We start from the raw sequence: 72,089 nt of genomic DNA, 5'->3' as shown, positions 1-72,089 counted from the left end.
CACGGTTACCAACTTAGATTCGGAGTCAGATTAAGTTTATCTGCTTCCATTTCTACATACACCCAGAAAAAAGTGACCACTTCTTTAAGTTAAAGTGAACTCATTGTGAAGAAAGTTGAATTTCGTATAGCGCCAAAGACATTTTTATTTGTTTGAACGATGTGATTTTCGTAGAAATTAGGTAGAATGTATTCCATATATTAGTTAACATTTTTCTATATTTATGTACCACTATACTACAGAATGAAAAAAATTAACTGAATTGAATTCATATATGGAATGATTTTATTGAACTTTTTTCATTCATTCGGACAAATCTTACATATTTGTGGTAACCCTTTTACTTCAAAATTAGAACTGTTTACCTTCGTTTTTAAATACAGTTTTATTTATTTATATAGGCATTTTTTTCTTCAATAAAATACATGTTTTATTAATATATTAAATATATTTATTAAGAATTAACAGCATCGACTGGCCTTGAAATATTAGTTTATTATTCCACTATTTCCAATTCCCACACCCTCAAAAAAAAATCGCTTCTGTAACATATACTCCCAAACATATTTTGCTTCAAGCATATAAACTTTTGGGTATTGCCCAAACATTTATATGTTTGATTTCTTCCAATATATAATATGTTTGAAAGCATATTGGTCTAAACAATATAATATGTTTGGGTAGTCTAAGTTCCAAACATTTTGTATTTTTCCATCCAAATTCAATAATGTTGTCTTCCAAAAAACTATATGTTATTATGTGAACATATAATATGTTTGGAGGCATTTTGAACCCAAAAATATTATATGCTGAGAAGAATTTTCTCCCAAAGAATATTGTGCTCAAAATTTTTTTCTGTCTAATTGTATATTGCCTCAAATTTTTTTCACTTCCATGAGTTTTTTTTATACCCTCCATCATAGGATGGGGGTATATTAACTTTGTCATTCCGTTTGTAACACATCGAAATATTGCTCTAAGACCCCATAAAGTATATATATTCTGGGTCGTGGTGAAATTCTGAGTCGATCTAAGCATGTCCGTCCGTCCGTCTGTTGAAATCACGCTAACTTCCGAACGAAACAAGCTATGAACTTGAAACTTGGCACAAGTAGTTGTTATCGATGTAGGTCGGATGGTATTGAAAATGGGCCATATCGGTCCACTTTTACGTATAGCCCCCATATAAAGGGACCCTCAGATTTGGCTTGTGGAGCCTGTAACAGAAGCATATTTCATCCGATCCGGCTGAAATTTGGTACATGGTATTGGTATATGGTCTCTAACAACCGTGCAGCAATTGGTCCACATCGGTTCATAGTTATATATAGCCCCCATATAAACCGATCCCCAGATTTGGCTTGCGAAGTCTCCAAGAGAAGCAAATTTCATCCAATCCGGTTGTAATTTGGAACATGGTGTTAGTATATGATCTTTAACAACCGAGCCAAAATTGGTCCATATTGGTCCATAATTATATATAGCCCCCATATAAAACGTTCTCCAGATTTGACCTCCGGAGCCTCTTGGAGGAGCAAAATTCATCCGATCCGGTTCAAATTAGGAACGTGGTGTTAGTATATGGTCGCTAACAACCATACCAAAATTGGTCCAATCACACAAAAATTGGTCCATATCGGTTCATAATCATGGTTGCCACTAGAGCCAAAAATAATCTACCAAAATTTTATTTCTATAGAAAATTTTGTCAAAATTTTATTTCTAGAGAAAATTTTGTTAACATTTTATTCGGTTCATAATAAAATTTTCATCATTGTCAAAATTTTATTTCTATAGAAAATTTTGTTCAAATTTTATGCGGTTCATAATCATGGTTGCCACTCGAGCCAAAATAATCTACCAAGATTTTATTTCTATAGAAAATTTTGTCAAAGTTTATTTCTATAGAAAATTTTATTTCTGTAGAAAATTTTGTCAAAATTGTATGTCTACTTTGTCAAACTGAATTATATACGTATTGGATCGATCTTTTTTGATTTAATATATACCACGTATGGACTTACATACAATTTAGAAGATGGTGTTAGGAGGTTTTAAGATACCTTGCCATCGGCAAGCGTTACCGCAACTTAAGTAATTCGATTGTGGATGGCAGTGTTTAGAAGAAATTTCTACGCAATCCATGATGGAGGGTACATAAGCTTCGGCCTGGCCGAACTTACGGCCGTATATACTTGTTAGTTCTTAGCACCTTTTTCTGTAATACAAACATTGTAGAAGAAATTATTAAATTTTATATTTTTTTTCCAATTTTACCTTTTGCCGGACGGGGATTCGAACAGCGGACCACACAGTTTGTAAGCCAGCACACTAACCACTGGGCTACGTAGCTGTTATGGTCATCAAGAGATAATTATCGTTATAAGTTATATTTATATAGCATAGCTTGCGGCGCCCACGAGCCGATGCAAACATAACATTGTTTACCAACATAACATTGTTAAACATTCATTTGTTGGCAGCGTGGTTCGATCCCTGCTTCGACCAACACCATTTTTTTTTAAATATATTTTTTAACATATATTCCAGATTCGTTCGGAAGTTCCCGAAAAGGTGTTCAGCATTACATACTATTATATTAAATTTTTACTACGAAATTGTAAAGTGTGTTTTATAAAAGACTTAAAGTCAGAAAAGAAAAATGCTTGATATAAACGAAATGGACTTAGTTCAAATCAAATATTATTTTTTTATTGCAAAAATAAAAATTGTGTAACAAATAAAGGTTTTTGTATACAAGTTTAAAATTTTCGAAGAAATTCAAAAACTCTTACAAAAGAAGAACGTGAATTCGAGTATATAAAAATATTTTTCCATCGAATCCTAAGGTTAACGATAACCATTCAAAAGCACATTATATTTAAATTCTAATCAGTAATTTTACAACAGCACATACATTTATTTTGGTGTGAACAATTGTTTGCTAGCATGTAACACCATTAATCTAGAAATACAAATAAATATGAATTTTTATTAACGAATAATTTTGTACTTAATTTAATTCTTAAAGCCGGTATAAATTGGTATTATCGCGTTAAATGGTCATGTTTACCCTTTTACTTTTCTTTAATAATTTCTTTTAAAGAAAATAAACTTATTCAATTGTTGCTTTGGATCTTTCCCCACCATGTTATAATACAATTTACCGGAAAAAGTTGTAATGTTATCCTGGTTTTGCGGCTAAAATGAGAAATAATTTTAGCGGCAAAACTCGAACTCAATGCCCGCTTTTATTTTCGATATAGTCCTCTTGGACTACTCATTAATAAAGAGGAACTAAACTTTGTTTTTATAAATCTTACTGTTTAATTTTTCACTGTTTCGCCCTGTTTTCATTTTACTTTCACAACTCTAAAAAGAGTGCACTGAAAAAATATTGTCGTGAGGCCAAAGAGTTCATGTCCTTAAAATAAGAATACAACTTTTTCTTAGCTTAGAAGACGCATTTCTCTAATATAAAGTTTTTTCCATGTTCAAAGGTCGATACTTTCAATGAAGTCGTGTTGTCGTTATAATTAAGTGATTTGACTTAAAAATGGGTATCATAACATGAAAGAACAAATTTTTGGACTAAGGTCAACTTGACTTTAATAATTCAGAAAAATTCATTAAAACTAATGAAACTGTCTTTAAATTTGTTGCATTTTTGCATCTTGACTACAATGCAAAAATCATTACAAAATAGGATATGTTTATCAATACTTTATTTTAAAGACATTTTTTACTTGAAACATAGCATAATTTCTACTGGAAGTCTTGTTTTTAACGGACATTTTATAGCATATGAAAAAAAGCTGAAAAAGCGAAAAATTTAAATGTGCTTCGTAGAGTCAAGTACACAAAACCCCATTTAAAAGAAAATTGCATCCTTACTTGTATTCTCCGCTTCTTTGGTTCGTAATCAATACCAAAATTGTTAAAGTGGAGACACAATCTTTGGAACCGGACATGCTTTTTGTTCAGTGTATAGTGCCCTTTCGTTATTTTTTATGAAGATCCCTTTAATTACCTTTGTTTGAATATTTTGACTTACTCGTCCTACGTTCCGATTTGTTTTGACGAAACAAAAAAATTGTGCCCGTAATGCGAAAATGATAAACAAAACTCATGCTCCTTTTCTCAAATATATTTTATCTTGGTTCCGAATGAATTTTCTCTCCGAATACTCATTTTAATATTTTACTTAAGCATATACAATTTTTGGCGAAGTCTTATATCACAACATATATATATATTTACTCATAATATGTAAATTTATACTTGTTCGTATATTCTTTGTGTATATATATTTGTAATTCGCCAATTGGTTACTTTCATTATTTTACTTCCAGCACACTCTTTGTAAACACATATATGTCTCTCTTTGTAAACACATATATGTTTATGGGCTATTTCTAAATTAATATATGTTTGAATCCAAGCATATTATATTTACAAACATTTTATGTCCCAAACATAATATGTTCTAACATATTAACATATATGTCCCAAACATATTATGATAGTTTATGAACATTATATGTTTGCACTCAAAAATATTGTGTTTAAAAATTTGAGTTCCAAACATATAATGTTGATACCCAAACATATGAAAAACAGTCTTTTTCGTCCGTGCATGTAAAGTTACCAACTGTAAAACGTAATGCTTTTCTTCTTCTTCTTGTTCCTTTCACTTTTAATAAGATGCTGCGCAACGATTTTGTCCTCCTTTTACAATTTAAATACCTACAAATATAAAAATTATGAACCAATTTTCACAAAAGGTTAGCGTCACTGTGTGAATGTTACCTGATAATTGAAGATTCCAAAATGAAGGCGAATGAAGGGGTTGTTATTCTTTTGCTGTTTTCTTTCTTTATACACCATCACGAACATTGATAGACTTATTGTTTGTTATTTATGTTCAATAATTTTGAAAAAACGAAAAATTGTCTCACTAATTTAAAATATCAAATATTTATTTTGTTATTTATTATATTATTATTATTTTTTAACAATCTCTCCGCATACCATAACAACGCGATTCCAACTAAAACATAACCCACGCGCAAACATATCGATTACATCGATGACAGGTATCGATTACAGGTAGATAAAACTATAGGAAAATTTCCTATATTCTCACAAGTGTGTTTCCTTAAGTTTTGAAATGATTGAATACATCTTAGTACGAATGAACTAAAATATTTTTCAAAATTTGAGGAAACTTGGTTTTAGTTCGGTTTTTGTTTATTTTTACGAATGCTTTGTTATCAGTGAATAAAATTTTCTTGTTAAGTAGTAAATTCTTATACCCAGCGAAGAAAACAGTATTAGTAAAATTCCACGCCTTATTCTAGTTAATGAACTATTCCTAACTGCTTTCAGTTTAGGATTTTTTTTACTGAAACAAGTAAATTTTATTATTTCACACAAAAATTTAACTTAATGGAAATAAAATCGCTAAACTAAATTGATAAAAATTTTTATACCCTCCACCATAGGATGGGGGTATATTAACTTTGCCATTCCGTTTGTAACATATCGAAATAATGCTCTAAGACCCCATAAAGTATACATATTCTGGGTCGTGGTGAAATTCTGAGTCGATCTGAGCATGTCCGTCCGTCTGTTGAAATCACGCTAACTACATATTCTGGGTCGTGGTGAAATTCTGAGACGATCTAAGCATGTCCGTCCGTCCGTCCGTCTGTTGAAATCACGCTAACTTCCGAACGAAACAAGCTATCGACTTGAAACTTGGCACAAGTAGTTGTTATTGATGTAGGTCGGATGGTATTGTAAAATAGGACATATCGGTCCACTTTTACGTATAGCCCCCATATAAACGGAGCCCCAAATTTGGCTTGCGATTGCTCTAAGCGAAGCAAATTTCATCCGATCTGGCTGAAAATTGGTACATGGTGTTAGTCTCTAACAACCATGCAAAAATTGGTTCACATCGGTTCATAATTACATATAGCCCCCATATAAACCGATCCCCCGATTTGGCTTGCGGAGCCTCTAAGAGAAGCAAATTTCATCCGATCCGGTTGAAATTTGGTACATGGTGTTAGTATATGGTCTCTAATGACCATGCAAAAATTGGTCCACATCGGTCCATAATTATATATAACCCCCATATAAACCGATTCCCCGATTTGGCTTGAGGAGACTCTAAGAGAAGCAAATTTCATCCGATCCGGCTGAAATTTGGTACATGGTGTTAGTATATGGTCTCTAAAGACCATGGAAAAATTGGTCCACATCGGTCCATAATTATATATAGCCCCCATATAAACCGATCCCCCGATTTGACCTCCGGAGCCTCTTGGAAGACCAAAATTCATCTGATTCAGTTGAAATTTGGTACGTGATGTTAATATATGGTCTCAAACAACCATGAAAAAATTGGTCGAAATCGGTCAATAATTATATATAGGCCCCATATAAACCGATCCCCAGATTTGACCTCCGGAGCCCCTTGGAAGAGCAAAATTCATCCGATTCGGTTAGTAAATGGTATCGTGATGTTAGTATATGGTATCCAACAACCATGCAGGAGAATTGGTTCATATCAGTCCATAATTATATATAGCCCGATCCCTAGATTTGGTTTTGGAGCCTCTTGGAGGAGCAAATTTCATCCGAGTCTGTTGAAATTTGGTACATTGTGCTAGTATATGGCCGTTAACAACCATGTCTAACTAGGTCCATATCGGTCTATAGTTATATATAGCCCTCAGATAAATCGATCCCCAATCACACAAAAATTGGTCCATATCAAGTTCATAATTCTATATAGGCCCCATATAAGCGACCCCCTCTACGTACCGTACAAAAGTCCATGTCGATTCGTAATTATTTGTAGACTTACCTATACATAACTTTTTTGTCTAATATATACCACGTATGGACTAACTCACAATATAGAAAACGATGTTAAGAAGTTTTAAGATAACACAACCCAAGTAATTCGATTGTGGAGGACAGTCTTTCGTAGAAGTTTCTACGCAATCCATGGTGAAGGGTACATAAGATTCGGCCTGGTCGACCTTACGGCCGTATATACTCGTTTCCTTTAGTTTCGAAGAAATTTTTATACCCTTCACCACTACTGTGGTACAGTCCGATTGTTCTAAAATTTGGTATAGGGCCCTGTTTCGGCTCAAAGACGATCCCTATTGATTTTGGAAAAAATCGGTTCAGATTTAGATATAGCTGCCATATATATTTTTCACCGATCTGGTCATAATTGGCGTGTATATCAGTCATCCTCAAATTCCGTACATCCGAATATTTTATGGGTCTCGAAAAACTTGCAAAATATCAGCCAAATCGGTTCAGATTTAGATATAGCTCTCATATATAGCTTTCGCCCGATTTACACTCATTTGCCCAAAGAGGCCAATTTTTAACTCCGATTTAGTTGAAATTTTGCACAGGGAGTAAAATTAGCATTGTAACAATGCGTGCGAAATTTGGGTGAAATCGGTTCATATTTTGATATATCTCCCATATATAGCTTTCGCCCGATTTACACTCATATGACCACAGAGGCCAATTTTTAACTCCGATTTAGTTGAAATTTTGCACAGGGAGTAAAATTAGCATTGTAGCTATGCGTGCTAAATTTGGTTGAAATCGGTTCAGATTTAAATATATATCTCCCATATATAGCTTTCGCCCGATTTACACTCATATGACCACAGAGGCCAATTTTTAACTCCGATTTAGTTGAAATTTTGCACAGAGAGTAGAATTAGCATTGTTGCTATGCGTGCCAAATTTGGTTGAAATCGGTTCATATTTATATATAGCTCCCATATATATGTTTTTCTGATTTCGACAAAAATGGTCAAAATACCAACAATTTCCTTGTAAAATCGCCACTGCTTAGCCCCAAAGTTGTAAAAATGACTCTAATTTTCCTAAACTTCTAATACATATATATCGAGCGATAAATCATAAATAAACTTTGCAAAGTTTCCTTAAAATTGCTTCAGATTTAAATGTTTCCCATATTTATACCCTTCACCACTACTGTGGTACAGGGTATAATAAGTTTGTGCATTTGTATGTAACGCCAAGAAGGAGTAATCATAGATCAACCTTTTAGTATACGGATCGGCTTAGAATTAAATTCTGAGTCTATTTAGCGATGTCAGTCTGTCCGTCTGTCTGTCTGTCTGTTGATGTATTTTTGTGTGCAAAGTACAGCTCGCAGTTTTAGTCCGATTGTCCTAAAATTTGGTATAGGGCCCTGTTTCGGCTCAAAGACGATCCCTATTGATTTTGGAAAAATCGGTTCAGATTTAGATATAGCTGCCATATATATTTTTCACCGATCTGGTCATAATTGGCGTGTATATCAACCGATCTTCCTCAAATTCCGTACATCCGAATATTTTATGGGTCTCGAAAAACATGCAAAATCGGTTCAGATTTAGATATAGCTCTCATATATAGCTTTCGCCCGATTTACACTCATTTGCCCAAAGAGGCCAATTTTTAACTCCGATTTAGTTGAAATTTTGCACAGGGAGTAAAATTAGCATTGTAACTATGCGTGCCAAATTTGGGTGAAATCGGTTCAGATTTGGATATATCTCCCATATATAGCTTTCGCCCGATTTACACTCATATGACCACAGAGGCCAATTTTTTTGCTCCGATTTAGTTGAAATTTTGCACAGGGAGTAAAATTAGCATTGTAGCTATGTGTGCCAAATTTGGTTGAAATCGGTTCAGATTTAGATATATCTCCCATATATAGCTTTCGCCCGATTTACACTCATATGACCACAGAGGCCAATTTTTAACTCCGATTTAGTTGAAATTTTGCACAGAGAGTAGAATTAGCATTGTTGCTATGCGTGCCAAATTTGGTTGAAATCGGTTCATATTTATATATAGCTCCCATATATATGTTTTTCTTATATTACATGTTAGCCTGATACCGAAACAGGCAATTGACGTCCAAATGCATTATATCTAATTATACAATTATTTTTCGAGCTTTATGGACAGATATAGATTAAGGAACATGGTTAATAGAGCCATTGAAAAGAAAACGCCAGATACCAATCTATACACGCCTGGACTGTACATGGTCAAATGGTCAAAATATCAACAATTTCCTTGTAAAATCGCCACTGCTTAGTCGCAAAGTTGTAAAAATGACTCTGATTTTCCTAAACTTCTAATACATATATATCGAGCGATAAATCATAAATAAACTTTTGCAAAGTTTCCTTAAAATTGCTTCAGATTTAAATGTTTCCCATATTTTTTTACTAACATTGTGTTCCACCCTAGTGCATTAGCCAACTTAAATTTTGAGTCTATAGATTTTGTAAAAGTTTATCAAATTCTGTCCAATTCGAGTGATATTTAAATGTATGTATTTGGGACAAACCTTTATATATAGCACCCAACACATTTGACGGATGTGATATGGTATCGGAAATTGAGATCTACAAAGTGGTGCAGGGTATAATATAGTCGGCCCCGCCCGACTTTAGACTTTCCTTACTTGTTTCTTTGTGTATTTGTTACATTCCAAAGTTAACACCACCGGCCAATGATCTGACCAAAGTTGATTGTCAACGGTTAGTGTCTTCACATTTGAAATAATATCCAGAGATACTGCACAGAAATCAATAACCAATTCTGTTACCAAAGGTAAAACATCCTTGTTCATCCCCTACAGTAGGATGACAAGCCCAGAATTCTATATGCAGAATTCTATATACTTCTTGCAATTTGCATTAATAATTTTATCGTTCGATTTTCTTTGAAAATGTACACCTTCGATTGACTACCAGAACTCAAGCGATGGTAGAATCCTTAATAGGGAATATTTTGAAAAAACAATAAAGCTATTTTCGATTATTAATATTTGTCTTTGTTCTATAATCCCCAAAAATATAAATGGCAACCTTCGTTATGGTCACTACTTGCTCGTATTCATCGACCGTGGGGTCAAAATAAATGCCGAGTATTATCTGGAAAATGTGGGAGCCACAGTGGTGCAATGGTTAGCATGCCCGCCTTGCATACACAATGTCGTGGTTCCGATTCGTGCTTCGACCGAACACCACAAAGATTTTCAGCGGTGGATTATCCCACCTCAGTAATGCTGGTGACATTTCTGAGCTTTTCAAAGCTTCTCTAAGTGGTTTCACTGCAATATGGGACGCCGTTCGGACTCGGCTATAAAAAGGAGGTCCCTTGTCATTCAGCTTAACATGGAATCGGGCAGCACTCAGTGATAAGAGAGAAGTTCACCACTTTGGTATCTCAATGGAATGAATAGTATAAGTGAGCCTAATACTTCGGGCTGCCACCTAACCTAACCTAACCTAACCTAATCTATCGGGAAAATGTCCTAAAGATAGTATTGCAGCTGTGAACAAACAACATGTCGTCCGCAGACCGTGGACATTCTCAGAACGCCTAAACCAAAAATGGCTTAAAAAGGATATTTCTTGCTTCAAATCTCTAGATCTCAAACCGTAGGACATTTGTCGATCATCTCAAGTGGGCGCTTCGCCGGGCCAAAATACCGCAGAGCCACTTTCCTGCAGAATGTGTTCATAAATAGGCTTTGAGTAGCAGTTCAAAATTTAAACATTTTACAATTCTTTGTTCGCTAAACCCTGAAGTACAAAAATATAACAGCAGACATCGACTGCAATACTAAATGAAACACATGATGTATATTTTTTTTTATAATTTTGTTGTATTTGTTTATTATTGATAATGGTTTTTCATATTTTTGTGTATTTAGATAATAACTATAGTGCTATTATTTAAATTGTTTTGGGCGATTTTTTTTTTAATATTTTGAAAATAGCGAACATTAAGTATTTTGCAAAAAAATCATTCTTAGTATTATTATATAGATATATATTAATTTTATTTTATATTAATATTTTGTTTTTTTTTCTTGCTTGCTTGGGTATCTTATATTCTCTCATATACAATTTGTATCTATAGACAAAATAATATTTTTATTTGTTGTATATTTATAGCTTAGAGAAATGCGAATTAAACTATTAACAAATATGTAAACAATAAGAAAACACAGTAATAACTTAAAGCGAAAAGAGTAATACAATTACATTAGAAATAAAACAACTTGATTTTTTTTAATAAAAATTAATAATTCTCAATTATAGCATAGATTTTAAATTTTATTCACAAAAAAAGTATTTAATACTAAATATATAGAATATATTAAAAAAAGAGGAAGCATTTGATATGTTGTTTAAAAATTAATAAAAATAATAATAATAATAATAATAAGAATTTTCTGTTCTTTATTCATATATATTTTTTATTTAATTATTGGCACACTATCTAAGTCTTGGAAGTTGTTCTTGTTTTTTTCTTTTTCTTATTATAAATACATATTTTTGTTTTGAATATAAATACATAATAATATGTTTTTAATTTTATTATTTTTCGTAAGCCTTTTAATGCAAAGTTTTTTAATATTACTTGGAGTATATGGGGAAAGGAAGGATTTTTTTTTCATTTTGTAACTAAATCTCTTATAAATGTGAGAGTGCTTTTGAGTATTATTATGGGGTATTGGTTGTGTGTACTTTGATATTTTTTCGTATGTTCAAATAAATTTACAAACCTTAACAATTATTTAACAACATTTGATGTTTTAACATTCTATCATTCACATAAACATAAATTTACAAACTAAATATAATGAGTTTTTAGTTTTTAATACATATCTATATGTCATATGTGTACATATTAATTTTTTGTTTGATACATTTATGTTTTGTTCTATAATTTTTATATAAATATATATATTTAAATATTTATATGTGATATATAAATTGTGTATGGTCTTATATATTATTTTCTAATATTTACATGTCATAGCATTTTAAGCATCAATTTCTTTTAGTGTAATTGACACGATTTGCAATGGCTTGTGACACTTTATTTAAATGTCTACACTGGGTGTTTGAAAATATTAAACATCGATCTAATGCTTATATAAATTTTATAAAATTGTTAGAGCGAGATATGTAATTTTATTAATAATCTCGCTTTAACTGGTGTCTCATCATCATTATCATCATTATGAGTAGCGATTATGATAATAGGTGACAATAAATTAATTTTTAAGGTCCGAATAAAATCCCCAAATATAGTACTGTATATTCAAGGATATTTGGAAATAACAAAACCGAAAAAATTCAGAAATATTGTACACTAAAAAGAGCAAGTATATACAGCAGTAAGTTCGGCCGGGCTGAATCTTAAATACCCACCACCATGAATGAAATATTATAGTTTCCTGTGAAAATTTCAAGGGTGTTTGATGACAGATATTCTCCTACACACAAAGAAAATTTAATTAAAATTGAGCCAACGAAAAATTTTCATTGATATAACGAAACATTTTCATTAAAATTCGTTATAATAACGAAAAATTTCGTTGTATTAAAGAATTTGTTTCATTGGCTGACTTTTAACGACACATTTCGTTAATATAAAGAAACTTATTCTATTAGTTCAAGCAGAGCAGTTCAGGTAGTACACTTATCAAAGATACATTTAAAGAGTTTACCTATGAAGACTATATCAGATATCTGGACTTATAAGAACCATTTTTGTTTGAGTTTTAGAGGAATCATTAACATATCTTGTAAGAAAATGATGAAATAACGCCTGGATTTTCACCCCCATTATTTAAATGATTACGAGACGTAAAATCTGGAAATTTTACATTCAGTTTCAAGCAATTTTCATGATCAGTGAGCCTTCTATACCCTCAAGAAGTGAAATCGGTCGGATAAAAACTACGGTTTCTAGAAACCCAAGGGTTAAATCGGGAGATCGGTATTATGGGGGCTATACCAAAACATGGACCGATACTCTCTATTTTCAGCATACCTTTTTATGGTCCTAAAATACCTCTAGATTTCCAATTTCAAGCAAATTGGATAAAAACCACGGTTTCTATATGGGGACTATATCAAAACCTGTACCGATATATACCATCTTCGAAAAAAGTCTGTAATAACACCAACAACTTAGTTGTTTCAGCTTTCACCTGCTGATAAAATTTATCCTACTGTAGTTTAGATTAAAGAACTGAAAAACTGTTGATACAGCAAATTTAACTACTGAATTAAAACATTAAATGTGAATATTTAATCTTTTTGCAACGTTTTCAGTTATTTATTTGATTTAACATATAATAAAAAGTTTACTTGGATCCAAAGATTTGGGACTTTCCTTAAGGATTTATAGAGCTATCTAGCTTTAAACCTACATTCAAGGAAAAGTTTACTTGCATTCAAAAAATCTTTGAAATCACGACAATATTTTTTTCAGTGTAATAATGAAAAAAATCACTACGAAGCTATTTTTAAATTTAGTCCATCAACGAATTAATTGGGAAGTTCATTCTGTCCTATAGACCAAAACAAAAAAATGGTACGAATTTTATTAGCATTCTATTGTCAAAGGCTTTAGTATGATTACAAAAGATGGGCACCACTACGCTAATAGAAAAAAAATGTGTCACAAATATTGAGCCAATGAAACAAATTCGTTATTACAATGAAATGTTTCGTTATTATGACACATTTTCTATTAATCAACGTAATGTTCGTACTATTAACGAATATTTTCATTGTATTAATGAAGATGTTTCGTTATATCAATGAAAAATTTTCGTTGGCTCATTTTTAATGAAATAAATGTATACAGAGCATACTGCCATTTTGATTTTTTGTGAGAAAATTAAATTTTCATAAATTTTAGACATAACCAAAAATTTTCATTGAGACAATAAAAATAATATCAAGGTTAGTATAGGTCTAGTGGCAGCCCGATTTTTCAGGTTCACTTGGACTATTCAGTTCATTGTGATACCACAGTGGTGAACTTCTCTCTTATCACTGAGCGCTGCCCGATTATATGTTTAGCTCAATGATTATAGCCGAGTCTATTACCGATGTCAATTAAAAAAATTATTGGTCTAATTATAAATGTAATTGATTCAAATAATTTATGCGATTGCTGTTTGTTATGGTTACAAAACTCAGTCAGATTTTCTGCAAATTCAATTCAATTCAAGATTTTAATTCGGAAACTATTACTTTTTTCTGTGTGTCCGTCACTTCTTAAACCTTTCCTCTAATTCCCTTTTCTAACATTGAAAAACATACGAGCCATCTTACCCAAAGTACCTACAATATCCCAATTATCTTTTCGACCAATGTTACTGGGGGCTGGAGAAGAGTAGCCAAAATTCTGATGATTACGACAAGATACCGATGCTGGTAACGATGATGATGATGATGATGATGATACATCCATTAACCTTGAGGGTGTTTCGAAATTCTGATAGTTAAGATCGACCTATGATGGTGTCGAGTACCAACCACTCGTCGGTGTACCCTTATGATATAGATGGAAACTGGAATGTGGTGTAAAATATTGCGGTTGATCGAGATTACTATAGGTTAGACCACCAGAGCCATCAGCCCCACTTGTATGATGCATTGCAGCCGAAGCTGAATAGGGTTGAGGCTTAAGGGGCAAAGCTGAAGAAACCTCAGTTGTAGAGGGATATTGAGATTTTAAAGGATCCACATACTCATAGCCTCCATTTAGACTGGTTAGTGTTGATGTAGTTTTACCGGTGTTTAGGGAATTATTCGAATCTCTGGGTGAAACTGAACTGGGCGGTGTCATGGCATTATGGTAATCTATGGAACTATGATGATAGGTGCCATATGTGGACACCAAATTAGTGAAGGCATCCGAAGATGTTTTCTGTGGATGGGAATGTATCTGAAGATATTGATTATCATACGATGATTCACTGCCTGGTGGTGTTGGTAGAGGGCCTGTTTGTTGATCACCATAAAATACTCCTGTTGGTGTTTGCCTTGCCGTCGCCCTTATTACACTTTCCCTATTCGCATAGAGTTGTCTTAGCAGAGCGGTAGCTGGCATTGGTGGAGCAGGCTGCTGATAGGGAGGTGCACCAATCCATTGTATGGTACTACTTTTCTCATTTTGTTGCTGCTGTTGTTTCAGCAAGGAATCGGTACTAAAATCTGTGGTATTACTAACCGCATTAGTGCCTGTACTACCGGGTGAAGGCAGATGTTTTGACATGGCTTGTTCCAAATCCTTGACAGAATTTTCCGAACTTTGTATTTGGGAAGGAGGGGCTGATTGTTGTTGTTGATGTTGCTGCTGCTGCTGTTGTTGTTGTTCATCTATGATTGAGGGCAATCTAGTTCGTGGAGTATCACGATCTAAAGCAGGAACTTTGGCATTAGGTTCATTAACCGCAATAGGGTCCACCACATTATCAGAGCCTTCCACTTGTAGAGGAACAACTTTTGTTTTACGTTTTCGCTTGGTAGTTGTTGGTGTGGGGTGTTGAAGCTGCTGCTGGTACCGTTGTGGGTAATGTATTAATTGAACCATCATCTAAAGATCCTACCGTAGGACTATCCTTAATTAAGGATAAATTATTATTTGTCCCATTACCACTACGTGCCCTAGATTTCTGTTGCTGTTGTTGGGTATCTGGTTCGGTTTTGGGTGAAGCCAATTTAGTTTCACCGCCCACTAGACCATTGTGACCATTCTGTTCTAAACCACTTGTAGCTGCATCACCTCCAGGTGAACCTGAACTCTTGTCCAGACTTGAGAGATCCTCATGTTTAATGCTATCTATGCTGGGCTCCAGTTGACAACAATCCAAGATAAGATTTTCATACTCCCGATTGCTAATCACATAATTCACACATATGATATTTTGTTCATCGGCATTTTTGGAATTGCACACCACTGTGGCACAACTTTGCATCCAGGTGTAGCCACCGTTTTTATTCATCAGACGATAATAGCCAGTAAGAACTTGTCCTTTTTCTATTACTGCAATGGAAAGAGGGGAGGATGTTGTAATTAATTAAAATGTAAAAATATAATATGTACAAAATGAAAAAATTAATGAATTGGCTTTGACTTAAATATACTTTATACTGCGTTGGTTGTTCTAACTGGGTTTCTCGGTTAACCACCGGAAGAATATTTTACTGACCGGTGCATAATCCTTTCGTCTTAAACAAAGTTTTTATTATTGATTAAAGAAAAAATACCCAGCAAAAAATGGAAGTTATCCCTAATGTTCTCCTAGAGATGGACTTAATTTTAACTTCGCATGAAGTTATTTTGAGGTGATACATACAATTCCTTTACGTTAACGCAGGGTTCGCAATAAATTAAAATTTTCTGAAATTTATCGGATATAAAAAGCAGTAAGGACAAATAAAACAAAAAAAAAATTATTTTAAAAGCGTACCGATCTATGCCCTGGTGGACGTGGAATTTGCGATAATATCTTTGCTAGTGTTATTCGAATAGTCTTTATGTAGAAATAGAAAATAAGGTTTTTTTAGTTTTTCTTATTTTTTAAAATATAATTCGAAATACCGAAATAGCATCAACTTATGCGAAATCAATGCAGCGGATGCTTAAAAAGACGGCTTCCACCTTATGACAAGCCCATGTACAATTCATTGCTTCTGCACGAAAAAAAATATTTTTTGTCTTCAATTACGAAATTAAATTATCCAATTAATTTTTAAATGAAATTTTTTCAATCACAGAAATGATAGTATCAATCATAACAAAGTCAATTAAATAATTAATTGATCCAGTTTAAAAATATAATTGATACAATTAATTTCTGTGATTGATTTTTGTTTCAATTGAAACATTTTTTGAACCAATTAAATTATTTAATTGAAAGTTTTTCAGAATTCAAATAAAAATTTAAATTGAAAAATTTAGGTGATTTTTGTTTTGTGTGAGACAATTTTTCACCACTTCCGGATCAAAAAAGAACATATTCATTGCTTTTTTGGGTACGCTTGTTTTGCTGGGTACTGCTTAAAATTGTAATCTTTGCATTGCTATTTCATTTATTTAATTATTTTTGTTTTGTCAATACTTACAATCCGTGTGATGTTTTCTCATTCGATTAGCATCTTCTGCATGGCACAGGGAGTACATACTCTTGCCCACCATTTCTTCCGGTGAATAATCCAACAAATCCGATATCCTAGGTAAAGAAAAAATCACAATAAATCACAATTAGCTACCATATTTTTTTTTGTGGGTCTAATACACACTTACCTTGGCTCACAGTGGGCAATGCGAAAATCAAAATTAAGTCTTGTCACAAACATATCGCATTCTAAACGGATTTCATGCACAGATGGTGGTGGCAAAGCTATAGCGAGGGCAACCATTCCCAGAAGTGGGGGTTGGGATTTTCTCGTATGCGAAAATGTGTATTGCGGTCTTAGTTTGCATAACAGTAGGACAACCTTTAAGTAAATGAAAAAGGACCAAATAGAAATTAGGATTGTAATAAAGTTAAATCAGTGAAATTAGTAATAAATGAATAAGGAAATAAGTATATAAGTATAATTTAAAAATTATAAATATTTTTTAATGTTGTTATTCCCTGGCAAATTTCTTATATTCTATGCAAGTGGCATATTTGACTTGATGACGAATTTTGCAGAAAAATCAACAATGTGAACACTCAAAAGATTTACTTTTAGCATTGAAAACTTCCCGATTACGTTATTATAATAATTAATTTTAAAGCAGATAATTTCACTGCAGTAGAGATTTAGTAAAGATTTCATTAATAGTTGTAATTATTAAAAAAAAAGAAAATGCGAAATTATATCATATCATTCACAAATATTTAGGTATGCCAAAACCAAAAATTTTCCAATTAAAATTTTAATTGAATTAAAAAAAATATTCAATTAAAAATTTAATTGATCCACATTTTTTTTTTAATTGAAATAAAAATCAACCATTACAAGTATATACGGCCGTAAGTTCGGCCAGGCCGAATCTTATGTACCCTCCACCACGGATTGCGTAGAAACTTCTACTAAAGACTGTCAGCCACAATCGAATTACTTGGGTTGCCGTAACAATTGCCGATGGCAAGGTATCTTAAAAAATCCTTAACACCGTCTTCTAAATTGTAAGTTAGTCCATACGGAGGATATATTCAACAAAAAAAAGGCCGATTAAATACGTATATAATTCAGTTCGACAAAATTTTCTATAGAAATAAAATTTTGCAAAATTTTCTATAGAAATAAAATTTTGACAAAATTTTCTATAGATATAAAATTTTGACAAAATTTTCTATAGAAATAAAATTTTGACAAAATTTTCTACAGAAATAAAATTTTAACAAAATTTTTTAGAGAAATAAAATTTTGACAAAATTTTCTATAGAAATAAAATGTTGGTAGATTATTTTTGGCGATATGGACCAATTTTTGCGTGGCTGTTAGCGGCCATATTCTGGCGCAATGTACCAAATTTCAATCGAATCGGATGAATTTTGCTCCTCCAAGAGGTTCCGGAAGTCAAATCTGGGCATCGATTTATATGGGAGCTATATAAAATTACACACAAAAAAATTTTTTTCTGATTCAATCACGAAATTAATTGATCCAATTAATTTTTTAATTGAAGTGTCTTCAATCACAGATAGTATCAATAGTATCAATTAAAAAATTAATTGGCATTCAATTAAAAAATTAATTGATTCAATTAAAAATTTAATTGATACTATTAATTTGTGTGATTGATTTTTATTTCAATTAAAAAATTTGTTGATTCAATTAAATTTTTAATTGAATATTTTTTAAATCTCAATTAAGATTTTAATTGGAAAAATTTTCGTGAATTTTTTTTCTGTGTATGGACCGATATGGACCAATTTTTGCATGGTTGTTAGATACCATATACTAACACCACGTATCAAATTTCAACCGGATCGCATTAAATTTGCTCTCCCAAGAGGCTCCGGAGTTCAAATCTGGGGATCGGTTTATATGGGGTCTACATATATTTTTATGGACCGATATGAACCAATTTTTGCATGGTTGTTAGAGACCATATACTAATACCACGTACCAAATTTCAACCGGATCGTATAAATGTTGCTCCTCAAAGAGGCTCCGGAGGTCAAATCTGGGAATCGGTTTATATGGGGGCTATATATAATTATGGACCTATATGGACCAATTTTTGCTTGGTTGTTAGAGACCATATACTGACACCCCGTACCAAATTTCAACTGGCTCGGATGAATTTTGCTCCTCTAAGAGGCTCCGGAGGTCAAATCTGGGGATCGGTTTATATGGGGGCTATATATAATTATGGACCTATATGGACCAATTTTTGCTTGGTTGTTAGAGACCATATACTGACACCCCGTACCAAATTTCAACTGGCTCGGATGAATTTTGCTCCTCTAAGAGGCTCCGGAGGTCAAATCTGGGGATCGGTTTATATGGGGCTATACGTAAAAGTGGTCCGATATGGCCCATTTGCAATACCATCCGACCTACATTCAAGTCCATAGCTTGTTTCGTTCGGAAGTTAGCGTGATTTCAACAGACGGACGGACGGACGGACATGCTCAAATCGACTCAGAATTTCACCACGACCCAGAATATATATACTTTATGGGATCTTAGAGCAATATTTCGATTTGTTACAAACGGAATGACAAAGTTAATATACCCCCCATCCTATGGTGGAGGGTATAAAAATTACTTGTATCAATTAATTTTTTAAAGGACGTTGGTGATTGATACTATCATTTTTGTGATTGAAGTTATTTCAATTAAAAATTAATTGGATCAATTAATTTCGTGATTGAAGACAAAAATTTATTTTGCACACTTTTGACCAAATGCAACGACATGTTGATTCGAAGCCTAATAAACTCGAGTTTTACAGTGAATAACGAGAAATACTGCATTTGAGAATGAAAATTGTGACATCACCAAGACTATGCAAAAGTTTGTTTGAAATTGACCCATATAGATCGTTTTTTTTAGATTTACCCTGTTTCCAAACAAAACATCGAAAAGAAAGGGTTATTGCTACGCCTAAAAAAAGAACAAAACTTTTAATCACAGGCCCATCCAATGTTTTAATGCGCAATAGTTATAACGTTGTTTTGTTTTTTTTTTTTTTTTTAATTTGACACGAAAATCAAAATACATACTTTTCGAATTTTTAAAGATGGAAAAATGGCGACCGTTCAGCTCATTTAAATATACAATTTAAGTGTCTTCATCTAAGACCATTCAATGAGGGATAATCAGTCAAATGGAGTCTAATACCATTTACATTTGAATGATATAGATTATCTGTCCAGACTGCATGGGAATAATTTTGGCCCCATCAAAAGGAAGTTATACAAGGTTGATATACCCAGAAATGTTTTACGGATTCCTGGAATATCAAGTTGAATGTTAAACGTCGATAAACATACGCCCCTCTACGAATTCCATAAGGTACAGAATAGCTAACGTATGCCACCCCATATTTTTCTTTAATTCTAAAAGTTCCGCTGTCATTCAATAAGAGAATTAAAAATTGATCTTTGTTGTAGGATAACTAAGATATGCCCCGACCATAGAAACGTAAATGTTGTTATTTTCTTTTTATGCGGTCACATAAGAAGCTGGACAGAGAACTGGTAATGCGGTATTACGAGTACCCATAAATAATGCGTAAAACAACAACACCCGAAGTTTCAGTGAAAGTATACGGCGGTGTTATGACTGCCGAATTCTGCAACCGCTTACATTTGCAAAAGGTTGGAGAAAACGTACATTGTACACGTATGAAATCAGGCTGTACACACCCAGAGAAGGAATATGATCACCTCAAACATGTTTCAAGAGCACCATGTTACTTTTTCGCGGCGACCATGTAGCATTTTTGTCGCAAAAATATTCTTTTCTCGTCAAACATAATATGCTTTCCGAGATAAGATACATAATTTCCGAGAAAAGAACATGGTTTCGACAAACATGCTACCTGTTTTCCGTGAAAAAGTAACATTTTGCTCTTGGAACATGGTTGCGGTGATCATATTCCTTCTCTGCGTGCATGTCCAATACCAACTAAAATATCTTGCAAATTGTTTGTGAAGAGCAATATACTGAAGTGGTATACTTGGAAAATATATATATATATTTTTTTCAATTTTGTTTTATTTTTGACCTATTTGAATCTTGATTTTAACATTTGAAGATTAAATTGCCAATATGTTTAATAATTGTGATCAGTAGTTTGTGCAATAAAGATACCCGCTAATTATATGAGAAAGCTGTTTTTTTGACTTTAGTTTTATGCATGTATGACATGATGATGATGCATATACAAAAGATACGTTTTTCGTATAAACTTTGTAGAAAGAACTGAGTATGAACCAAATAAAAACATTGAAAAAATCAGTAACTATATATGGAATCTATATGTAAGTCTGTAGCAATTTGAATGGAGTACTATAGAAGATTTTGTTTTGCAAATTTTAATAAGATATTAAAATAAATATTATTTCAAAATAAGTCCGTGTATTTATTTATACTTGTGAAATTGTCATCACTATCAATTATAATTCATATTTAAATGTATCTGTATTTCAAATAAGTATTCATTATCACTATTTTTGTTATGAATTATAAAAAACGACGTTGAATATGAAATGATAACAAATGATGTCAACTGTAAAACAGATGTAGAACAAGATCTTTGAAAACTTCAAGCATTTTGTATAGTATTTATTTTATTCCTTTGTTTTTACCACGGTGCTGGATCTTGTAGTTACTCGCACTGTAGCTAAGCGGTAGTAGTGAATGGCGGTGTTAAATACGTGTATGTATGTATTTCTCGTTAGAATATTTGCCTATCACAACAGAATACCGCAAGATTGCGATACACCGCATTTCTTTCTTAGTCACGGTTGAGCTTTTGGTAGTATGTTCTACAATTCTATCACACTACTCGTATAAGTCCACAGGTTAATATTTTCCCTAAGAATTAGGAAAATTCCATACTGATCAATAAAATCAGTTAAGTTCACATAAAGTCTTTATAAAAAGTTTGTAAAGTCTAAAAAAGATATATAAAGGGTGATACGGTCAAGATTTGGTCAATATAAACTTGACGTATTTCTTTCAATTTTGCATTTAAAAAACCTGAACACCCCTCATTTTGAAGGTGTGTGTGTAGAATGTAGCTCCTATTTTGATTTTGGAATTCACTCTTCAGTTGTCAAAATGCCGTCCAAGCAAGAAGAGCATCGTATCAAAATTTTGCTCGCGCATCGCGAAAATCCGAGCTACTCGCACGCAAAGCTGGCAAAATCGCTAAAAGTTGCCAAATCAACCGTTACAAATGTAATTAAAGTGTTTGGGGAACGTTTGTCGACAGCCAGGAAGTCTGGATCGGGGGGAAATCGAAAACCGGAAGCCGCTGAGACGACAAAGAGAGTTGCCAGTAGTTTCAAGCGAAACCCTAACCTCTCTCTCCGAGATGCCGCAAATAAGCTGGGTGTATCGTCTACAACCGTGCATCGAGCCAAAAAACGAGCCGGACTATCGACTTACAAGAAGGTAGTGACTCTAAATCGCGATGATAAACAAAATACGACAGCCAAAGCGCGATCCCGGAGGCTGTACACGACGATGCTGACGAAGTTTGACTGCGTGGTAATGGACGACGAAACCTACGTCAAAGCCGACTACAAGCAGCTTCCGGGACAGGAGTTTTATACGGCAAAAGGAAGGGGAATGGTAGCAGATATTTTCAAGCACATAAAACTGTCAAAGTTCGCAAAGAAATATCTGGTTTGGCAAGCCATCTGTACCTGTGGCTTGAAAAGCAGCATTTTCATAGCTTCCGGGACTGTCAACCAAGAAATTTACGTGAAAGAGTGTTTGAATAAACGTCTGTTGCCTTTCCTGAAGAAACACGGTTGTTCCGTACTGTTTTGGCCGGATTTGGCATCTTGCCATTACAGTAAAAAGGCCATGGAGTGGTACGCCGCCAACAACGTGCAGGTGGTTCCCAAGGACAAGAACCCTCCCAACACGCCAGAGCTCCGCCCACTTGAGAAATACTGGGCTATTGTCAAGCGGAACCTTAAGAAGACCAAAAAAACTGCTATGGACGAGCAGCAGTTCAAGGCAAACTGGCTTTCTGCGGCGAAGAAGGTGGACAAGGTGGCTATACAAAATCTGATGGCAAGTGTCAAGCGTGAGGCCCGGCAATTCGGATTTGGAAAAGCGAAAGCCTAACTGAATATTTTTCCTGAATTTTATACTAATTGAACTTGAAAAAGAAATTTAATTTGATTTTTTAAATAAACGATTTCACCGATTTACACGCGTTTTCCCTTGACCAAATTTTGACCGTATCACACTTTATTATAATAATAATTTTTGAATAGCTTTCTAGTTAGGTGGCAGCAGTTTTTAAATACTAAATATGTATGTAGTTCCAACCGCAGAAAAAAAATACATCGCATCTATGCTTCAGTCTCGGTCTAATTTTACTATTAGTCCATACACAAAAAAAAAAATGTCCGTAGTTAAATTAACGCTAAATTAAACTTATTTTTATTGCAACAAATTATTTGTTTACAGTTTAATTTTATTATTTTTTGCTAAATTTTACACATCCCAATGAAAATTTCGTGTTTTAAGTATGTCTCAAACATTTTAAGAACTAAACGTGAGTATAAAGTTCAATGACCGTACACATAAGTTCAATATGAACTAAAGCAAATAAAAATTTTCGTACGATTCCCAAAAATAGTAAGAATGAAGTACTATATGATTAAAATGGTCATGATTTGGTGCCAATGATTTTCTTCTTTAATTTTAGTTAATTTCTTCTTCTATGAGAGGGTGTAATTTCGAGAACTGCAGTTAAAACGTACAATGGGGCATTAAATTTTCCTGGTTTTAACAACGCTTTGTGGAAATCTCAAAATGTGGAGTAAAATTTAGTTCAATTTTCGTACGAGTTAGTTTATTCTTCCTATAAAACAATTTACTTTTTTTCGGTGTACTTTAATATTATCCCTAAGAATTCGTAAAATTCGATACTGATCAATAAAATCAGTTAAGTTCTCTTAAAGTCGTTATAAAATGTTAGTAAAATTTAGAAAAGAAAAATTGTTTTATAATAATAATTTTTGAATAACTTTTTTTGTGGTTAATCAAATTAATTTCAATTTTAAACAAAATCAAACATAAGCAAGGATAACAAATTGTGAGAGATTTTTTTCTAACGATTTCGATTCTTTGTACTGATTTTGATTGATACGTACCGAATAATTGGTGCCCAAGTTTTTACCATTTTTACCACCATTGGTTGTTTGGTCATTACTATTCGCCTGTAGATAATGAAGGGGGAAAAGGGAGAGGGTATAAGATGGATAACTTAGTTTTTTTAGCACGATTCTTTTTTATTTGTACTATTCATGAGGGAGAGTTAATGAATAGATTAGTTAGATACTACAACAATATTAGACCAAAAACTTAAACAAACAAAAAAATTAAACCAAAAAACAAAGCAAACTACTTGACTTAATTGCAACTGACAATTTGCAATTTCTACACTGTCCATAACTACTGCTACTTGACTACATTGTTAAACAGAAAGATCTCGTTTAACCATCTGTAACGAGATATACACTTACTCTATAGCCACTGGATTTGAAGTGACAGCCTCGTTTGGTTAAAGTAGATTTCATGCGAACACAAAATGAGCGTTCGAAACCTTTATAGCCGCTATTTGAATTCATAGTCATTTGACCGGATACTGTAAAGAAGAATAATATAATATTTATTAATTAGAGAATTTAACTTCACAAAAATAATTACACAAGTGAATACATACCATCTGGATTATTGGTGCCATGTGAGCCCACACCATCATCGGAACCACCTGAATGTGGTGAGGACATACCAGCTGGTCCAGAACTTGAACCAGCACCGGATATACCACCACTGGTTAAACTTAAACCCAATTGTTCGGCTATTTCGGCATGGTCACCTTGATGTATATAATCGAATATGCTGCTGCCGGTCATTTCCACCTGTGACAATCCCAAATAAATGGATACCGTTTCCGATATATACAGGAAACGGCCATCAGCAGCTACAGCCAAAGCGAAACCATCCAAAGACTAAAACAAAATATAAACAAAAAAAATAATAATGAAACTATTCTTATAATACTTGTAAGAAATACATTTGCATATCTTGCTGAAGAAGAAAACAAAAAATACTAAAAGGTACAAGAATATATGACTCAGGTCAGCTGCATCATTTGACTTACCTGTAGTATGTGGGTGCCCTGATGTTGTTCAAATAAATCAACGGCGGGACTGCGTCGTATGGCTGCACCTACAATAGAATTGAAATATGGTAAAAAGGAAAATTAAATAATTTTATTTTAAATAAGAAAATCGTAGAGGATCGTTAAGTAAGTATTTTAAGATCACTTAAAAAAATAATAATTTTTATAGTCAGAAACTGTTGACCTAGTAGTATAAATTATTTGACATTTAAGGACAAATTTCATTAACGTTAAAAATTGAAATAATTTCATAACTACAATGAAATGATTTGTTGTTGAAATGAATTTGCTAATTAATTACGAAACATTTCATACTATACATACATATTTCCATGGTTTAAACGAAGAAAAATCATTCGCTTAATTTTAATGATTTTCGCTTAATTTTAATGATTTTTTAAGGATGTATAAATCGAAATATTCTCCATATAGATTATATTTATAATATGTTCGAATTTAAATCTGCAGACCTCGGCTCATGCGAATATGTTCTATTTGCAACAGATCAGACGAGAAATTTAATATGCCCTCTAGAAATCTAGAATTTGTTATACACTGGAAAAAAAGCTTCGATATTTTAACGAATTGTACCATTAAAATTGAGCCAACCAAACATAATCCTAAATATAAAGAACTTTTTCATTACTGTAACTAATTTTTTCGTATTACTAACGAACATACTTATTGTAGTAACGAAAACTTGATGAAACAATATTATTGGCACAATTTTAATAGAATTTTCGTTTTATGTACACTTTTGAAATTAACTTCGGGATCTGCATCAATTGAACAGATCTTAGATTTCTTAATGGAGTTTGTTTCATAAAATCCAACTGAAATTTTTATATAAAATTTATCGCCTCAAATGTCCCATAATTTTCATAATTTTTTTATATTGAATTTGGAATGAAATTAAACTAAAGTAAAGTAATTTAAATAAATATCAATTAAATTGAAAAAGGTAATTGGCATGAAATCGAAAGAAATATCCTTTATATTTTTTTTTGGATAAAATGGTTCCTGAAAAAATATTTACATCGTATTAAAGATTACTCCATCTAAATTTTAGGACAAGCAATTTATTCAACATTAAAGACACATTTCTTTAAAATAATGTAATTTTAATTAAAAGAAAGTTTTTAATCTTTGTTTCAATTTTTATACCCTGCGCCACACTGTGGAACAGGGTATTATAAGTTAGTGCATATGTTTGCAACACCCAGAAGGAGATGAGATAGACACATGGTGTCTTTGGCAAAAATGCTCAGGGTGGGCTCCTGAGTCGATATAGCCATGTCCGTCTGTCCGTGAACACATTTTTGTAATCAAAATCTAGGTCGCAGTTTTAGTCCAATCAAATTTAGCACAAGTATGTGTTTTGGCTCAGAATAGAACCCTATTGATTTTGGAAGAAATCGGTTCAGATTTAGATATAGCTCCCATATATATATTTCGCCCGATATGGTCTTAAAGCGCCCCAGAAGCCAGAGTTTTACCATAATTTGCTTAAAATTTTGCACAAGAAGAACAATTAATACTATAGTCAAGTGTGCCAAATTTTATTGAAATCGGTTCAGATTTAGATATAGCTCCCATATATATCTTTCGCCCGATATGGACTAATACGGTCCCAGAAGCCAAAGTTTTACCCCAATTTGGTTGAAATTTTGCACTAGGAGTACAATTGGCAGTGTAGTCAAGTGTGCCAAATTTTATTGTAATCGGTTCAGATTTAGATATAGCTCCCATATAGAGCTTTCGCCCGATTTACACTCATATGACCACAGAGGCCAATTTTTTTCTCCGATTTAGTTGAAATTTTGTACAGGGAGTACAATTAGCATTGTAGCTATGCTTGCCAAATTTGGTTGAAATCGGTTCAGATTTAGATATAGCTCCCATATATATGTTTTTCTGATTTCGACAAAAATGGTCAAAACACCAACATTTTCTTTGTAAAATCGCCACTGCTTAGTCGAAAAGTTGTAAAAATGACTTTAATTTTCCTAAACTTCTAATACATATATATCGAGCGATAAACCATAAATAAACTTTTGCGAAGTTTCCTTAAAATTGCTTCAGATTTAAATGTTTCCCATATATATACCCTGTGGAACATTACTAACATTGTGTTCCACCCTAGTACATTAGCCGACTTAAATTTTGAGTCTATAGATTTTGTAGAAGTCTATCAAATTCTGTCCAGATCGAGTGATATTTAAATGTATGTATTTGGGACAAACCTTTATATATAGCCCCCAACACATTTGACGGATGTGATATGGTATCGAAAATTTAGATCTACAAAGTGGTGCAGGTTATAATATAGTCGGCCCCGCCCGACTTTAGACTTTCCTTACTTGTTTTTTTTTTTAAATTTTGTACACAAATTTTGGAAACTTGCATCCCTTCGTTAAAATTGTATGTCTTTGAACTAAAGCAAATTTTCCTTAAAGTAAACAAAAGCATTTTTGATTTAAGGAAATCATCCTTAAATTTACTAAAATATTGAATCTTTAGACTTACGATAAAAGTGCTTCAAAGACTTATTTTAAGGATTTTGTATCTTATGTTTATAGTTTTTTTTTTGCATAAAGAAAACATTTTTTACTTTGAAGTATCTGTTATAATTTGGATTTCTAAACTGGCATTTGCTTGAATAGCTTTGTTAATATATCGTAAAAAGAGACTGAAAATTCCACGATCTGTATTCTAATTTAAATTTTATTGATCCTAAATTTAAAGCTAGATTGGTTCCTAAAAATTGCCTTTGTTTTAAAGAAGTCGCATCTTTAGCCCGGAATCAATACTAAAATCCTTAAGGGAAGGTCAAAATCTTTGGACACAAGTAATCTTTTTTTGAGTGTAGTTGAACTATACCTCTACTATTATAGAGTCATGAAAAATGCCACCTCCTCCGAAACATACAAACTCAAAAAGATAAAACAATAATTTTTGCAAAAAAAAAAACAAAAACTAAACTAATAAGCAATCCATTCCTCTTCCAACATTATAAAAAATACCATACTGAAAATTGAACTACCAAAAAATATAATATTGGAATTACAAAACACAATTTCATTATTTTCAATAATGACTCAATTAAAATCAAGGTAATAAAAATTGTTTTCTCTTTAAATGGCCGCTACTCTGATTTTATGGCCACCATTTTAAACGTAAAGGTATGTGTACTTATATATAAAAAAATCGTATTGATTTGAATCGACCAAACAATTGGAAATTAATTCGATACAATAATAAAATTTAACCTTCCGTTACCTTTAAAAATTTTCAAAGGAAAAAACGATGACAAATATTGAAATTGCTACAAAAGCAAATAATCGAAAAAAATACAATAAAAATACTAAACAAAAACAGCAGAAAATCGATAAAATTTTACTGCAAAACAAAATGGTTGCGCATGAGCATATAAAAGTGACAACAATGACTACAAACAATTCGAAAAAAGAGTCAACATTTATTTCTGGGCCTTTACCACAGCAACTGAAAACCCCATACAAAATTGTATATTTACACACTTTTTTATGCAAATTAATTGAATATTGTGTACTTGGCTGTTGTTGGGGTATTTGTTTGTGTTAATAAAAAACAAAAACGACAGCAACAAAAAATGCAAAATATCATTAACCGAAGGGGACCTACTATAAGCAACTGACTATGTCAGAATGAGAGGGCTGACGGACAGACAAGCGGATGGATGGATGGATTACTTGGCAAGTTGTTTTTTTATTATTTGACTTTCAAGGAAAACAAAAAAAAAATAACATTAGTGCCTCTATTCTTGTATAGTATATTATGTCGATTTATATAAAAAACAAAGCAATTTTAATAGCGAACAATTTATTGAATTTCCCTGCATGAGATCATCTTCAATATCTACAAAATGCATTTGTATTAGGGTTTAAAAAACATAACTTTTGGAAAACATTTTTAAGGGAAACACACAATATGTTTAGAGTTATTCCCTATTAATAATAATAAGAACAACCACTGTGGAAAAATGGCAAGTCGGAAGGTGTGACACGCAATCGAAAAATCACACTTTTCCTCCCCGTTGTGTAGACTTAATTATTTGATATAGTAATCGATGGTCACCTTTCCGATTGAAGTTCCCAAAAAGTGCAAGAGCTCACCTATGCGCAAACGAGATAGGAAAGAGTCAAGTCGCTTGAATGAAAGTGACCAGAGACCGAATTTGCTTTTCTCCAAAGAGAAGCCATCACAAATTGTAGTTTTTAAACAAACAAAATTATAGTTTTTCTTGCCAAAGAGGTCAGTCGAAAACGGTCACCTTCGATTGGCTACCAGAGGCGCCACCAATGGTACTGGTGTTGGCCGCCGTAACAGCGGACGGTCGCCCTCCGCCTGTATTCATCAACCGTGGTGTCAAAATAAATGCCTAATATTATCGGAAAAATGAGTCGATTTCGCCCGCAGACCAACAAGATTCAACACACGTCAACCAAGGTGGCTACAAAAGAAGGTTTCTCGATTCATTTCAACCGTACAATGGTCACCAAAATCTTCGGATCTCAATCCGTTGGAGCTTTGAAGAATACAATTGGCACTAAAAAATACCAAATTGTCGATCATCTCAATACGGCATTTCCCCAAGTAAGGGTCAAAATACCGCTGAGCCTCTTTCGTGTATCATTTCTACCGCACAATGGCCAATAAAATTTCCGGATCTTAATCCGTTGGACTTTAAGAGAGTAAGGTTGGTACAGTATATGCTTTAATACCACATAAAATAACACCTTGTTTCTCTCCCCTTTTATATTTTTTGCGTCAAAGAGTGTGATAAAATAACACAGAACAATTCACTCTTCCAGCACTTCGGCCCTTCATAAACTATGATTATTTTTATTGAATTGACGATCATCTCAATACGCCATTTCTCCAAGTAAGGGTCAAAATACCGCTGAGCCTCTTTCGTGTATCATTTCTACCGCACAATGGCCAATAAAATTTCCGGATCTTAATCCGTTGGACTTTAAGAGAGTAAGGTTGGTACCAAAAAATACCAAAGTGTCGATCATCTCAGAGCAGAGATAGCATGTGAAGGCTTTGTTGGCAGGTTGAAGACCTTAACTCTTGGCAAAGGTGGCCAATTCGAACTAATTCTGATTTTAAAATTTGATCTTATTTCCGAAGTTTTTTTTTTGCTGTTGAAAAATAAAATTTTAAAAATATAGCCCTTTACGTTCTGGTAGAGGTTTGACATGAAATTGTCGTGGCATGCGTGAATCACGTGAGTCGTGAACAAAATCTGAAGCAACTCTCGTGAATTGGACTGAAACAAATATGTCGTGCGTGAGCGAGCGTGAGAAATAAAATCAGTTCATGAACGTGTGTAAACATTTCTGCAAAATCACGCTCACGAAAAAAAATTAAGATTTAATTCTTAGTCGTATGTTAACTAAAATTAATTTAGCTGTCGAACTATAATCTATTCATGAATTTTGTAACCTTTGCTCATTCCCGGTTGAATCTTGTGAATTTGTCGTGAGCGTGAGTCTTTAAACGTAGTTCGTGCTTGAGTAATAGTTTTCAGTTCGTGAATGTGCATGAGTGGGAGTGGATACCACACGTATCGTGCGTGAATAAATATTTTACGTAAGTGTGAGTGAAATTTCACTCACGCGCACACCTCTACTTTCTAGCATGCTTGTAGGAAGCATATTTATGATTATAGCTATTTGAGTGAGTTTGGATACAAAATCGAAATGCCCGTCAATAGAATTTCTGCAATGAAAATCTTAATTGAATTATGAAAAATATAAAAATATTATTAAAAAATATTTTTTTTAAACTCAAACAAATATAATTAGTGTCAATTAATTTAACAATTGGATTTAATTTAATTAATTAATTTTGAATTGATAGAAATGGTAATAGCAATAACAAATATTATCATTTCTGTGATTGATGAAATTTCAATTAAAATTTAATTGCATAAATAAATTTTTGTGATAGAAAACAAAAAATATTTTTTCTCTGTAGGGTACTCTATTGTCTAACTGTTTCCCACTTGTTTGTATAAAACCTTCAAGTGTCTTCGTGATTATCGAAGCCTTGATTTGAAAATGAAATCAAAAGTAATTCAAATTAACATTCTATTTTAATTTGAGACTTAGAGGTAGACTTCCACGAAAAACAGTTTTGGTAGTTTTGTCAATAATCAAAAAACAATTGCGTAATCACAAAAAACAAGGCACATAAGTCACGGTTTTTACTTCATACGAAACGAAATGCAGTCAATTATCGACATGCTTCTCAATCAATGAAAACAAAAGCGTTAACTTTAAGTAAACTTAAAAAAGAAACAAAAAATTTTATTATGATTTTTTTTTATCATAAATAATTCATAAACATAGCTCAATCCCCTTTGTTTTATGGAAGAAAGTAGTCCTTTGCTGGCCAAGGGATGTTAGTATAGTATATGCTTTAATACCACTTAAACTAACACCTTGTTTCTCTTCCCTTTTATATTTTTTTGCGTCAAAGAGTGTGATAAAATAACACAGAACAATTCACCCCTCCAGCACTACGGTCCTTCATAAACGATGATTATTTTTATTGAATTGTCGTAAAACAGAAAAATACTACAAAAAGCTAAGACCAAAGTAAATTGGAAGGCTAGAGAAGGTAGCCAACTATTCAGCCATACAACCATCCAACCATAAGGACAATGATTGCAAGAAAGTGCAAATGAAGCATATGTGTTACTCTAGGGATTGCTTCGATGGTGTTGATGCCTTGTGACCATGGGGGTCAGCAGTTCTATTTATTTCATATTCTTCTCATATTAATGGACGAACTTGGAACTTTTGGCTCGAGTCCAAAACTCTGGGAACACAGTTGTGCTAACAACCTGTAAAGAGAATACTAGATGTGTTAGTGGTGGTGGTGGTCGGAGAGTGGAATGTTTTGATACCGTTAAGCTGCTGGGCGTTTGCAATAATAACAATAATCGTAATAATCATAAGAAACTCATATGACCGGAGGCATGAGAAGAAAAATTCATAAATTTTTTATGGTTTTTTTCGAGCATTTTTTTCATGCTCAATTTTTATGGAGGGGGAAATTTCATCTTTATTTGTGGGCTGTTTTAGGTCAAAATCATAAAAAAACGCCATCCTTTAATTGAATTAAACCAAAAGGAAGATTTAAGATTTGAAACTGACTATGGTATATGTACACAACAATGGTATGAAATCTGGGGGAAATTTATTACAATCATAGGAGATTAAAATGCAGGTGCATACACTGAAAAAAATATTGTCGTGAGGTCAAATATTTCATGTCTTTAAAATACGAATGCAAATTTTGCTTAGCATAGAAGGCGCATTTCTCTAATATAAAGTTTTTTTCCTTGTCCAAAAGTATATAAACCTTTCAATGAAGTCGTATTGTCCCTACAACTAAGTGATTTGACTTACAAATGGGTATCATAACATGAAATAAAAAACTGTTGGGCTAAGGTCAACTTGACTTTAATAATTCAGAAAAATTCTTTAAAATTAATGAAATTGTCTTTAAATTTGTTGTCTTTTTACATCTTGACAACAAAGCAAAAAATCGTTCAAATACACGTTTTTCAACACTTTATTTTAAATATATATTTTTTTTTAATTGAAACATAGCGTAATTTCTACTGGAAGTAGAGTCTGAATTTGGAAAATAAAGTTGTCGTTAACTCGTTTTTAAAGGACTTTGATAGCATATGTTATAAAGAAAAAAAAAAAATGAAAAAAACGAAAAATTAAAATGTGTTTCCTAGAAGCAAGTACACAAAACCCACATTTAAAAGAGAATTGTGTCTTAAAAGCATCCTTACTTGTATTCTCCGCTTCTTTGGCTCGGAATCAATACCAAAATTTTTAGAGTAAAGACAAAATCTTTGGAACCGGGCTTGGTTTTTTTTTCAGTATAGCTACGAGTTTGGTTCATTAAGAACATAGCCTGATGCAAGTGTAGTATATGAGCTTTTTTGTGTAGTAAAATTCTTGTAAACGTTTACTGCAAACATTTTGTGCAGATCGGAGTCATATTTTATGCATTTAATTACGGGTATTTCTTACAGAAAGCCTTCTCATAGGGAGCCACCGCGGTGCAATGGTTAGCATGCCCGCCTTGCATGCAAAAGGTCGTGGGTTGTATTCCTGCTTCAATCGAACACAAAAAAGTTTTTCAGCGATGGATTATCCCACCTCAGTAATGCTGGTGACATTTCTGAGTGTTCTGAACTTCTCTAAGTTGTTTCACTGCAATGTGGAACGCCGTTCGGACTCGGCTATAAAAAAAGAGGTTTCTTGTCATTGAGCTTAAAGTGGAATCGGGCAGTACTCAGTGATAAGGAAGAAGTTCACCACTGTGGTATCACAATGGGCTGAATAGTCTAAGTGAGCCTGATACATCGGGCTGCTAACTAAACTAACCTTATACACACAAAAAAATAAAATATGAATTTGTACATAAATGTGTACATTTTTGAAAATGTATGGTCTCTTTCATGAAATAGATGTATTTTTTTATTCGTAAATACTTGTTATTAAATTAAGCAATTTTTAATAATACGCATGGGTTCTTCCATAAAATTAATGAAACTTTATATAATATATCCAAAAATACTGGTTTTCTCTTAGCATGAGAGAGCCACAACATAGAGTTACTCTCACATGTACACAATACAAGCATACAATACAGTGTGGTCAGGTGATTTTTGATTCTTCCCCCCAAATCTTAAGAAAAAAACCACTAAATTGGTCTAGACTTTTTTCAAAAACCCCCAAAAAATTTAAGAATGTTAATAAGCCAAAAAGGTGTCCAAAATTTCGTTAAAAAATCCTGCAGTGATACACTTTACAAATTAAATTTAACACAAATATATATACTGAAAGATTTTTTTTCTGAAGAACAAAATTTCTTTTGAAGTAAATAAAAATCAGTAGATAACGTCATTATACCACTATTCACAAATTAGGGTTTATTTGTCTAAAATTTCGTTCATGAGGAAAGTAATTTTTCTATGGGTATAATAATAAAATGTATATCAATATAAAGGGCAGACAAAACAATATAATTCAATGTATAAATCTTTCAAATCAAATTAATTAAAATAACGGCTTATAAAATATAAATAATATAAATAATAGAAATAAAAAATAAACAAAAAATAAAGTTCAGTAAATATATACATTATTCGCCAAAATTGTAGGCGTGGAATTATGAGACCAATAATTTAATGTTACAATACCATTTCTTAATTTGTTTTTAATTGTATCAAATATTAAAAATGCCCCTTCAACAGATGCGTTTAAAACAGAATGTCATTGCTTAACATACTTGCTTGTATTTAAGAACATGGGTTGACTTCCCTCATTTTTTTTTTCAAAATTCATGCCAGAATTGTTCTAAATTTTGTTGAGAATTGCTCCACTTTATAGGGTCTAAAATAATTTTTTACCCCCAAAAATCCCCCCAAATAAATGTTACCCCTAAAAATCGTCCTAAACGTGTAAAAAACCCCTAAATTTGGGGGGAAAACCCCCAACCTGGCAACACTGATACAATACAAGACAAAAACCAAAAATAGCGTTTTTGAAGGCAACACGTGGCTTTGCTGTGTTCGGTTTTTTCAGTTCAGTTTGAGTCGCCGTCGCGATTCGAAGATTATTTATTGCTGAAAAAGGTTGACGAAATAAAACAATTTTATTAATTAACTGGAAGCATTGGTGCTCATATTTATAAGTAATAAAAAATATTATAAAATGTTTTTTACTTGCAGGACTTAAATGCGGTTTTTAATAAATGGGTTCATACATTTTGACCAATTACAAATTAGGGAAAAACCGAAAAGAATAAAGAAAAGAAGAGCTATATTTAATGCATGACATTTTTAATATATATTATGTAAAAATACATATTTTTCAATGTCGAAAATTATGTATACTTCATTTAAATATAATATTACAAATTTCATTAATATTATGTATACATTCGTAGTCAATGAAAACCTGTATTTTTTAATTTATAAATTTTTTTCATACAATTTATGAATTCCGTGGTTGGAAATTTTTGGGAACACTATTCATAAAATAAATGAATTATTTTTTTGTGTGTAGGAAGCCCACATTAGAAACATCCGTAAGTAAGTTTTTGCCTACCGACTTCCATTATTGTGGTTAGGTATTGTGATACCACAAGTGATGAATTTCTCTCCTATCAATGAGATCTTCCCGATTCTCTGTTTAGCTCAATGACAAGGGAGTTCATTTGGCTCCGTAAGGTGCTTCCATACACCGAAAAAATCCGTAGTTAAACTAATTTTCCCCTTTTTACGTATGTCTCAAACATTTTTGAATTCAACGTGGATATAAAGTTGTAATTACGTGAGTTTAGTTAAAAAGTACAACAGGACATTAAGTACACTTAAGTTACATTTTCGCACGACGTAGTTCATTCTTGCTATAAAACAGTTTACTTTTTTTCTGCGTACATTTTTGTCATTTGAATCAATAAAAGATAATATTTTCGCTTAATTGAGTAACGCTTCGTGTCAGCTGCCCTGTACAATATGGTATGTAGGGCCAATATTTTTGCATATCCATAAGCACATATTGCTATATAAATTTAATACGATTTTTTTTAATAATAAATTAACCCGTATGAATATTTCTTCAAATTTATTATGCGTACCTTTGCATACATTGTTGTTATTAATTATGTTGGTCACGTAAAAAATACAATTTTTGGAAAAATGTTAATAATCCCAAAACAAAAAAAAGTTTCACTTCCTTTTAATTTGTATGTACTTGGTACTTTACTCATTGAATCTATCAATAAATTAAATTACTTCTTTAAAACTACTCGCTTAAGAAATTTTCTCTCTCTCCCTATCTCTCTCACGCACACAGCCACTTGAGTTGGGAAGAAATGTCTCTTTGTTGATTATTACTTGCATTCACAAGCATTCCCATATTTCATGGTGCATTTCATTAGGTTACCGCCATATTTTCTTATTGAATCGAATTTTTTTTTAGTTGTTTTTTATTTATTTTTCCATTTTCTTCATGTTTGCCTTTGCTATTTAAATATGGCCGCTATGTTGTTGATTTTCTATTATGGAAATAAGATGATTCAGTGGGTAAACCCATGTATGCTCGCTCCATGCATATTGAAAGAGTACAGTACATGGGTTTGAGGGAAATTTAAAGAAGAGAGAGCAATGCACAAAAAATTCAATATATTTATACATACAATTAAAGAAATGCGAAAAGTGGAAACCTTTAAAGCAAACAATGTTTTGTAAAAACAGCAAAACCTTTCGGTTGCACTACAAAACACATTTAACCGAGAAAAAAAAACTATTTACAAACTTTTAAATTTATCTCTTAAACAATTTTTTTTAATACACAAAAATTTTAATTTGTTCTAATCCACTATATGGTACTTACTTTTCAATTTGCTGCTGGTACTTTGCTCCCTGGTCCATGGTGGATCACCATGACTGGAAAAGTCTCTTAATTTCAAATAGCTTATGGTCAGTCTTATAATCGAAGCCTTATCCAATTGACTGGTTATAGCTGCGGGTAATGGTAACATTTTGGCCAATTCATAAAACTCGAAATTCTCTTTGCCTCGTCGTGAACGAGCTGCATCGCGGGATTTCTCTTTGCGTAATTCTAAAATTCTGTAAATGAATAAAAATAAGATTATTAGTAAGGGTAAAAAAGAATTAAACAATTAATTATAAATTAAATAAATAACAAATAGAGCCTCAATTTTTGGGCCATTTTTTCACTAGCTATTCCTTGAAATTACAAAAACCTATTTTTTCGTGTAAATATTCTAAGATTGTGCAAAACCAGCAGGATGTCTTGGCATAATCTTGTAAAGAAACTCCGTTAGGTTCACTATATTATCTTTTGGTTCTTCACAATAGATAGCCCAGCAGGAGATTCACTTTATGAGTCCTTTGACTTCAGTAGAATCGAGACAGCTGTACATGTGGAATATTATATCATATAATATCAATCATTTACTTGTTGTGAAGGAGAGCATCCTTGTGTTCTCTCAAAAAGATAATAGTATGTCATAATGATATTAAGATTACAGTTAAATATGAAGAGGCGTTTTGTATTGTTTTCTTGAAAGTACTCATAAAAATGATCAAGGACATTATTGTGTGTTTTTTTTTTTTTTTTTTTTTTTTTTTTTTTTAATTTTCTATGGTTTTTGGTATGACTTTGTATTCATTCAATTTCGAGGTCATAAATCGTTTTCACTTTCAATTGATATTGTTTTGTTTTTAGAAGTCCTTTAAGTGCGATCTATAACAAGGTGGTGTTTGCAGGACCTTTAAAGGTAGTTTATATACGGGTAATTTAAAGTAGAATGTTTACCATATAATAAAATACAAATATAGAAGAAGGAAATATTTATTATTATTAGTTTTAAATATGTAACAATGTTATTTAAATCGATTTAAAAATTAATTTCGGAAAGCAAATATAACATATATTTGCATAAATAACTCGAAAAACATTCGTCTCTTTTAGTTCTAAAAATTTCCCTCAAAAATGTTCAAGACCTCTGAACAAATAATAGACGTTATTCCATATATATATAACAGATGTTGCCTTGGTGATTTTCAAAATCCATTTGCATTTTTTACTGTAATATATATTCTTTTGTCATATTTATATTATTTTTAAAATAAAAATCCAAAACGTCAACCACAATTTTAAAATAATTAGAAAACTAAATTAAAATACAACAGAGTTTTTTTTTTTATTTTATGGCTATTACTACAGAAGTTTGAACTTGGTTTAATTTATATATACTAGGAAACTCCTTGGTGAGTCTTTCTGAACAACGAATGAAATGCATATTAAATTCCCAAGCAGGATTTGCTTTAAATTCCATACCAAAATCTTCTCATTATTATCCCATGCCCAATAGATTCCTTTGAACTATTTCCTGCTTAACACCTCTTAATTTTCTTTCGCTGATACATAATGCCGATGATGTTAATATGGATTTTCATTTCATCACATTTAGTTTAGTTAAGTGAAATGAAGATCTCCTCATAATACCTTGATCGATTGAAGAGGACCCATCTATTTTGTGTCTTCGAAGTCTGCACCACACACAATGAAATGTAAGAAAGACTAATTGCTGGCAATTAATTTTGACGAAGACATGTCAGCAAAAGGTCATTCAGTTAAAGCAAGTGTTCATTTTAAATTTGTGAGATACCTTAAACGACTATGACATATTCTCACATTAATTTTAACGAAAGATTTCTATTATTCTCCACAGAAATCTTGAATTTGAAGCTATTGTTTATTGGGGAAAATGAGTTATTACCATATATGTGTAACAAATTAATAAAAGACTTATATTGAAAAGAGAGACTTTTTTATGGAAAAAGACGGTTTATTGTAAAGATTTTCGAAATTAAGATGTGGGAAACTTTGCATGTGGATATGATGAGATACAAGGTAAAAGGTAAATTGATGTCTATGATAGTCTTTAAAGCAACCACTTTGAATCTTCATGAATCCTTGTACATGACGTCAGTACAGGGAATTTCTATCGCAAAAATTTTGTTTTCTTGCCAAACATAAAATCGTTGTCGAAATCAGATTCAGATTGCTTTCTAACCATTATTTGGAAAACAACAGGATTGCAACAAACATGTTACATGTTCACCGTTCAAAAATAATATTTTGCTCTGGGAGGTGATCATACTCCTTCTCACGGTGTACGTATGTAATGCAACAAAGTAAAGCGCTTTTTTTCATTTTATTGTTCTAGAGCAAAATACGCTGCGAAATGCACCAGGCGCGAAGTCCAATTGTTTGAGATCCGGAGATTTTGGTGGTCATTTTGCGTTAGAAATGAAGCGAGGAACCACCTGGTTGAGGAATATGATCACCCCAAACTTATTTTAAGAGCAAAATGTTAGTTTTAGATGGAGGACATGAAACATGTTTGTCCCAAAAATATACATGGTTGACGGAATCAGATACATAATTTCTGAGAAAATAAAATGGTTGCGACACACATGTTACCCCGTCCAAAAATAACATTTTGTTCTTGAAACATGTTTGAGGTAATCATATGCGTTCTATGGGTGTGCGGCATAGATTTTGATCAAAAATGGCCTTGGTAGGAGAAACAAAAGATTTATTCACATTTAAATGCTGAACGGCTCTTATAGGCGCTTGTGTTTTTTCCGCCAAATATAAAGCAAAAACGCTATCACGCTTGAATTCCATCACTAATAACCCAGCAAAAAAATTTGGAAGTTCTTCCAAAGGCGCAACTTTAAAAGCACTTCCAGAAGATGCACTCCCAGGAAGTTCTTTTAATTCCATTTTTTATATCTTGGTTTTTCATACTTTTAATGGGTAATTTTAACTTTTTTTGTTTCAAATAGGTTAAAAACATGGTAAGAATTCATAAAATGGTAGAAATCATTTAAATTTTGTCGAAAAAAATGCTAAATCCTATCTGAAAAAATTGTCAATTTTTGAAAATATTTGAGGTCAAACGTTTCCCACAAGCGTTAGAATCCATTAAAAATTTTAAAAAATTATAAAAATAATTTTTTGACAAAATATCACAGACTTTTTTAATTTACATCCAAAACATTGAATTCGGATCACACCTAAAGAAGTGATGCAAATTCAGTGCAACGGCTGTTGAAATGAAGGACTTCCATCCTATGACAAGCCCATGTTAAATTCATCGCTTCTGCGTCAATTTTGCTCCACTTCCGGATCCATAAAGAACATTTTCATTACTTTTTTGGCGACGCTTTTTTTGCTGGGAACTTTATATCTGAATGTAATAGATCAAAATGCTTTTATAAGCTTGAAAACAGCAAAAGTATGGTCACTGGAACACGCCTGTCAGCTGTTTGGCGAACGAAACGAAAGCAACATAAAGTTGGTTGCAATACAAATCAGCGACACTGTACATAGAATTGTATATCTTGGTGCAATATTAAAATTGTGTCATAAAAAATATCCATCACATTTTCTCAATAAAAATTTTGATTAAATTTGATAAAATAAAAACAATCATTTTAAAGTTTGATTTGTTCCCTTAACCCTTAATGGACACTGTATCTTTTAAGATACAACCAGGAAAAAAAAATCTTACGTCTTAAAATTTTTGTCAAATTCTACGAAATAAAGTTTGCTGCATTTAAAACATCATAACGCAGTTTTCCTGGAAATCAATAGTACTTCGGTGTAATCTGAAACCAAAATTGAAAAACAGTTTTTTTTCTACAAATTGGAAGGTAATTAATATTTACCAGAGATAAGAGTAATGTTGATAAAAAAATCTGTGTAAGGTAAAAATATAACTATTATCTGTTCAATACTAAAATCAAATTGTTTATTTTTAAAAAAAACTTAGTTTAATGCTTATTCATATTCATTGGAAATAATGAACATTTGCTTTTCATACTTTTCATACAATTACTTTCCAAAGTAATTTGTTGAAAGCCCCTTTTTTTGCTGGATAATAACAATAAGTGTTTTTCTCTGAATGTACATCGTTTAATGCTAAATTAAACCACGTTACATTAATCAAAATATTTAATGAAATTAAAATGCCAAATAATGATGTTACTTTCCTCTTCTTATCAATTGATGACAATTAAGCCAATTAAAACATTAAATTTTTATATTAAATAAAATGCTGCTGTTATCATAAAAACTCAATCGAATTTTTATTTTAAAAATTAGGACAGTAGATGATAGAAAAAAAGTATTTATAGCTTACAACTGATTTCTCTTGTATTGTAATGTGAGAAAACACAAAAGTTTTAAAATGTTTGACATCAAAAACTACAAGGCTTTAAATGTAAGACAAGTTAACAAGATTTTACCGCCATTGATAAAAAACACACAACAGCATACGATAGTAAAAACTGAATAGGGTTAAGCAAAAAAAAAACCCACGAAAATAGACCATCATAATAAACGGTCAAAAGGAGCATGACTGAAGAAGAAAACGAAAAAAAACACCGACACGCTGAACATTAGCATGTGGTTAAATTCATTTCATCATAGCGCAAAAAGTCAGCCACAAAGAGATAAACTGCTACTTGATTACTTTTGTTGACGGTTTTTGTAGATCTTCTTAGCTTTGTTTGTTATATTTCTTTATTTTGATCTTAAGTAAAAAAAAAATAAATACAACGAAATCGTTTGGGATTTACCGGCGTTTTTTTTGTTTAAGGTTTTCATTTCATTTAAAACGAAATTTGTCTTGAACTTCTTAGGATGATGATAGTGACAATGTATCCACATATATGGCTGCTGTATGTCTTATAATTTTTATATAAATAGTATGGACACAGGGAATTTTTTTTGTTTTGATTTCCGAATACAATAAAAAAAATTGTATACTCAGAAAAAATATAGGAATAACGGAAATTATAATATCTATTATTAAAGCCAACTAAATCATAATCGATTCAATAAAAAATTTAATTAGTTCCATTAAGTAGCATGATAGATTTTGACCTTAATATAGTTTAAATTGTATGTCATAAAATTTAGGTTGCAAAATCTTTCATTTCACATTTTTGGCATGTAAAAGACCCATTTTTTGCTCATTTCCTAAGAAAAAAAGAATTTTAAAGCAATCGGGCATACATTTAATGTTTAAATTTTTGTCAGTGCATACATTTCGTTTTAAGCCAAGTTTCAGTTTGTCAGTCTGCCCTATTCCCATGGTTGTTGTAACATCACCATAGATGCATATCATTTGCAGTATCTTGATAACTTTATAAGAAAGCCGATGCTAGGTTGTTTACACAGAATCCCTTCTTCTTAAGTATTTTCATGGACCCGTTTTTGGCCAGCTTTTGATTGTTCACTTTGTTTTAGAGCAATCGTTGTTTTTTTGTCCCGTGCTTAGGTTTTTGTTTGTTTGTTTTTTTTTTTTTATTATTAGTTTTATAGTTTTAAACGTTGGGCTTATTGAGATATATATTTCGTTTTTCCTAAGAATATATTGTTTTTTTTTTTCATTAAAGTAAATCTAATTAATCTTCTACTCGTAATTTTTTCTTCCCTTTTGTGTTTCAGTTGTTCATCAACTGTTTTAAACATTTTTGGGGGTTTCGTTTAAGTCATAAAAATATTTGTGTATAATTATCTTTTATATCCCAAAATATTTTTTTTTTGGAAATGTTTATGTGATGATGATATACCCCAAACAAAAAAATGCCAAGTTTGGAGCCAGTTTGGCACGGGCCAAAAGTTGAAGTCATCTTATTATGTTCATTAAAAAGAAGAAGATATAAAGCAAAGTCGTTAAATGATTTTCATAAGCATTTAAAATTAAAAATGGAATTCCTTTTGAGTGTTGGTGTCATACATGCGAAATCTAGCAGGCTTCGATTTTCAAGAGAAATTTCAAACATATTGATTTCTTCTAATGCAATGAAACAGACCAAAATTGCATTGCTTACTTGTATATCATATGTAGAAACATGAAAAGAATTGCCATTGATGTTGTTATTATTTATAAGAAAAAAACAAAACAGATTTGTGGAAAGGATATACTTCAATGCCTCACATACTTCATAATTGAATTTTAATTTATGAAGTATGTGAGGCATTGAAGTATATCCTTGCCACAAATCTGTTTTTGTTTTCTGTTTTGCGAAACCAGAATAGGGGGGATAAATTTTATAATAAGTCTTACGGCCATTTTCATGTAGCTCCGTTAGCCTTTAATTGCCAGTTAAATTAAAGTAAATTGTAAATATCTTCTCTCCGGTTAACTTTAACTGAAAAAAAAAAATTATCTGCAAAGTTCTTAAATGGTATATGGAATATATAGACATTAAAGCATATATCTCCGTAGAAGGTATACATTTTCATTAGCTAACGAAACACTAACGGAACTTCATGAAAATGCGGTTTACAATATTTTTTTATCCGTTACCTATATGTCGTAGAAGTAATTTTACTAAGGTGAATGCTATACAACGCAAAGAAAAAACAAGTAAGGAAAGTCTAAAGTCGGGCGGGCCGACTATATTATACCCTGCACCACTTTGTAGATCTAAATTTTCGATACCATATCACATCCGTCAAATGTGTTGGGGGCTATATATAAAGGTTTGTCCCAAATACGTACATTTAAATATCACTCGATCTGGACAGAATTTGATAGACTTTTACAAAATCTATAGACTCAAAATATATGCACTAGGGTAGAACACAATGTTAAAGGGTGATACGGTCAAAATTTGGTCAAGGGAAAACGCGTGTAAATCGATGAAATCGTTTATTTAAAAAATCAAATTAAATTTCTTTTTCAAGTTCAATTAGTATAAAATTCAGGAAAAATATTCAGTTAGGCTTTCGCTTTTCCAAATCCGAATTGCCGGGCCTCACGCTTGACACCTGCCATCAGATTTTGTACAGCCACCTTGTCCACCTTCTTCGCCGCAGAAAGCCAGTTTGCCTTGAACTGCTGCTCGTCCTTAGCAGTTTTTTTTGGTCTTCTTTAGGTTCCGCTTGACAATAGCCCAGTATTTCTCAATTGGGCGGAGCTCTGGCGTGTTGGGAGGGTTCTTGTCCTTGGGAACCACCTGCACGTTGTTGGCGACGTACCACTCCATGGCCTTTTTACCGTAATGGCAAGATGCCAAATCCGGCCAAAACATTACGGAACAACCGTGTTTCTTCAGGAAAGGCAGCAGACGTTTATTCAAACACTCTTTCACGTAAATTTCTTGGTTGACAGTCCCGGAAGCTATGAAAATGCTGCTTTTCAAGCCACAGGTACAGATGGCTTGCCAAACCAGATATTTCTTTGCGAACTTTGACAGTTTTATGTGCTTGAAAATATCTGCTACCTTTCCTCTTCCTTTTGCCGTATAAAACCCTGTCCCGGAAGCTGCGTGTAGTCGGCTTTGACGTAGGTTTCGTCGTCCATTACCACGCAGTAAAACTTCGTCAGCATCGTCGTGTACAGCCTCCGGGATCGCGCTTTGGCCGTCATATGTTGTTTATCATCGCGATTTGGAGTCGCTACCTTCTTGTAAGTCGATAGTCCGGCTCGTTTTTTGGCTCGATGCACGGTTGTAGACGATACACCCAGCTTATTTGCGGCATCTCGGAGAGAGAGGTTAGGGTTCCGCTTGAAACTACCGGCAACTCTCTTTGTCGTCTCAGCGGCTTCCGGTTTTCGATTTCCCCCCTATCCAGACTTCCTGGCTGTCGACAAACGTTCCCCAAACACTTTAATTACATTTGTAACGGTTGATTTGGCAACTTTTAGCGATTTTGCCAGATTTGCGTGAGAGTAGCTCGGATTTTCGTGATGCGCGAGCAAAATTTTGATACGCTGCTCTTCTTGCTTGGACGGCATTTTGACAACTGAAAAGTGAATTCCAAAATCAAAATAGGAGCAACATTCTACACACACACGCCTTCAAAATGAGGGGTGTTCAGGTTTTTTAAATGCAAAATTGAAAGAAATATGTCAAGTTTATATTGACCAAATTTTGACCGTATCACCCTTTATATCTAAATCTGAACCGATTTCAGCCAAATTTGGCATGTATAGCTACAATGCTAATTCTACTCCCTGTGCAAAATTTCAATTAAATCGGAGTAAAAGATTGGCCACTGTGGTCATATGAGTGTAAATCGGGCGAACGATATATATGGGAGCTATATCTAAATGTGAACCGATTTCAATAAAATTTGGCGCACTTGACTACACTACTAATTGTACTCCCAGTGCAAAATTTCAACTAAATTGGGGTAAAAGTCTGGCTTCTGGGACCGTATTAGTCCATATCGGGCGAAAGATATATATGGGAGCTATATCTAAATCTGAACCGATTTCAATAAAATTTGGCACACTTGACTATAGTATTAATTGTTCTTCTTGTGCAAAATTTTAAGCAAATTAGGTTAAAACTCTGGCTTCTGGGGCCATATAAGTCCATATCGGGCGAAATATATATATGGGAGCTATATCTAAATCTGAACCGATTTCTTCCAAAATCAATAGGGATCTATTTTGAGCCAAAACACATACTTGTGCCAAATTTGAAGTCGATTGGACTAAAACTGCGACCTAGACTTTGATTACAAAAATGTGTTCACCGACAGACGGACATCGCTATATCGACTCAAGAGCCCACCCTGAGCATTTTTGCCAAAGACACCATGTGTCTATCTCGTCTCCTTCTGGGTGTTGCAAACATATGAACTAACTTATAATACCCTGTTCCACGGTGTGGCGCAGGGTATAATAATAAAATTCAACTACAAGCAAAAAATTTTTTTCCAATAAAAATAAGTTAAATTTAGCGTTAGTTTAACTACGGAAATTTTTTTCTATGTGTGGATACCGTTTTTGGAAAACACTCCTCTCATGACGTTAAATATCCAATATGAACTAAAAGTGTTTCTGGTTTGAATGTGGCGAGGAATCCTTTTTTGATTTCTGTCAAATATTTGCTCAGTTTGACCGTACCGTAAGACATTTTAATAATATGAGGGGAAATATGAATATCAAATGCAAAAAGTGAATAATATGCAGAAAAATAATTTTCTTTAAAATTGAGCCAACGAAATTTTTTCATTTCCATAACAAACATTTTTCATTGGATCAATAAGCATTCATTAATAGTTATTTGATAAAGAAATCATTACAATAACGAAAAGTTGCATTGTTTTGTTGGTCCAATTTTAATCAAAAAAAAAAAACGTTAATGTTATGAAGCTTTTTCTATCAGTGTATTATGGAATATATGGTGACTAAAACCATACATTTTACATTGACTATCTGCAGCAGCGATGACAATGTAAATTAATTTTAGAAAATTGTAACTTAATTAAATTTTTTAATTAAATTTTATTATAAAAATTATTATAAAAGAAAAAAACAACTAAATATTTGCCAACAAATTCAAGAAAATTGCTTAAATATAATTTACTAAAAATATTTTTGTTTGTTGGAGAACATTTCGTATTTTAAAGGAAAATTGGAATTCGTGAGTGGAGAAATATCCTTAGCGCCACACAAAGTTAAAGATTGACGCATTTTTAGTAAAATTTACAAATTTTAGGAGATTCTGAACTATGATGTGGGAAATATGACTTTAACAAATCTTTATGCTTCATTTGTGTATAATTTTTTTTGTCTCTTTTTTAATTTAATTTAACTATCGTACACAAATTAAATTATTAAAGGGAAGAAAATATGAGAAATATTGGCGAAATTTTATTGAAGGCATAATAATTTCAATGAGTTCCGATAAAGTTAAATTGGTTTTGAATTGAATGGATTTTACCGTACACCCTGTCTGAAAATTGCTATTTATAATTTAATTATTTAATCAGTTGAAAGTTAAAATGGGGCACTATGGGATTAAATTTCCATACGGTTTGATCCAAACTGGATACTAATTCATAGTGTCTATCCAAAGGACCTGGAACTTATCATTCCGCAAAGATTAGCTAATCACTATAGTATTTTTCTGGCTGTAATATTAACAATTGCTTTTTAACTTTTCTTATTATTTCTATGAAGTTCTTTGATCGCAGCATGAGAATTTAATTTAAAGCAGAACCAAAACGAAAACTCAATTTTGTCTCTAAGACAAATTTCTTAATATTTAAGCGGCTTTGTGGTGATTTTCCGCTTGATTTCCTGTTTACATTCAAGCGAAATATTCGCACCTAAATATCAACGGTATGTATTAAATGGTTCATTGATTTTGGTTTTGAGAATGTAATCCTCTCCAGTAATCTGATTATTTGTGTATAAACAAAAATGCAAACCAAGAAGATTAGAGCAATTGAAAGTGAAAACAACAATGCAACCAAAAGGGAGGTTTTAGGAAAAACACGAAAATTTCCGCAAAGACAAAAAGCAACACAAAACAGGTAATGAAAGTCAAAACTGTAACTCAATACAAGTAAATGAAATTATTTAATTATAAAACAATTAGAATTGAACACATGTCATAGTAGAAGCGAAAAATTTTTTAATGCAATACCATGAAGAAAAGTTGGCAAATTTTTGAAATTTCATGGTTGTCTAGTCGAAATTTTATAACCTAAAAAAAATTATCTTGTTTTTATTTTTAACTACTCTAATTTGACAAATGTCGTTTTTTTTTGCATTTGTCATTTCAGACGGATGTTGGCAATTTGTCCATTCCATTCACCATTTGAATAAGGTGAAGAAAACAAAAACTCAAAAATTTTACACTATTAGCAAAAGTATTGACAGCCAATTTGTTAACGATTGATTTGCTTCGAAACTCAGTTCACCCATTGGAAGGTTCGATGTTGGCAATGTTGAATGGTGGTTGATGTGCAGAATGTTTTGCTACAAAGAAGATTAATTATTCCTGTCTAAAGATGAAGATGACGATGATGACAATGGGACAAATACTAAACCTAAATATGTTTTACAAATAACATAGACTGCGTTGAAGGATTGTCTCACACATCTTGGGAAACAAATTGAAGTTTTATTTAGAATTTTTTGCCATGTATTTACATGGATGTTGTGACAAGTGTAGCATAAATAATTGTTGTAGTAAATTACAAAGGAGTTAGAGGGCACAGGCAATGTTTATCAGAAAATTATTAACATTTTGTGGACTAAACAAGTGAGGAAAGTCTAAAGTCGGGCGGGGCCGACTATATTATACCCTGCACCACTTTGTAGATCTAAATTTTTGATACCATATCACATCCGTTAAATGTGTTGCGACCAATATATAAAGGTTTGTCCCAAATACATACATTTAAATATCACTCGATCTAGACAGAATTTGACTTCTACAAAATCTATAGACTCAAAATTTAAGTCGGCTAATGGTGGAACACAATGTTAGTAAAAAAAAATATGGGAAACATTGAAATCTGAAGCAATTTTAAGGAAACTTCGCAAAAGTTTATCGATATATATATATATATGTATTAGAAGTTTAGGAAAATTAGAGTAATTTTTACAACTTTTCGACTAAGCAGTGGCGATTTAACAAGCAAAATGTTGGTATTTTGACCATTTTTGTCGAAATCAGAAAAACATATATATGGGAGCTATATCTAAATCTGAACCGATGTCAACCAAATTTGTCGCGCATAGCTACAATGCTAATTCTACTCCCTGTGCAAAATTTCAACTAAATCGGAGCAAAAAATTGGCCTCTGTGGTCATTTGAGTGTAAATCGGGCGAAAGCTATATATGGGAGCTATATGTAAATCTGAACCGATTTGGATGATATTTTGCAAATTTTTCGAGACACATAAAATATTCGGATGTACGGAATTTAAGGAAGATCGGTTGATATACACGCCAAAATCAATAGGGATCGTCTTTGAGCCGAAACAGGACCCTATACCAAATTTTAGGACAATCGGACTAAAACTGCGAGCTGTACTTTGCACACAAAAATACATCAACAGACAGACAGACGGACAGACAGACAGACGGACATCGCTAAATCGACTCAGAATTTAATTCTTAGACGATCGGTATACTAAACGATGGGTCTCAGACTTTTCTTTCTTGGCGGTACATACAAATGCACAAACTTATTATACCCTGTACCACAGTAGTGGTGAAGGGTATAAAAAATAAACTTGGTGATTTAGGTTTAGCCTGCTCAAAAATAAATTTGGTCGATATCTGTTATAAAGTACTCCGTAAAGCGATGTCCTTTGTATTTGATTGTTTTTTGCCCAGTGATTGATTTCTTTTAATTTTGCAAACCATAAAAATCAAATAGGGCCTATTCAGGAGAATGCGGCAGATTCGGCCGGCGTTTCCATTGAGAATTTGGAAAAAGTAGAACAAACATGTCTTTCTAAATCAAAAAATCTATCTATATTGGCATAACACGAGAAAAAGATGTCACAAAACCATAAAAATTTTAACATTTAATGGTACAATCAAAAAGGGTCCACAAAGGTATCCTAGCATGAAGAAAGTGGTAAAATTCCCATAATGACAATGCAGAAGGGGCAGCAGGTTGTAGCTCAATTTAATCAAATTTGAGCGTGCCAAGACACGAGGTGTAAGATTGGTATTTCACTAAATTTGGGCAGATCCAACTTCATTATACACTAAACACAATAACGCCTGTTGTCCGTTAAGTACCCAGCAAAAAAAGCGTCGTAAAAAAAGCAATGAAAATTTTCTTTTTGGATCCTGAAGTGGTGCAAAATTGACGCAGAAGCGATTAATTTACCATGGGCTTGTCATAGGACGGAAGTCCTCCATTTCAACAGCCGTTGCACTGAATTTGCATCACTTCTTTAGGTGTGATCCGAATTCAATGTTTTGGATGTCAAAAAAAAAAATTCTGCGATATTTTGTCAAATAAATAATTTTTATATATTTTTTTTATAATTTTTAATGGATTCTAACGCTTGTCGGAAACGTTTGACCTCAAATATTTTCAAAAATTCACAATTTTTTCAGACTGGATTTAGCATTTTTTTCGACAAAATTTAAATGATTTGTACCATTTTATTAATTCTTACTCTGTTTTTAACCAATTTGAAACAAAAAAAGTTAAAATTACCCATTAAAAGTATGAAAAACCCAAGTTATAAAAAATTGAATTAAAAGAACTTCCTGGGTAGTTAAAATAAAGAACATCATTGGGACTACATCTTCTGGAAGCGCTTTTAAAGTTGTGCCTTTGGAAGAACTTCCAAATTTTTTTTGCTGGGTACTTAATCTCAGCGCAAGAGTATTGGAAGGGCAATTTACTGCAGTATAGAACATTCTCATAAACTAATGTTATCGAGCATGTTAAAATAACTTGTCGCAGTTTTCACCGCGACACCAGACACTTTTACAATGATGGAAAAAGGATGATAGACCGAACTGGTACGCATTTGGTTCAATAATATAAACAATGAGTTAAAATTGAATTAGAAGTAACCTTTTGGACTTCGAAGTTTCGTAGAATTATGGAATAAAACGCTTCATCTGTTCTGAGAATTGCTTACCTAATATATTTCGCAAAGAAATTTAATAATTAAAATAAATATTCCAGTTTTTAATTTATAAAACCTTAAATCAAATCAAGGCGATCCCCGAAAATATTTCGATAATAAAGCAACAGCGTATTTGCCTCGGAATTAATTACTATATTTTTTAAAATGAAGAACAAAATCTTTTGATGCAAAAATATGTTGGTGATGGGTTTTCTGTCTATGGAAGGAATAAAATATTTTTTTTTTAAATGAAGAACAAAATCTTTTGATACAAAAAATTTTGGTGACATTTTTTTCCGAATTATGGGAAGATTATTTTTTTCAAAATCTTTTTTGAGTGAGAAAAATATTATTAAAGTATTTTTCTAACATGAGGTTAGAAAAATACTTTAATAATAATTTTCTATCGATACCACAAAAGTCATAAACATTTTTTTTCTTTGTAATATGACTTGACCTCCAACATACGAATTGTATTCTTTTAATGAAAGAAATTACTGTTTTTTTGTCGATTAAGCTGAGTACTATGTTCAGTTTTCAATCTGAAAACCAGCTTGTTTTCGCGGTTACTTTTTTTAATTAACTAATTTAGAAATATATCATTATTTGCAATCAATTCCTTGGCTCTTTTCCATCCATTATTTGGCAAGACTCGATCAAAATATAATGGTCTTCATAAATATATTTGTACTTTTAATTTAGTGTTTTGGTGAAAAAGCCGAACATAGTACTCATCTTTAAGTAAAAAGGACTCATCAATATCAAGTTATTTATATTCCCTTTTCTTAATAATATTTTAATTTTATTGGTGATTTAGATTACTAACCCTGGTTCCAATGGTTGCGGTTGATGTTGACCCTGATGATGATGATGGTGTTGATTTGGCATTTTATTATAAGGCACAGCGCATAAATCTTGTGTTGGCACAAGCCATGAATGTGTAAAGGGCCCAGCACCCACCGCCGGCATACCCAATGAACCCATGGGGGCCATATGGCTACCGGGATGACCGGGAGTTTGTTGACGTTGATAGCCAGCATAATCCATGGCAACAGCTTGATAGGGTAACATGATCCAAAACGTAAAGATATAGGATTTTTAGGGATTATCTTGAGGTAGTAAACGTTGGGTATGGGACAGGAAGTTTATGTGGTTTTCGTTTTCTTTTGTTAAAATAGGAGAGTGATTAAACACTGCTCTATTTGTGTTGTGTTTCAAGTAAAATTTAACATTTTTCTTAAATTTTTTGTTATTGTGGCATATATCTAAGTAGAAAATATTTGGAATAAAAATTTATTTTGGAATTTTCTATTTAAGGTCGTTCACTTTCACTTTGAGTTATTCACTTTTTTTTTTGAGCCAAGAATTTATTTGTAGTTGTTGAATTGCCGGCTCTTCCTCTCCTTGTTTAGGATAAGGTATATGGCTATATTTTTGAAGGTTATTTTTATTAAACTTATCAAAATTCAAATTGCACTGTGTCGTCAATCGAACGTGTGTTACGTTTCTAGAATTAACCTCGGCCCATAAAATTTATCAGAGATTACAAATAAAGTTCACACGCGTCCGTCTGTCCGTTCACTCGAAACGGAAGTAGCCACCGAAAAATCCAATTCACTGTTTTAGCCTTTTCTTGTATTAACTGGCTGCCTGATTGTTTGGGTTGTTGCGGCTGATCACGTTAAACGCGTTACGTTTTTTCGATGCTGCTTTTGTTGTGTTACATTGGGAACATTTGTTGCTGCACAAAAATATTTAACGGATTTGGCACGTAATAGACGTTATTGAACTAAAGTCCAGCATCCGATTGATGTTACAACACTATACTGGTCCACAAAAAAACCAATATCGCACGGTTCACAGTGATGATGACGATGGATGGCTGGCTGGCTGCCTGGTTGGTGATGATGATGAAACTCACTCACTGATTATTTTACGAAGGAAGGAAGACATGTACACGCACTCACGATTTCAAAACGCGCACTCACGTTGAGGGGGCGGGTAATTATGTTATGCTACTTTGGCGACTGGTTAATAGTAAGTAACTATGTGTGTATGTGGGCTAAGGAGGTAGATACCGATAGGTGGTTAGGAATATGCCCCCTCTCTGAGCAATAAACTCCGACCAACTATGTTAAGAATGAAGAAACATGGAGAGTGTATCAGCCTTGTTGGTTTAGGTTAATACGAAAACTGTATAAAAATTCAGCACGAATCTTCTTCCTTTACGTTTGGCTATGACTGTGTGCGTGAGACTAGTACTTTTGTATCGGGGGGGGTTATTCGTTCCAACAAGTAATGCCAATCGACTTCGTAATACGAGCGTCGTACGTCCGTTGTTGGCAACGAGTACGTGCAGAATAATTCGAAAAGCCCACGTTCACGTCACAAACAAAACAAAAACCAAAGTGGAATTGAAGATGTCTCACACATACAGACGCAAGAAAAAAACAAAAAAAAAAACAGAACCATAATAACAAACGCACACAAAATTGTTGGCGACAGAGGCAATAGCCCATTTAGACATACTTTCGCACACACAAACGCACAGATAGAAACATCAGCAACGACCATGATTCTATGACAAAATTCCCAACCAAAAGATTTGCCATAAAAACAACAACACCAACAAGTAAATACCCTTCTTTTAACAGCTAGCGTGACTCTCTAGCTGTGCCACAATATTCATCATACGCACTCATATACCATAGTTGGTGTATGGCTACAACTCCTCTCCTTGTGTAATACAAAGACTTCTTCCCCTTTCTAAAGACTACTACACCACACACTTATTGCTAGCACAAGAGAGTAGAGGCAGCAATAGTAGCAGAGAAATGAAATTTGTGTATTTCTTCTGGGGGTGACATTGTTGACTCGGCATGCACAACACGAACAGTTACAAAAGCAACAACAACAACAGCAGTACAAGCCACTCTTAGTAAAGAAAAAACAAACGATAAGTAGAAAAAATATCCCATTGCTACACACATACATGTATAAACGAATAAACTCTCGCATCTCATGTACAAAGCCAGAAGCAGGAGTAAACGACCAACGAACGTGCAGTGATAACAAAACTCGGTAACCTCTCTCACACACACACATGAACTGTATATAACAACAAACTCTAGGCTGGTTGTATTCTAGTCATTGATAGTGTTGTTGTTATTGTTGCCAGGATTTCGTTACACACACTGAGCCAAAATGTACTCACCATTGCTTTGTTAGTGGTGGTTGGTTGTTGTGCACCTGACTTACCATTTGGTCATGTACTTGTCGCACCAGTAGCATTTTAAGCAGTATCACGCTCGCACATTACTCTTTAGACGTGAACATTCAAAAAGTCACACTCATGCTGAGCCAATACCAACACACACACAAGTAAAAACTCATCCATATAGGCTATTGTCTCCTGTTTTTTATGTTTTTGTTTTAAGGAAAAGAAATATACGCATGAGACTCAAACACGTAGTAATACTCTCATTTTACTCGGAAAGAGTTCTTTCTCATACAGAGTATGTACGACTGTATTTGAGTTGTGTGTATGTTCGGACAAATGTGTTGCAATTGAAGACACTTAGTCAGTGGCGATTTGTAATGGCCTTTTCGTTGCTTCTAGAACAGTGCTTCCCAACCCAATTTGCTTTACGCCCCCCCAAATATTTTTGGATATTGCTGTGCCCCCCCCCCCCCAGTTTCTTCTAAAAACAAGTTTCCTTTAAAAAAATGTTTACCCAAAGAAACAGAAAAATATGTATAAAAACAAAAGGGTTTTAATTTCAATTTCAAACAAAAAAATAACAAAAACAAAAGTTCTTTTAATTTCAATTCAAGTAAAAAATATAAAATTATTTAAGATGGATAATATTATTACAATTAATTAGTAATAAAAATGTAATTCAAGGACTAAAAAGGAACATAAATAGTCATGAACTAGATATGTTGAGATCAGGTTTACTAAAATAACATATATAATGCGAATTTTTGATTCGCTATTAATACTTTCAATTAACAATAACAATTTTAATGTATATAAAAGTGTGACCACTTAGTGGGAAATTTGGCAATTTTTCTGTTCATTAACTAGTTTTTTAACATTTGGTGACAGTACTGATAAAGCACATCTCAAATCATTTTCAACATTAAGGCAAGACCGATATTTTGACTTTATATTTAAAAGTGTTGAAAAACTTTTTTCGCATAGATAGGTTGACGAAAATTGTATCAAAACTTTTAACATGTGTGAAGACAAAAGTGGATACAAGTTCCGATATTTTAGCCAGAAATTTTCAGTTGTTAATATATCAAAATCATCTTTTGCGATTGAATCGTTTTTCAAATCAATAGCTTCTTCCTGGATATCCTCAGGTAGTACCATAACGTCCAGAAGAAAGGGATTACGAAACAGTTTGTTCTGCCAACAATCAGTGGTCATATCTGGAAAATATCTATTGAATTCACCCAAAAGTGCATCCAAATGCAATAGAATTCCGTCCAAATTTCTATTTTCAATATCCTCAGAATCTAATATATCGTTTAACCGAGGAAAAGATGTATATTTAGGGAAAGGCGATAAAATTCGTTTTTTCCACAATTTTATTTTTTCCATAAATGAATTTATGGAGTCAAGTGCTGTTAAAATATTTGTAGTTTCTCCTTGGAGTTTTAAGTTTAGGTTATTTAAAATTTCAAAAAAATCGGCTAGGTAAGCCAAGAAAATAATGGTATTTTTGTTTGTGAAACAATCATAAAGTTTTTCATTTTTGGTACTTAACAAGAAAATTTCTACTTCATTTTTTAATTCATATAGTCTTCCCAGCATATTTCCCTTTGAAAGCCAGCGTACCTGGGTATGAAACAATAAATTTTTGTGGTCAGCGTTTAAATCCAGACATAAAGTTTCAAAAAGACGCGTTCGTAGGGCACTGCATTTAATAAAATTGACAACTTCTATGGCACAATTTAGGGAACTTCTTAATTCGTCAGGCAATGTTCTGGCGGCTAAGGCTTGTCTGTGGATAACGCAATGAGTGAATATGATGTTATTGTTTTTTTGCTTGGCGTAATGAATAAATCCAGATTTGCATCCCGTCATTGAAGGAGCACCATCAGTACATATGCCGGCAATCTTTCCCCAAGGTATATCATTGGCATCCAAGAAATCCGAAAGCGCTTTGAAAATATCTTCTCCCTTTGATGTAGTTGTTAGAGGTTTAGAGAAAAGTAGCTCCTCACATATAGAATCCTCTTTGATATATCTGCAGTAAAACAACAACTGACAGGAGCAAGATACATCTGTTGTTTCATCACACTGCAGTGCAATTAATGGCGAGTCCTTGATGTGTTGAATTAATTGGGACTTGACATCACTAGCCATTTCATCAATACGTCTTTTTACTGTATTGTTCGAAAGTGGAATTTTTGAAAGTTGTCTCACTGCATTGTTGTCCAGCATTTTACTTGCAGCTGCTATTATGCTCGGTTTTATAACCAATTCACCAATCGTGTGGGGTTTTTTGTTCCTGGCTATTATCCATGAAATTTCAAAAGATGCTTCTAATGCTTTTTCAGCCTCCAGATTAAACACAGACGTAGAATTTATCTTCATATTTCTTAATGTCGACAACCTTGCTTCAAAGAAAGCAGGAGGTTTGTCTTCGTATTCTGGATGCAAAGATGACAAATGCCTTTTTAATCGTATTGGTCTCATTGCATCGTTAGACAAAATTTTGTGACAAATAACACATTGAGGCAAATTTTCATTGTTTTTTGCAACACAAGAAAAACCAAATTTAATATATTCTGTATTGTAAAGCCGTATTTTGTTCTTTGATGTCATATTGGAATGTAATTAAGTCATTAATTCGACAATATTTAATACGCGCAACAAAACCAAAAAACATATGATCGTGTGCATAGAGATGGCAAATTTAAACAGTGATAAGTAAAAGGTAGATAGGTACTAAACCGTTGCAAATAAAGGTAGTAAACAAGTAATAATGGAAAACCTACAACAAGCAATGCATGTAACTTCTACTTTTTCACGTTGGTTATAAATTAACATTTCGAAACATTTTATACTTTATTTTGTAGTATATTATTAATGTTTCGTCGAACCCATAAGTTTGTGTTGTTTTAACAAATTGAATGATACAAAACCTGCTCAACTAGAAATGACGTTGCGCCCCCACAGCAACCTCGTGGCGCCCCCCTAGGGGGGCGCGCCCCCCCATTTGGGAAGCGCTGTTCTAGAATGCAAATGAATGAGGCCTTAAAATCCATATGGTGGGAAAATATCTAAGTTATTTTGCTGCACATAAATTTTGAGTATAATGGAAAATCAATGAAGTGGCCTACCTTAATAAAAGTGGATCACATGTTTCATTTGTAATCGTATGAAATGGACCGACAGTTTTGGACTTAGACAATGCATTGACAATTATTTCGAAAGAAAAACGCATAGTAAAGAATGTGTATTTTGTAAATTGGGGACAAAAGGGAGTTTATAGTCGAAATTGGATAAAATTAGATGTTGGCCAAAACCGACTACTCGACATTAAAGACAAAGGGAACCACGGTGGGCCAATGGTTACCATGTCCGGCTTGCAAACTAAAGCGTTCAGTTATGACCGAATACAACAACAAATATTTAAGCGGACACTATCGAGAGGTGTCCAGGTATGAGCGGTTAATTGCAATGCGTTAATATAGCAAACGTCCCCATACAACTGTCCATTTTTGGGAGGTGTCCGGGTTTCCGAGTGTCCAAGGTTTCACTGTACTTTTTGTGATAAACGCTGATTCTTTTACAGGATGTGAAAACAATTTCATAAGGACTAACTCAACATTTTTGTCGATTTCCGGCCATTAAAGCACATGCAACCCATACATATTTGGTGATGAAAGTTTGAACTTTTTGAAAGAAATAAAAAAACTGCAAGAAAAGAACAATGTTTGCGATACCCGTTTTCCAAACGTTGTTTTTCTTTGCGTGTGGAAGCAAATATTTGATTTTATAAATTTTTCAAATTTTCGTCTAGATAAAAATCGTCGCATAAAAATCGAACGCATTTGTAAGCTAACTATCCACTCGACCATGTGACACTTATTCTCATCGTGCGAAAATTGAACGAATATTGTACTCCACTTTGTGTTATTAAAGCAAGGAAGAAGTAGAGACCTGGTATAATTTTTAACCATACTTGGTTAAAAAATGTCATTGGGCTGTGGAAAATTTCGAAAAAATAATAACATTTTTAAAGAGTTCAGTTCTGTGATAATAGTGTAAGGGGTTTCGCTGCAATAATTTTACTTATTATTAATTATTATTAAAATATGTGTCGTGATGTCCAGTTTTATTTTAATTAATAAGAAGTCGTAAATATTGGAATATTGGAAATATTGGCTACTGAGCACATCAAACCATTTACCACATTAGTTTAATACTCGAACCAAACGCGTATACGACAAATAACAAATAAAAAGAAATTAAGAGCACGAAATAAATTTCCATAAAGGGGAAATGTAATGTTTTTTGTTGTTGCCTAAAATTTAACATTGTTTCATTAAGAAAATTAAATTTTTCATTTAAAAAATAACAATTAAAAACAACTAAAAGATTACAAACATGTATTAAACTAATCTGGTAAATGCAACATTTGGTATGACGCAAGTCAATCTCCCATCTTCCTCAAATCTATAATCTTTGGTTTGAACAACTATAATAGAAAACAAGTAAGGAAAGTCTAAAGTCGGGCGGGACGTACTATATTATACCCTGCACCACTGTGTAGATCTAAATGCAATTAGGCAGAAAAGATTGTTTTTTGAGTTAGTCTTTATGCAATTGTTTTTGCATCCTGGAAAAGAATAAACGTTTATCACAAAAAGTATATGCTTTTCTTGCAAATAAACTTCCTTTTTTTGTTTGTCTAAAATTTTGTTTGGGAGGAAAGAATTATTTTTTTCGTGTAGCCGAATCTCTCTTCAAACCAGCGGGTTTTGTACAAAAATGTAAAACGCTTCGGCTTTGGTCAATCGTCCTCATCATGTCGAAGGCCGATTTTTTCGAAAATCGATTTCCGGTCGAGTTGTAGTACAAATTATTGATGGCATCCCAAATGAAAATAAAAGCTGTGAACATTTCAAATATCAAAGTCGTGCAATTTCCACGTGATTTAATGTGCACTGAAAAAAATATTGACCTAATATGAAACCTTATACAACCTTAATGTAAAGACTCGCAATTTACCCAATATCAGGGACAATAAAATTCGTAAACATTCCTTTAAAAATTGCTTTCTTTGAATTTTAGGACAGAAATCATTGAAACCCAAACTCAATTTAAAAATAGAATTGCGTCTCAAATGAATACTTATTGCAATCCTTCGCTTCTCTGGCTAGAATTCAAAATCATTATTGTAAAGACAATATATTTAGAGCCGCGCAAGCTTTTCTATATCCTTCATCAAGAAAGTGGGGTTCAAAATTACAAAAAGAATTTCTTAAAATTTACAGATTTTTGTTTTTTTTTTTTTATTTCAGCTTAAAACCATGCATTGACTAATCTACAAGTGTAGCTTAACCAACAGAGGAAAAAAATGTTTGTCAACTTTATTTGGACAAAGCCCTATAGATGGCAAGATGGTTGGATGGACGCACGTTTCGGAATTACCACATCCCTCATCATCAACCTCTACTTGCAGCAAAACTATCAACCAATTATCAGAATAAAGTCAGGCAGTTTATTAAACCCAACAATGAACCACACTTGAACCTTCCGAAAAAAGGTTTTACATGATAGCCGGCTTATGCCGAAATAAATTCGTACAACCATATCTCTTTTCCGTTGCCACCATCAAATCATCGATTTTTATACCCTCCATCATAGGATGGGGGTATATTAACTTTGTCATTCCGTTTGTAACACATCGAAATATTGCTCTAAGACCCCATAAAGTACATATATTCTGGGTCGTGGTGAAATTCTGAGTCGATCTAAGCATGTCCGTCCGTCCGTCTGTTGAAATCACGCTAACTTCCGAACGAAACAAGCTATCGACTTGAAACTTGGCACAAGTAGTTGTTATCGATGTAGGTCGGACGGTATTGAAAATGGGCCATATCGGTCCACTTTTACTACGTATAGCCCCCATATAAAGGGACCCTCAGATTTGGCTTGTGGAGCCTCTAACAGAAGCATATTTCATCCGATCCGGCTGAAATTTGGTATATGGTGTTGGTATATGGTCTCTAACAACCATGCAAAAATTGGTCCACATCGGTCCATAATTATATATAGCCCCCATATAAACCGATCCCCAGATTTGGTTTGTGGAGCCTCTAAGAGAAGCATATTTCATCCGATCCGGCTGAAATTTGGTACATGGTGTTGGTATATGGTTTCTAACAACCTTGCAAAAATTGGTCCACATCGGTCCATAATTATATATAGACCCCATATAAACCGATCTCCAGATTTGGCTTGCGAAGCCTCAAAGAGAAGCAAATTGCATCCGATCCGGCTGAAATTTGGTACATGGTATTGGTATATGTCCTCTAACAACCGTGCAAAAATTGGTCCGCATAGGTCCATAATTATATATAGCGCCCATATAAACCGATCCTCAGATTTGGCTTGCGGAGCCTCAAAGAGAAGCAAATTTCATCCGATCCGCCTGAAATTTGGTACATGATATTGGTATATGGTCTCTAACAACCATGCAAAAATTGGTCCACATCGGTTCATAATTATATATAGCCCCCATATAAACCGATCCCCAGATTTGGCTTGCGAAGTCTCCAAGAAAAGCAAATTTCATCCAATCCGGTTGTAATTTGGAACATGGTGTTAGTATATGATCTTTAACAACCGTGCCAGAATTGGTTCATATCGGTCCATAATTATATATAGCCCCCATATAAAACGTTCTCCAGATTTGACCTCCGGAGCCTCTTGTATTATGCCGCACAGAGACAACCAAACAATGCATCGAATTTTCCGGTAGTCGCGAATTTAACAACCTTCCACATACTATACAAGAGTCTACAAGTCTTACTGTTTTCAAGGATAGCCTAAAGAATTATCTAAACTCTCTTACTGAAGACTTTCGACATAAGCCGGCTATCATGTAAAACCTTTTTTCGGAAGGTTCAAGTGTGGTTCATTGTTGGGTTTAATAAACTGCCTGAATTTATTCTGATAATTAGTTGACAGTTTTCCTGCAAGTAGAGGATGATGATGAGGAATGTGGTAATTCCGAAACGTGCGTCCATCCAACCATCTTGTCGTCTAAAGGGCTTTGCCCAAAAAAAAATTGACAAACATTCTTCTCCTCTGTTGGTTAAGCTACACTTGTAGTTTAGTCAATGCATGGTTTTAAGCTGAAATAAAAAAAAATCTGTAAATTTTAAGAAATTCTTTTTGTAATTTTGAATTCCGATTTCTTGATGAAGGATATAGAAAAACTTGCGCGGCTCTACATATATTGTCTTTACAATAATGATTTTGAATTCTAGCCAGAGAAGCGGGGATTGCAATAAGTATTCATTTGAGACGCAATTCTATTTTTAAATTGAGTTTGGGTTTCAATGATTTCTGTCCTAAATTCAAAGAAAGCAATTTTTAAAGGAATGCTTACGAAATTTATTGTCCCTGATATTGGGTAAATTGCGAGTCTACATTAAGGTTGTATAAGGTTTCATATTAGGTCAATATTTTTTTCAGTGCACATTAAATCACGTGGAAATTGCACGACTTTGATATTTGAAATGTTCACAGCTTTTATTTTCATTTGGGATGCCATCAATAATTTGTACTACAACTCGACCGGAAATCGATTTTCGAAAAAATCGGCCTTCGACATGATGAGGACGATTGACCAAAGCCGAAGCGTTTTACATTTTTGTACAAAACCCGCTGGTTTCAAGAGAGATTCGGCTACACGAAAAAAATAATTCTTTCCTCCCAAACGAAATTTTAGACAAACAAAAAACGTTTCTCATTTGCTTTTCCCTGTAAGGGAAGTTTATTTGGAAGAAAAGTATATACTTTTTGTGATAACGTTTATTCTTTTCCAGAATGCAAAAACAATTTCATAAAGACTAACTCAAAAAACAATCTTTTCTGCCTAATTGCATTTTCCCTCACATCTTTCTCACTTCCACGAGTTTTTTAGTTTTTATCACCTTTTCTGTAATACAAACAATGTAGAAGAAATTATTCGATTTTATAAATTTTTAAAATTTTACCTTTCGCCTGCACGGAGAAACGAACCGCATCAATAGACACAAACAATGTAGAATAAATTATTCGATTTTATATTTTTTTTAAATTTTACCTTTCGCCTGCACGGAGAATCGAACCGCATTAATAGACAATTATCCATATTAGTTATATTTATATAGCATAGCTTGCGGCGTCCACGAGCCGATTAAATAAACTTTATTTAACAGAAACATACATTTAGTTGGGCACCATGGAACAGTGGTTGCTACGTCCGCCTTGCATACCAAGGGTCGTGGGTTCGATCCCTGCTTCGACCGAACACCAAAAGTTTTTTTTTTTTGTTTTTTTTACATATATTCCAGATATGTTCGGAAGATTCCGAAAAGATGTTCAACATTACATACTACTATATTAAATTTTTACTATGAACTGGAAAATGTGTCTTATTAAAGACTTAAAGTCAGAAAAGAACAGTGCTTGATATAAACGAAATGGACTGTGTTGTTAGTTCAAAAATTTTTTTTTTTATTGAAAAAAAAAACTTTGTAACAAACGATTTTTTTGGTGATAAAAGTTTAAAATTTTCGAAGCAATTCAAAAAAACTCTAACAAAAGAAAAACGTTTTCCAAACGTTTTTTTTTCTTTGCGTGTAGTTTTAACATAATTTTGATTTTAAAAATTTACATTTTCACATATATAAGTAAGGTTGATTTTTGATTTTTAATGCAGTATGAAACTTTTGACATCAAATGTTTTCAAAAATTCGCAATTTTTCTAGAAGTAGTTTTTCGAAAAAATTTACATAAATGTGTACTATTTTATTAATTCTTAATCTGTTTTAACCTATTTGAAATAAAAAAGTTCAAATTTCCCGTTAAATATATGAGTAAGTTGATTTGTAAAAAATTGAATTAACCGCACTAAAAAAAACATGTCTTTACTCTAATGATTTTGGAATAGATTCCGAGCCAAAGAAGCGGAGTGTTGAAGTAAGGATACATTTAACCCTGGACAGTCATCCTTCGTCAAAATGACGACTCTTAATTTTAATTTCGACGTAAAGCTTGTTTTGGTCGATTGGAAAATGATAAATTGTAGTTATACACGCAAAAAAATAATTCTTTCCTCCCAAACGAAATTTTAGACAAACAAAGTTCGTTTCTCACTTGCTTTTCGCTGTAAGGAAGTGTATTTGGAAGAAAAGTATATACTTTTTGTGATAAACGTTTATTCTTTTCCAGGATGTAAAAACAATTTCATAAAGACTAGCTCAACAAAAAAAAAACATTATTTTCTTGCTAATTGCATTGTCCCTCACATCTTTCTCACATCCACGAGGATTTTTAGTTCTTAACACCTTTTCCTGTAATACCAACAATGTAGAAGAAATTATACGATTTTATAAATTTTTAAAATTGTTTTTACATTTCGCCTGGACGGAGAATCGAACCGCGGACCATGCACATTGTAAGCCAACACACTAACCACTGAGCTATGTACCTGTTATGGTCATCAATAGATAAATATTCATATAAGTTATATTTATATAGCATAGCTTGCGGCGCCCACGAACCGAATAAACAAAGTTTATTTAACAGAAACAAACATTTAGTTTGGCACCGTGGAGCAGTGGTAGCTACGTCCGACTCTCATGCCAAGGGTCGTGGGTTCGATCCCTGCTTCGGCCAAAGTTTTTTTTTTTTGCTTTTGTTTTTTTTTTTACATATATTCCAGATATATTCGGAAGATTCCGAAAAAATGTTCAACATTACATTGTAGTATATTAAATTTTGAACTGTAAAATGTGTCTTATTAAAGACCTAAAGTCAGAAAAGAACAGTGTTTGATATAAACGAAATGGACTGTGTTGTTATTTCAAAAATAACTTTTTTTATTGAAAAAATAAAAATTTTGTAACAAACGAATTTTTTTGGTGATAAAAGTTTAAAATTTTCGAAGCAATTTAAAAAACTCTTTCGGTACACGTTTTCCAAACGTTTTTTTTTCTTTGCGTGTACTTATTCAACCATTATATGAATTTTTGTTTGTTATTAATTTAAAATGAACTGAGTAACAAACCTAACTAAATTTTGGTTATAATTTTTGTTCACGATGCAATTTATAGGGCTTTGAAATAAGCCATAGTCAAAATGACGAAAGGTGACGTTAGTGTTAAGAAACAATTTTCTTTTAAATTTGAGTTTGAGCGTTCTCGATTCTAGGAAACAAATTTTAGTTCATTAGTTTATTCAGCTTTTTCTGCATGTGCTAGCAAAGTCCTATAAAAACTTGTTAACGAAAACTGCAATTTCAAGTAGAAATTATGCTATTTTTCAAGTAAAAAATGTCTTTAAAATAAAGGGTGATACGGTCAACATTTGGTCAAGGGAAAACGCGTGTAAGTCGGTGAAATCGTTTATTTAAAAAATCAAATTAAATTTCTTTTTCAAGTTCAATCAGGAAATTCAGGAAAATATTCAGTTAGGCTTTCGCTTTTCCAAATCCGAATTGCCGGGCCTCACGCTTGACACCTGCCATCAGATTTTGTACAGCCATCTTGTCCACCTTCTTCGCCGCAATAGCCCAGTATTTCTCAATTGGGCGGAGCTCTGGCGTGTTGGGAGGGTTCTTGTCCTTGGGAACCACCTGCACGTTGTTGGCGGCGTATCACTCCATGGCCTTTTTACCGTAATGGAAAGATGCCAAATCCGGCCAAAACTGTACGGAACAACCGTGTTTCTTCAGGAAAGGCAGCAGACATTTATTCAAACACTCTTTCACGTAAATTTCTTGGTTGACAGTCCCGGAAGGTATGAAAATGCTGCTTTTCAAGCCACAGGTACAGATGGCTTGCCAAACCAGATATTTCTTTGCGAACTTTGACAGTTTTATGTGCTTGAAAATATCTGCTACCTTTCCCCTTCCTTTTGCCGTAGCTGGAAGCTGCTTGTAGTCGGCTTTGACGTAGGTTTCGTCGTCCATTACACGCAGTCAAACTTCGTCAGCATCGTCGTGTACAGCCTCCGGGATCGCGCTTTGGCCGTCGTATTTTGTTTATCATCGCGATTTGGAGTCACTACCTTCTTGTAAGTCGATAGTCCGGCTCGTTTTTTGGCTCGATGCACGGGTGTAGACGATACACCCAGCTTATTTGCGGCATCTCGGAGAGAGAGGTTAGGGTTTCGCTTGAAACTAGCGGCAACTCTCTTTGTCGTCTCAGTGGCTTCCGGTTTTCGATTTCCCCCCGAACCAGATTTCCTGGCTGTCGACAAACGTTCTCCAAACACCTTAATTACATTTGTAACGGTTGATTTGGCAACTTTTAGCGATTTTGCCAGTTTTGCGTGCGAGTGGCTCGGATTTTCGCGATGCGCGAGCAAAATTTTGATACGCTGATCTTCTTGCTTGGACGGCATTTTGACAACTGAAGAGTGAATTCCAAAATCAAAATAGGAGCAACATTCTACACACACACACCTTCAAAATGAGGGGTGTTCAGGTTTTTTTAAGTGCAAAATTGAAAGAAATACGTCAAGTTTATATTGACCAAATTTTGACCGTATCACCCTTTAAAATATTGAAAGACATCTCCCATTTTTGTACCCTTTTTTTGTTTTGTTTTCAAGATGCAAAAACACAATAAATGTAAACACAATTTCATTTTAAAGAAATTTTCACAATTATTAAAGACAAGTTGACCTTACTCAAACAAAATTTTCTTTCATGTAAAGATACCCAGATTTAAGTCAGACCACTTAATTATAGGGACGATTTTAATGAAAAGTTTATCAACTTCTGGACAAGGGAAAAAACTTTATATCAGAGAAATGCGGCTTCCATACTAAACAAAATTCGTATATCAAGGACATGAAATCTTTGGCCTCACGACAGTATTTTTCTCAGTGTGTATGGTTAAAATGAAAAAGGAGGACATTTTTGGAAGTGCTTTAGAACAACTTTCTGCCTTTAGAACAATTTCCAAATTGTTTTGCTAGGGTATGAAACATAATACGAATTTATTTAGTTTTTTTGAAAGCTTATTTCTTCAAGAAATCAATAAATATAATATTTTAAGTTTTACTCGGTTTTGCTTACATGTGCTTTTTTAGTAGCATAAATAAAAAGCGTTTTTAGTAATTGTAAAACAAAAATTATATATGACATTTTAGTTCCAATCAATACTGTTTGAAATGCGTAAACTAACATGGGTTGATAATAAAATTCACTCTCGGTGAACTCCCATATACATCAGACAAAATTTACTATGACTACTTGTAACTTGCTACACTGGCAGTTGCAGGCCAACCTTTTATATTTCATATTGAACTAACACTTACACGTTTTGTGCAAGGAGATTAGTATATAAAAATAATAACAAAACATTTATTTGTATATTTCAATGTACGCTCTCGTTCCATGTGTATGAGAGGTTGCGTACGCAAATGGGCGGGACGTGACTGTTATGTGGTGTTGTTTTTGGTTTTGTTCGAGTGTATGTTCACAGTGTACATGAAGCAATCACATCGAACAATTCGCACGAATCGGAATCGACGTAGAACGCATACATAATGAGCACACATACAATCACGATTGAGTACCATAGGAAATTACGGAGAGTGGGTCAAAAGGCACACACACACGGGCACGTACATTACGTTGCTCCCACACGGTGAGGGTATTCTCATACTCAGTGTTGTTTACTCTTTGGTATTTGCTTCCTCATTGTTGTGGCCAGTATTTTGTATGAGTTTTTGAGCAAAAGAGAGTATGAGAGAACATATCTGTTGAAAGAGAAATCCTGTATGAAGTGTATAACAAAGTTAAGTGAGCACCATCGCAATGGTAAACTGTGTATATTCGTTTGTCTGGCTATGGTATTGGGGACGTGTTAATGTCGCTTTTCCATTGCTGTTGTTGTATTGTGGGTAAAATGGTGAAACAAGTTTACCCTATGGTAAATTTACACTCTCTGTCTGTCTCATTCTCTCTTTCACAAGTTCACCTTTACCACGCCCGTACTGGCAATGAAACGAAGACTATTTGATATGCCTCATGTCGTTTTGTAGTTGTAGTCTTCCCATACAATCGCAGTCACGCTCTACAATTAGTTCGAATGCTTGATGTTGTTGTTCTCCTCTGCTCTTCATGCCTTAAGGGGATTTGTTTAGCCGGAGAATATTTGTCGATACAATTGTGTGTTCCATATAAATTTGTTGTTGGTATGGTGGCGCTGGCTATGGCTCTTGCTATCTTTATCTAATGGTAGCTTGATGTCTGGTTGAACCGTTATAAATGGAGGGGTATTGTATTTGATATGTGGCCTCACAGAGATGCCAGAGTAAAAGAATGTTGGCATTTGAATATGGATGTGGCAGTGGCGCGTCGTAGTTGAATATGGCTGTTGTTGTTGTTGTTGCCGTTGTGTTTTTATTTGTTTTAGTATGTATTGGTATGTGACCGAAATTTCAATTACCAATCGTAATGGTCTGTTGTTTCCTTCCATGAGACTTTTTATATTAAAGAGAGTATGTGTGTGTTTGTGTGTATATATGTGAGGCATAAACATACACAACTACTACATAATTCCCTCATTTGCATTCGGGCGTCTTTCTCATTGCCTGGCCTTTTTCATTTCCATAGCGTGGGAGTCATACTGACAAATTCCTTGGCTAAGTAGTCGTTTCTCGTTTCTTTCATGCTTTCCTCCTCACTCCAGTTTTTGCCTTCTACCCACCTGTCCAGCACGTCTTACCCCTTATTGTTTGCGTAGATGGTAAATTAATTTCGTAAAAATACCTGTAGTTGGAATTTTAATTTTGAAAGTTTTTCTTTATTCCATTCTTCGACTTTCTATCTGACAAAGACCGTCATTTATTTTCAATTTAGGCGATTTTTTTGTTTTTATGATTATTTAAATAAATTTTAACAAATTCCTCAGAAAATCGTAGTATTAATTCTATGCCATATATTGAGATACAAATTTGATATAGGCAAGCGTTTTTTTTAAAACGAAATTCGCTTTGGTCAGCAAGTAAATTTTGTAAAAGGTAAATAAAACTCGGTGGAGTATATTGGCTGCTAAAGAAAATATGTTGTACAAATAGGATTATCATGATTGAAATTGTTTAATTACAGTTTTAAGTATATATAAAAAATACTCGACTTTTTCTAATTTTACGGCATATTATTTTTTTATTAAAAATATCACAAATCTTAAATATTCTAATTGGTTATATGTTCTTGTTTATTGATAGGAACAGATTTGATCTCAATATTGGTCTAGATCTAATGTATTGGATATAATTGAATATAGCCCTATATGTAGATAAATCTGATGTTAGATCTAGTCATATATGGGATTATCTAGTTATCTGATCATATCGAATTAGATCCACCAATATTTTACATGGGTGTGTACTGAAAGTTATTAAAGTTTGTTAAAGTTGTTTTTTTTTAATTTGAAAGTAGGAAAATATTTATTTTTGTGTACCTGTTATAATTTATATTTTTAAACTGTCATTTATTTGTACATGTATAGCTTTGTTAATAAAGAAAGAAAATTCGATAAATTAGATCTGTATCCCAATTTTAATTTTATAGAGGCGAGTTTTAAAGCTACACTGAAAAAAATATTTACTGAATATTAAGGACAAATTTCTTTAAAATAATAAATTTTTAATTAAACTAAAGTTTATAATCTTTGCATCAAATATTTTTTTATCTATTTGAAATTTGAGTCTCTCCGTTAAAGATTTATGTTTTTCAACTAAAGCAAATTCTCTTAGATTTAAGATAAAACGCTTTAAATATAGCCTAAGGCTTAGTTGGAGGATTTAGCATATATGGTTTAAGTTTTTTTTTGGAATTAAAACAACATTTTTTACTTTGAGGTATCCGTTACAATTTGGATTTTTAAACTGGCATTTGTTTGTATGTGAATTGCTTTATTACTATACCGCGAAAAGTGAATGAAAATTCGATAAATGAGATCTGTATCCTAATTTTAATTTTATTGATCCTAGATTTAAAGCGGGATATGTCGCTAAATTTACTTTAATGAAGCCGCATCATTGGCTCGGAATCAATACCAAAATCCTTAAGGGCAGGTCAAAATCTTTGGATTCAACACGCAGAGAAGGAATATGATCACCTCAAACATGTTTCAAGAGCAAAATGTTATTTTTGTATGGTGACCATGTAACATGTTTGTCACTAAAATATTATTTTCTCGTCAAATATAACCTGCTTGCCGAAATCAGATACATGATTTCCGAGGAAATAACATGGTTGCGAAATAACATGGTTGCGATGGTGACATGGTTGGTTGGTGACCATGTACCACCCAAAAAAAAACATTTTGCTCTTAAAACATGCTTGAGGTGATCATATTCCTTCTCTGGGTGAAGTTTTGTTTTAAAGGAGCGACATCTTTGAATCGGAATCAATACCAAAAAACTTAAGGGAAGGTCCAAGCGAACATGAGTAAATTCTCTACATTTATGGCAGTGCCTGAGTTTTTAAAATTTTGTTTTGAGTGAGTATGTTATTTGATATTCCATTGTGCGTGTCCTAAAGTAAAACAGAAATTTTACTCATCTCCATTTCAAAATATCATTGTTAAATATTAGTGCGAAGAGGGCGAAAATTAAAACAAAAGAAAGTTTCATTTTATACATGACGCATTTCGTAGATATTATGAAAAGGAGCGTGTAGAAATGTACATGTACATTTAATTCATAATTGAAATGTATGCATTTTTAGTCGTTGAAAACCCTTAATCTGTTATTTTTTGACTTTTTTCATTTAATTTATGAATTCCATCAATGAATAATGTTTGCAAAACAATATTCATAAAATAAATGAATTGTTTTTTGTGCGTGAGTTCATAAATGGTGACTTATTATGTATGAATAATAAAGAGTTGGGGCGAAAATTAAAAAAAAAAGTTTGATTTATGTATGACGCTTTTCGTAAATATTTTATCAGTGTAGAAAGGAATGTATATTTCATTTGTAACATAAAATATTTCATAAATATTGTGTACACATTTGTAGCCATTCAAAGCAACTATTATTTCAATTTATGCATTTTCTTCATACTCTGGTAGAAGAAACTTAACGAAATGTGCAATTAAAATTGGGCCAATAAAACAAATTCGTTGATATAACGACTTGATTCGTTATTATAATGAATTTTGTCTTAAAATAAATGTTTCATTACATCAATGAACATTTTTCGTTATGTGTAAATTTAAGAATTTCATTATTGCAAAATTTCTGTGAACACTGTTAACAAAATAAAATAAATGATTTGTTTATACGGTAATGTTATAAGCTGTGACCAAAGAATTTGTTTGAGTTTTACATTCATCAAATGGATTTGAAATAGAAATTAAGCTCATGAGGTTAGCCAATTTAAATCTCTGAAAAAGAACTCTGACCATGATACGTGATCGATTTGTAACTTTCCTCTTGTTCCCATCGCTCTCTATTTCTCTTCCTGTCTCTATGGACAAGAACAACAAAATTATTACAAAAAAAAAAAAATTGTGAAATAATGATTTTCAATGTCAACACTGTTCGAAGGCAACAGGATGAGAGGTATGGAGTTTGGGATAGGCAATGCATGTATTTCTTGCATGCAGAGACACGAATTGACTCATGGCCGGACGTGAGGACGTTTGAAAACCACACGTCATAGTTTAAGTGAAAACATAGAATTTAAAAAAAGCAAAAAATATACGCAATATGGACACAACAAACGGCTATCGTCTCACCGTCACATATTACGCACTATGTGACTAACCGGATGAATATTTCTAAATGCTGCCGTTTATGATTTGCCTTTTTGGGGGGTGTTGGATATAAATCGAAGAAGAGGGTGAATTAAACAAAAAATAACAACAAGAAAAACACAACAATGAACCCGTGGCAACACAATACCCCACATATACATCGAAGCGGTATATTAAACGTGGTCAGGAATCAAAATAGCATCACCAGTTGGAAACAATACTCCATTGCAAAAGGTACCACCATCACATCAACGGATGAAACAAAAACGTCATCGAAGAATCAGGCAGGCAGGCACGCTGGCAAGCCACTTGGCCGGTGGTAGCACGTTCGTCAACATACCACATATTCACGTACCATGGCTTATTTAAAACGTTTTCGAGGCATACAAAACCCAATCTAGTATGGTTGGCAACGTCAACGCCATCAATGATGATGGCCAGAGCGACAGTGACTGCGGCGACGACTTCGACGTATATCTATTACAATTGGAGCTCCTTGAGTTTTTGGGGCACGTAAACAGTAACAACAGCAATCAACGGTTGGTTTGTTCAGACAACCGCCAGACATGGACAAACCGTCGTCAACGTCGTCATAATCGCAGCGTCGTGAAATGGATATAAAATCAGGTCCAATCACCCGAAGGAGAGTGACTAATAATTCGCATTTTGTAGGTCTTTAGTGGAAATCAATAATGCGGTGACTCTGTGAAAATAAGAGGCACCCATCGTAACTCTTGTAGGGGGGAGTGCACAAGATATGCTCACTCATAGATAATCAATTGGCACGAACACTTGACGTGCACCCCTTATTAGTCTGTGGCGCTCTGCACATTCGCACAGAATTTCCTATGAATTTCTATGTGGGGGGACTGGAAGGCAAATGTTTCTCTGCCTGTTATTTCTCAATCGAATTTATTTTGAGGTCTTTGTGTGATAAGTCCATTGAAAAGGGGAGATATGGAGCATGGTCACTTCACGTCCTCCCTTACATGTGAGAGTTGATTGGGTATACTAGCTTCGTGATTCCGTTTGAAACATATCGAAATATTGGTCTCAGACCCCATCAAATATTCATATTTAGGGTGAATATGGTGAAATTCTGCGTCGATCTAGCCATGTCCTTCTGTCCGACAATTGAAATAACGCAAACTTTTGAACAAAACAAGCTATCGGCTTGAAACGTGGCAATACACCGAAAGATATCTCTTCGTTAATTTTACAAAGAATTCTTTATTAACTATTCTTCGTGAATTCTTCATTATAACAACGAAATTTTCATTAATTTTCGTATATTTTACGAAGAACAATTTGCGAATATACGAAACATCTACGAACAATTCTACATTAAGTTTTCTTAGTAAAATGATCGTACTTTTAACGACAATTTCTTTAAATTTCATTACTTTTGTGAAAAAGTTTTTACGAGTTTATGAATATTTTATTTTTCGTTGAAATAACGAAGAAGTTTCATTGAAGTTGTAAAATTTCCGCTTGCGACATAAAATTGTCTTTGATAATGTGCTTGAATGTATTCCTTTATTCAATTTTTTAATTCATGTCTAAGCTACTTCTGATTTGGGTGATAGCATGCTATGCATAGAAGTGAAACAACCAAACTAAAAGTTATTCATACTAATTAAAAATTTTCAAAATTGTAGCTAGTCATTCGTTGATGCAGATAAAGCTTGGACCACGAAAACCAAGAATAGTTTGATGTTGTGAATGAGAGATGT

At 33.1% G+C, this 72,089-nt stretch overlaps 2 protein-coding genes across 2 annotated transcripts; both read right to left on the bottom strand.

Annotated features, from left to right (window-relative positions):
* Positions 1–14,403: 14,403 nt before the first annotated feature.
* On the bottom strand, positions 14,404–52,656 carry trh (PAS domain-containing protein trachealess). Its single transcript, XM_075305365.1, is given in 9 exon segments — positions 14,404–15,423; positions 15,425–15,939; positions 17,022–17,128; positions 17,203–17,396; positions 24,620–24,741; positions 24,820–25,108; positions 25,261–25,328; positions 36,762–36,997; positions 51,161–52,656. Coding segments are annotated over 9 exon segments (2,796 nt in total). The 5' UTR covers positions 51,406–52,656.
* Positions 52,657–53,129: 473 nt separating this feature from the next.
* Positions 53,130–56,044, bottom strand: LOC142235827 (zinc finger BED domain-containing protein 5-like). The gene is made up of 2 exons (XM_075307084.1): positions 54,597–56,044; positions 53,130–53,268 (listed from the first exon to the last, which is right to left on the bottom strand). The coding sequence occupies exons 1-2, from the start codon at positions 56,042–56,044 to the stop codon at positions 53,130–53,132; spliced, it is 1,587 nt and encodes a 528-aa protein (XP_075163199.1).
* Positions 56,045–72,089: the final 16,045 nt, after the last annotated feature.

Source organism: Haematobia irritans, chromosome 4 (assembly GCF_050003625.1).
Source record: "Haematobia irritans isolate KBUSLIRL chromosome 4, ASM5000362v1, whole genome shotgun sequence".
NCBI classification, from domain to species: domain Eukaryota; kingdom Metazoa; phylum Arthropoda; class Insecta; order Diptera; family Muscidae; genus Haematobia; species Haematobia irritans.
The sequence above is the reverse complement of the archived record's forward strand: the minus strand, read 5'-3'. Positions and strand labels throughout refer to the sequence as shown.

What these genes read in the sequence shown, in the direction of transcription:
- LOC142235827 (XM_075307084.1), bottom strand. Translation starts at nt 56,044, where the DNA reads ATGAGACCAATACGATTAAAAAGGCATTTGTCATCTTTGCATCCAGAA. An exon ending in TGGCTAAAATATCGGAACTT is followed by an intron (nt 53,269 to 54,596) that starts GTATCCACTTTT and finishes TTCTTTACTAAG; the next exon opens with AGTGGCTTGTACTGCTGTTG.